This window comes from Notolepis coatsorum, assembly GCF_963971535.1.
Source record: "Notolepis coatsorum genome assembly, chromosome: 3".
NCBI lineage: Eukaryota > Metazoa > Chordata > Actinopteri > Aulopiformes > Paralepididae > Notolepis > Notolepis coatsorum.
In genome coordinates, this window is record NC_140167.1 from 36,807,386 (window position 1) to 36,879,474 (window position 72,089).

Sequence of the window (72,089 nt, forward strand, 5' to 3'; positions counted from 1 at the left end):
GTGTTCGTTTTTTACATGGTTATGCGTTTTTACACGTTATGTGTGCCTGCTGCTAATGTTAGCTGTTAGCTATGTCTGACCTCTGTTGGGTAATGCAACGTTGCCTACCAAACAACGGGACCACTGTGTTTTTTTTTTATATTGCTCCTGGCTGTTCAAACTAATTTTACCGTGTGAAAGAGGGGAAAGTTGGTTCATTTCCACAAACTACCAGTGAAAAAGTGTTGTTCTGAACTGGAGCTATAGTATAGCCAGCCATTTAGCTACCTGGCTACCTATATAGCTTCAGTTCAGCTAACTAGCTACATGCAGCATTTAGCCAGTGATGGGCAAGCTACTTGGAAAATGTAGTAAGCTACACTAGTTACTCTCGATTAAATATAGCTCAACTACAATGGAAGCTATCCCCAGATAAATGTAGCAAGCTACACTACAAAAATAGCACACTACTTTTTTTTTTTTTTTTTTACTTTACTTTATGATCAGGTTTCCACCAAACAAATACAGTAGGCAGGCAAAATAAAGTTCAGTTTGTTTATGAAACAAGCCCTCGGTCTGGCTTTTTGTGTCATCATTTTAACATGAACTTGTATTATGTACAAAATGTTAATAAAGTATGAGGAAATAACTGTGGAAATGTAATAAATAAAAGGCCAAATCAATCAAATAAACACTAAAATATATACTCTCTCTATTGGAATGGAGACTTTTCAGCACAGGATAAACTGCCCACTTTATCAACCAAAACTTCTTCAATATCAGAATTTTAACTAATAATAACTGTCTTACTGAATTTTACTATTATGCTACCATGTCTATACTACCACCAACTATGCTGTCTATACTACAGTATGTACTCGGAGTATAACACTCAAGCTCGACACTGCTAGACAAACAATACTAATTTATAGACTATTTGTTTCCTGTGCAGTACACCTGAGATTAATCACCTCATGCAGTACTGTTTGACATGAATTTATGCGTCGTTCCCTGTGTTTTTTTTCTGTCCTAGGGCCTGCCTACTGATTGCCTATGCCTGAATCTTTCCGGCCGACAAGGCGTACAGGACAGTAATCTGCACTGACGTCTCCCCAGATCCATGCACGGATTGCTTCTTGGTTGTATAGGTAGGCCTATATGCAACACAGATCGTAGTTTATAGACTATATTTGTTTCCTGTGCAGTACACCTGAGATTAATCACCTCATGCAGTACTGTTTGACATGAATTTATGCGTCGTTCCCTGTGTTTTTTTTCTGTCCTAGGGCCTGCCTACTGATTGCCTATGCCTGAATCTTTCCGGCCGACAAGGCGTACAGGACAGTAATCTGCACTGACGTCTCCCCAGATCCATGCACGGATTGCTTCTTGGTTGTATAGGTAGGCCTATATGCAACACAGATCGTAGTTTATAGACTATATTTGTTTCCTGTGCAGTACACCTGAGATTAATCACCTCATGCAGTACTGTTTGACATGAATTTATGCGTCGTTCCCTGTGTTTTTTTTCTGTCCTAGGGCCTGCCTACTGATTGCCTATGCCTGAATCTTTCCGGCCGACAAGGCGTACAGGACAGTAATCTGCACTGACGTCTCCCCAGATCCATGCACGGATTGCTTCTTGGTTGTATAGGTAGGCCTATATGCAACACAGATCGTAGTTTATAGACTATATTTGTTTCCTGTGCAGTACACCTGAGATTAATCACCTCATGCAGTACTGTTTGACATGAATTTATGCGTCGTTCCCTGTGTTTTTTTTCTGTCCTAGGGCCTGCCTACTGATTGCCTATGCCTGAATCTTTCCGGCCGACAAGGCGTACAGGACAGTAATCTGCACTGACGTCTCCCCAGATCCATGCACGGATTGCTTCTTGGTTGTATAGGTAGGCCTATATGCAACACAGATCGTAGTTTATAGACTATATTTGTTTCCTGTGCAGTACACCTGAGATTAATCACCTCATGCAGTACTGTTTGACATGAATTTATGCGTCGTTCCCTGTGTTTTTTTTCTTTCCTCTTGCCTCCCTCCCTTGTCCTAGGGCCTGCCAACTGATTGCCTGCCTGAATCGTTCCGGCCGACAAGGCGTACAGGACAGTAATCTGCACTGACGTCTCCCCAGATCCATGCACGGATTGCTTCTTGGTTGTATAGGTAGGCCTATATGCAACACAGATCGTAGTTTATAGACTATTTGTTTCCTGTGCAGTACACCTGAGATTAGCCTATAGTATACGTTCATAATCTGCATGCAAACTGTAATCTCTCCTTTCTCTGGTTTCCTTTTTTCTAGGTCATCAGAGAGGTCTTTAACATACAGTATCCTGTTCAGTGGCATCTTGTTCAGTGAGGCAGCCAGGCTAACCAGTGTTCAGTGTGAGGCAGATGTAATGATTGGGTAGGTAACTATAGCACGCACAACAATGTTCCACTGTAAATATATTTGATGTCAGCATGTGTCTGAGAGTGTGCATACCTTTGTCCAGCACGCGCAGCTCCACAGTAACGCCCCCAATTATCTTTATCAGTGCGGGATACCTGACTGCTCACAGAGGTTCAGAAAACACGCAGCACTGAGATCTCATATATATAGGCTGCATAGGTGCTACCTGCAAGCTGGTCAGCCGCCTAGACCTCCTAGATCAGCTCTACCACCTGACGCATCCTTGAAATGTGTGCTTGAGGCTTGTGCATTTAAGTGTGACACTTTAGCCTCTCTTATCAAGCATTTGAAGACACACATAAAGGGAGGAATGGAATCGCCATGTCCATTTAGAGGTTGTGATTGCAGGTTCACAAACGTAATGACTTTTGCTTCACATATTTCCAGGAAACACAAGGATTCAGTTTTAGATGACTTGGTACTAGACAAGTCTACAGAGTCATTGCCAGAACCCAGTCAGACGTATTCAGAAGCTGCTGGTGAACATGATGAACCAGAAGTGCCATTAGCTGTGGACGAAACCCTTTTTTTACATAACCTTACACTTTTCTATTTGAAATTGCAATCTAAGCTACTCTTACCGGCAAGCACCATACAAACCATTATTGAGGACTTTCAAATTGCTCATGAACTTGGCCTGTCTCATACACTTAACGTTCTGAGTGAGAAATTGAAGAAACTTGGAATCCCTCAGGCCACTATAAGCAGCATGGTTGATGAAGTGAACAGAGATGATCTACTCACACTTTTTAACAAGGGAAGACTCAGTACAGATACAAAGAGGAAGTCTGCTTTTAAAGAGTGTTTCAACCATGTTCATCCCGTGCCTTTGCTCTTGGGCAATGATGAAAATGACAAAGAATGCTTTGCTCAGTATGTACCTATACATGAGACATTGGTGACACTGTTCAAAAACGAGTCTCTACGAGAACAGTATAACATGACACGTTTGCAGCAATCTACTGATGCTGTCTATCAGGATGTCAAGGATGGAGAAGGATTTCAAAGTAATCCAATGTTGAAAGCTGACCCTTCCTCACTTGGTTTGATACTGTACCAAGATGCCTTCGAGGTTGTTAATCCACTGGGCTCAGGGAAGAAAAAGCACAAGGTCTTAGCTGTTTACCTAACCCTGACTGACATCTTGCCTCACAATAGATCTTCTATAGATCAAATGCAACTTGTTCTCTTATGTAGGGAGCAGGACTTTAAGTATTTTGGGCTAAAAAAGGTTTTTGCACATCTGATTGAGGACCTCAAAATCCTGGAGGAGAGAGGTGTAGTCATATCTGATGGCACTGTACTAAAGGGCTCTTTGGTTGCCATTGCAGGAGACAACTTAGGATCCCATTCTATTGGGGGATTTTTAGAAAACTTCAGTCGATCTAAATATTTTTGTCGCTACTGTCAGGTACAGAGAGAGGATTTTGTGAAGAATCCAGTGTTGTGTGGTGCCACAAGAACGGTCCAATCATACACAAGTAATTTGCAAGACCTGGAAACTAGTACCACAGACTCTGTATGCGGTATCAAGTTTGACTCTCCTTTCAACCAGCTTTCTCATTTCCATGTTTGCCAGCCTGGCCTCCCACCATGTCTAGGCCATGATTTATTTGAGGGAGTCATGGCTTATGACCTTCCTTTATATATTCGCCATTTAGTCCAGGAGAATCATTTTACTTACCTGCAGTTAAATCGGTGCAAAAACAAGTTCCGATATGAAGGGAACGATGGTAGGGACAAACCAGCAGACCTCTCTCCCAGCAGTGACAAACTAAGTGGGCATGCAGTTCAAAACTGGTGTTTCCTTAGATTACTCCCTCTCTTGGTGGGTGGCAGGATTAAAGATCCCTGTGACAATGAGGTGTGGCAGCTCATTTTGCAGCTGAGAGAGATGGTTGAGCTTATCTGTGCACCAGTCATTACAGAAGGCCAGGTAGCATATCTGAAAGTCATCACAGAGGAGTACATATGCAACAGGAAAAGGCTCTTCCCCAATGCCCCCCTGAGGCCAAAGCATCACTATATTGGCCATTATCCAGATCTAATCATCCACTTTGGCCCACTTATTCGCCTGTGGACTCTGCGGTTTGAAAGCAAACACACTTTTTTCAAACAGTGTGCCAGAAAATTGCACAATTTCAAAAATCTGTGCAAAACACTAGCAGAGAGACACCAACTCCTCCAGGCCTACCTGAGTGCGGGAAACTTGTTTCCTCCTGTTATACAGGTAGAGAAGGGGACTGCCTTTTATTTGGATGATTACAACAACAAGATCAGGGCATCTGTAGCCAGTTGTCAATTTGAGTCTCAGTCTGCAGTGGCTTGTAACAATGTTACAGTCAAAGGCACAGACTACAGAAAGGGGATGTTCATCTTGTTTGGGAACAGTGATGAAGGACTTCACATGGGGAAGATTATGCTGGTCATTGTTGCCCAAAACTCTGTCCACTTTGTCTCAGAGAAACACATTTGTGTGAAGTTGATTGACATGGGTGTGTACTGTGACTTAGGAGTGGCCCAAGAGGATTACGTGTGCATTAAGCACAAAGATTTACTGGACTACTATCCTCTTCCAGCATACAACGTGCACGATCAGATGCTTATTGCGCTCCACCATTCTTTTCCAGGAGCAGTTTAAACAGGAAAGGGAGGATATGACAGACGTGAGGACAGACGTAAGTGGAGCAGGATATCAAGTAACCTTAAGATAGTTGATTTTGTATTGTTGATTGTATAGCGAGCACATGTTGGCAGTTAACCGCATATAGTGCACTGCAAACAGACAAGTAGGGAATATGCACAAACTGATTCATGATTGACCCTAATCAATGAGACTAGGTAATGGAAGATATAAAGGAAGCAGTTTGGTCATATTTACCGGGCCTCCCTGATGACTTACTGACCACCCTACTTGAGGATCTTGGAGTGGAGAGTGTCGAAGATCTGGCCTTAATGGAGAGGGTGGATCTGGTCCGACACCTCAAACCAATCCAGTGTCGGAAGCTGATGGATGGTCTTAAGAAAGGTAAATTCATATTTAGACTTGCGTGACACTTGGAACTATGCCCTTGGAACATTGGCATAACTGTTTTTGTCCCTTCTAGGGTTAGTAACCCTTAATATGGAGGTGCTCCCTCCCCATCCAATTGCTTCAAGTTCCCCAACACATCCAATTGCTTCAAGTTCCCCAACAACGAGCTCTGTGAACACTCTGTCCTCTCCGAACACCTCTATGCAATCTCTGTTGTGCAGCCCCCCAAGCACTCCAAACTCTTCACAGCCTGGCAGCGCATGGCATGTAGACTTTTGTGTCAACTGGAACCGGATGTCAACAGCCATTCAACGTGCAGTGGAAAAAGAACAGAGACCAAAGCCAGATGAGAGAAGGGCCTTTGTGAACGCTTTGGTGGATCAGATGATGGAGCACGAGCACAACCCAACCAGAACCACGTGCCTCAGTATCGTCCGAACAATTGTCAGGAGCCATCCTGACACCTTTGCTGACATTAGCAGGCGAGGTGAAATGGTTGGAGACGGATGCCACTCTCTTCTCCAACAAGTAAAAACAAGAGTGGAGTATAAAAGCAGGAACAACACTCTGGCTAGACGCCGCAGAGGCAGAGAGGAAAGACGGCCCACTGGCGTGGCAGGAGAGTCCAGGCTGACGAGAGGTCCTGTTGACCAATACGGGTAGGGGTGGCAAAACAAACGGCGCCAGTGTCCTCTCCATTCACGCTCGCAGCAATTAGGGGTTAAAGTGGCACTGCCAATGCTCGACTAACTTAGGTTATTTGGATTGAATGTTTAAATTATGTGTAGATTTTTTTTTAATATAATTTCTAGGGCTGTCCCTGACTAAGGATTTGGATAGTCGACTATGATTGGCCAAAATGTGCAGTTAGTCGACAAAAATAAAATAAAAAGTAGAATATATATATATATTTATATATATTTTTTTTTTATCATTCCATTTGGGCTGTGGGGGGTGCTTAATGTCTGAAGGCTTCTTGTCCTCTGCAAAAGCATGCAATTGGTCCACTGATGGATACATCTTGATATTTGTCTAGTCTAGTGTGTTCATTAGATGGGTGAAATCCTCTTTCAGTGCTTCTGTGCCTGTTTTCGTAGGCAGTTAGCCTCTGGTATGCGTGCCATTAGCGTTAGAGGCCTTTTTTCTTTTGGAAAGAATGATAAAAAAATATATATATTATAATTTTTCTTTTTTTATGTATTCCACTAAGAGGTTGCCTATGATTCCTTCCTATCCCTAGGTGTGTGAGGTGGGGCCCAGCAAGCTTACCGGACGGGGAGACAGAGGAAACCATGGCGGCTTTGAAAAGGGATCTGCGGAACATCTACTCAGGCATGCAATCTACTTTACTTTTGGTGAATTGACACCATGAATAAATATCCCACATTAAGCAAAAAGGCCACTTTAATATTCAGAATGAGTAATACAATTAAAGGTTTGCCACTCAATTTCCCAGATGTGGCAACATCAAATCTAATTGTTGTTACTTGGTTTGTATGTCTGTACACAGAGGAAGGGATGGGTGGGACAGCGAGAGCAGAACTTCTGATGGAGAGGACCTACGTCATCCTGCGGCGTTACTTGAATAAAATGCCTCCACCAACGATGGTGGCGGTCAAAGAAGAATGGCCTTTTCTCTTCTCTCAGACGGGGCTTTTCTCCCACTTTGGCCTCCTGACAGACACCGATGTCCTTCAAAAGATCAAAGATGCCCTGTGTCATCGAGGACGGACCATCCTGCAGTTCTGCCAGAAACTGGACAACCCGAAGATCAGGGATGTTCTGGCCAGATATCATCCAGAGGTTTCGGAGATCAGTGCCTGCATCGTCCTGCTCCTTATGGTGTACTTCAAGGAGCCTACGGAGAAACTACTGCTCGAAGTTGATGTACGTTTATTTAAATATTAAAATATTTGAAATGCGAGTGATTACATTAGGGGCGACTGAAGCTCAGTTGGTAGAGATGGTCGTTCATCGACCGTAGGGTTGGTGGTTCGAATCCTGGCTCTGACTGTCCGCATGTCGGAAGTGTCCTTGAGCAAGACACTTAACCCCCAAGTTGCTCCAAATGGGCCGAGCTGATGTGTGGTGAGCTGTAGTGCGTGGATTAGCTTATCTTCATCCTTTCATAATGTTAAATCTGCTATTGTGTGTTACTTTGTTGCAGACCTGTGCCACTGTTGCTGATGTGAATACTGCAGCACTCCCAAGCACCCCCTGTTTGATAATTCAAGGTAATAATGTTCAGGGATGAGCTTGTGTTCCTTTGCATCGAGGGGGAAAATCTGACCGAAGGCAGTTTGTGAGACGGCACACATATGACGCTTATAAATAATATCCTGAGCTGGCATGTCTCATGTTCAACTTTGTCAGTGCTGTAAAGTTGAAACCTTTTTAAATCTTAGACAAACAAAACACTTTGCTTTCATGAAATATTGTAAGCCGTCATTTGAGGCTTTATAAAAGCAGCACAATGAACACAAATCTGTCAGTGCGACCTCATCTTAAATAAGAGACAGCATTGCTTGTTGTAAGAGAGGCAGAGTTGATTTGGCAAAAATATATATATATATATGCATTTTTCTTTTTCTTTTTAATAATCGAATTTTATTTTCATATTCAAATCCCATGCCCATCGAACGAAGCTTTGAAGTATTTAAGACAGCCTTAGTTCTGTGTCATGTCCTTGCAGGAATGTATACCTATCCACAACAACGCATGACGGGGTATCTGTTCATTTCAGGTGACGCAATGCAGCCTTCTGGATGGATGCTATCCATCGAGGGAGAAGTTGTGATGGGCCCACACCCATTATTTTTGCATGGGGTAGCTGCTTTATTCACCAGCTACTATGTCTTCAACCTGGAGTATCCTTCCGTTGGATCATCCACACTTGAGTTCATCCAAAGGTATTTTAACACTCTGAACACATGATCAATGTCATCAGTAAGACTTATCATGCAAAGACTATCTGGCTATTAAGTCCATGCCTTTCTACAGAGGCCATAAAGTAGATTAAATGCTTTGAGTATGAAGCCTGGAACCAACTATGTGAATTGGGACCACACCATCACTTGATGTTGCTGCTATCTTGTTAAGAAATTGACATAATGGTTTAATTCACATTATAGTATGGCTTCAAAATTCGGATGAGTAAACATTATGTTAGAGGTACCATGAAAAAACACAGGTGAGCACCTTGATAAATGCTGAGTCTATTTAAAACTGAAACGTATCTTTGCTTATTAACAGGTTCTTCTTGGGCATCAACCCGGAGAAAGGCTCCAGGGCAAAGAAGCGAAGCGCCATCAACCCTCAAGTGACCACCCTTTTTCGTAAGCTCATAGACTTTGAATGGTCTGCATCTGCATAGACAATCGTCCTTCTCCTGTCGTCCCCTGACGTGAACACCCTTCTTCGGAAGCTCATAGACTTTGAATGGTTTGCAAAGACAATTGTCATGCTCCTGTCGTCCCTGCGCCTCTTTTGTTATTTTGAGTGCCTCTTTTGTTCTTTTGAGTGAGTGCATAAAGTGTATTCATTAGTTCCATTTTCGGGTAAGACCTGGAAGTACTAGTTTCATGGCGACAGTGGCTCGGGAGGTAGAGCAGTCGTCTGGCAATCCGGAGATTCCCGCTCCTCCCCGGGCAGCGTGTCGATGTGTCCTTGAGCAAGACACTTAACCCCTACATGCTCCCGTCGGTGTGTGAATGGGTAAAATGTGCACAAATTGTAAAAAAAAGTTGACCAGAAGTTTATAAAATAATATTTAAAATGTTTATTAGCAATGCCGAGCTTTCAAACCATTGCGTTTCTCTGTCTGAAACCCTCATGCAACTGTGAGTACCTTTGAATTTTCTCTGCGATACTTGTACAACGAGCGGGATTTTCCTATGGGTAAAATGTGCACAAATTGTAAAAAAGAAAACAGCCATTTACCATTTCAAGAATAAGAATATAATTCTTTGTAATAATTCTGTCTTTTGACAATAAAATCCCATAATTAACTCTGAAGAACTGGCGAAATGCTCGTCGTACAAGGTGCATCAGTCAGCTAAAGCCGTTTTGAGCAGTGTTGACCAGAAGTTTATAAAATAATATTTAAAATGTTTATTAGCAATGCCGAGCTTTCAAACCATTGCGTTTCTCTGTCCGAAACCCTCATGCAACTGTGAGTACCTTTGAATTTTCTCTGCAATACTTGTACAACAAGCGTTTCGCAGAGGACCAGTTCTTCACAGTTAATATGGGATTTTCCTATGGGTAAAATGTGCACAAATATGTAAAAAAAGAAGAAAAAAAAGCAGCCATTTACCATTTTACTTACGAATATGATTACTTTGTCTTAGTTTTGCCGTTTTGAGCAGTGTTGACCAGCAGTTTATAAAATAATATTTAAAATGTTTATTAGCAACGCCGAGCTTTCAAACCATTGCATTTCTCTGTTCGAAACTCTCGTGCAACTGTGAGTACCTTTGAATTTTCTCTGCGATACTTGTACAACGAGCGTTTCGCAGAGGACCAGTTCTTCAGAGTTAATATGGGATTTTCCTATGGGTAAAATGTGCACAAATTGTATATAAAAGAAGAAAGAAAACAGCCATTTAACATTTCAAGAATAAGAATATAATTCTTTGTAATATAATTCTGTCTTTTGACAATAAAATCCCATAATTAACTCTGAAGAACTGGCGAAACGCTCGATGTGCAAGGCGCATCAGTCAGCTAAAGCCGTTTTGAGCAGTGTTGACCAACAGTTTATAAAATAATATTTAAAATGTTTATTAGCAACGCCGAGCTTTCAAACCATTGCGTTTCTCTGTCCGAAACTCTTGTGCAACTGAGTACCTTTGAATTTTCTCTGCGATACTTGTACAACGAGCAGGATTTTCCTATGGGTAAAATGTGCACAAATTGTAAAAAAGAAAACAGCCATTTACCATTTCAAGAATAAGAATATAATTCTTTGTATATAATTACTTGTAATAATTCTGTCTTTTGACAATAAATGCCGGCTTACCTCGTGTAATTATTTGTAATAATTCTGTCTTTTGACAATAAATGCTGGCTTACCTAATGTAATTATTTGTAATAATTCTGTCTTTTGACAATAAATGCCGGCTTACCTCGTGTAATTATTTGTAATAATTCTATGTCTTTTGACAATAAATGCTGGCTTACCTCATTTGTGCGTTTGGACTGTTGTTTTTAATGTACAATAGCCTACGTGCATTTTTGAAGTCCAGCGCAGTATACTTCCTGGCAGAAGCTCACACTTTGGTTTTCTGTCATGATTAATCACGTCATCCAATAGTATTTGACAGGAAACTATTGTATGAGCTTCCTCCAGAAGTATACTGGAGCTGGGGACTATACAGTTATGCATACCATTGTAAATTGACTGTTATTTTGCCAAATTATATAATATAATAATTATTATTATTCAATTATTTTGTTGGCAAGTCTGAAAAGTAATGCAAAAGACTTGCCAACAAAATAATTGAAAAATAATAATTATTATATTATATAATTTGGCAAAATAACAGTCAATTTACAATGATAGACATGCATAACTCTATAGTCCCCAGCTCCAGTATACTTCTGGAGGAAGCTCATACAATAGTTTCATGTCAAGATACAATAGGATGACGTGATTAAACACAACAGGAAACCAAAGTGTGACCTTCAGGAAGTGTACTGGAGCTGGACTACAAAAATACATGTAGGCTATTGTAAATACACAATACATTGTTGTAATATATATACAACAAAATAATGTGATATTACAGTAATTTCTTACAATTTGATGTTGTGAAGTCACAATACATTGTTGTAATATATATACAACAAAATAATGTGATATTACAGTAATTTCTTACAATTTGATGTTGTGAAGTCACAATACATTGTTGTAATATATATACAACAAAATAATGTGATATTACAGTAATTTCTTACAATTTGATGTTGTGAAGTCACAATACATTGTTGTAATATATATACAACAAAATAATGTGATATTACAGTAATTTCTTACAATTTGATGTTGTGAAGTCACAATACATTGTTGTAATATATATACAACAGAATAATGTGATATCACAGTAATTTCTTACTGTTAGAAGTTGTGAAATTACAACAATGTATTGTACTACCATTACTGTGAAATTACAACACATTGCTGTGAAGCCATTCACAGTAAATTATTGTGAATCTTACTGTAAAAGTCATGCAAAATATTGCCAGTAATTTATTGTAATATCACAGTAATTTCTTACAGTATGAAGTTGTGAAATTACAACAATGTATTGTACTACCATTACTGTGAAATTACAACACATTGCTGTGAAGCCATTCACAGTAAATTATTGTGAATCTTACTGTAAAAGTCATGCAAAATATTGCCAGTAATTTATTGTAATATCACAGTAATTTCTTACAGTATGAAGTTGTGAAATTACAACAATGTATTGTACTACCATTACTGTGAAAGTACAACACATTGCTGTGAAGCCATTCACAGTAAATTATTGTGAATCTTACTGTAAAAGTCATGCAAAATATTGCCAGTAATTTATTGTAACTTTAGGGTGAAAATTTTTACAGTGTAGGCCTATGTCATATTATGATGAATTGAAAATGGGGGACCCTGATGTAAACAAGACGAAAGTCTTTCTCTGGTCTGCATCCAGAGAATTGTGTGTATTGAGCTGTACTGTATTGTACCCATTCTGCAATCTGTTAATACAATTTTCAATCAATCAATCAATATTTTTTTTTGTTTCGTACATGCTTATGATGAATTGAAAATGAGAGACCCTGATGTAAACAAGACGAAAGTCTTTCTCTGGTCTGCATCCCCTTAACAATTGTGTTGAGCTGTACTGCATTGTACCCATTCTGCAATCTGTTAATACAATTTTCAATCAATCAATCAAGCTGTGGGTCGCATCGGCCGATAAAGTAAATGCCACTATCTAGCAGCGGAGCGGCGTTGGTGTGTTGGTCCTGGGGGGTCCGGGGGTCCTGGGGTTGGAGTGGGGGAGGAAATGTATTTTGTGATGTCTTTTGTGGTGTCTTTTGTGGTGTCTGTAATAGTACAAGTTTGTTTTTATGTTCTGTATTTATTATTGTATTATTGCTATGATGTTATTGTTGCTATTATTATTGTTGTGGTACTGTGTGGTCTTGTTTTATGTTTTAAATGATTTTTAAATATTTGATCATTAAAAAAAAGGTATAGACGAAGATATAAAACATGGGTATGGGGAGTGAGGTTCCACCTGTGATTTCCCCCCAGGGTAGCCAGTGCCACCCATTAAAGATAGTATTACAGCCAAACTGTATTGTGTAGGTTCATAATCTTTGACGGAGGGATAGATTCAAATAGTGTTAGGGTCTGTTGTTTTGACTATTTTGGTTTTGTAACGTCGTTCTCTCAGCTCTGTTGTGTTCACTCAAGGTCTTCAAAAGCAATGAAGCCTATAGACGGATGTAATTTTGCATAACTTTTCTAGACACTTGCTCAAATGTAAAAACGCAGATCTCATTTAATTATGCCCAACTCTGCTCCCACCAAATGTCTGACAAATTGAATAAGTGGATATAAACCCCTCTTGAGAAACCTCTATGGTAAAAGACCATAGGCAAAGTCAAGTTAGACCGCGCTCTCAGTATCTGACACTGGGTGCTGAAATCCCAAACATTTATGAAGAATAAAGCCGAAGGCCGGACCAGCACTCTCAGATTTAAAAAAAATTGTTTTTAATGGCAGCCTATAGTAGAGACATGTTTCGGAACAGGTGTTCCATCTTCAGTGTAATAGGCTAGCAGTGATAGCTTGTAAAAATGGGAGCTATATACCATGTGGGCAGGAAGTGACATCATAGAGGTGAGCTTGGGAATGCTAGTCAACTTTGACCTCCAGAGTAAGGACTTGTTAATGTAGCATGTTGAAAACAAATATATACCAGAAACTTAAATAAGCCAAAAGCAAACACACAATTCTATAAGCAAAGAACCACTACAACAGAAGGAAAACTTTTCTCCATTCATAAAATAATAATAATATACTCATGAAAATAAAAGTAATAAAAAGTCACTTGTAGGAAACAGGATAACAAAATTTTTTCATTCATTCCCTTTGGTACAGAGCCATTAATCAAATGAATATAGTAACCTGTCTCCCCTCTAGAGGGCATTGTAGACTAACGAGTCCCTTAAACCATAAGATTGCATTAGGAGAAAATAGAGAGATACGGTACACCCTTAAGCAAGTACATAGTGGTGCTAATCACTCAAATAAACACTTGAAATGTCAGTAAAAGTGTATATCTCCGGGACCAATGATCCTTTCTTGCTTACTCCTCCGTGGTGGAAGGGGGCCGTCCGGAAACATCGTCTACGGAGGGAGCACAGCGGAGACATCTCCTTCTTAGGTCGGTCTCTGGGCTGCCTGGTAGGCCTGCAGGAGTGCAGGAGGCACCAAGTGTGTAGATAGTCCCGTTCGTCTCCTCGTCTCCAGCATCTCTTATGCCGCTCGATGTCTTGCCTTGGCAATAAGCAGGCCCCTCGGGATGATGGCGTCCTGCCAATAGTTAGTAAGGGTCACGCCATGGAGTAGGATACGAGTCTCTCTCTGCTTCAGGTGAGAATGAGTCTCTTGACTCCATTGTTGTAGCTACGAAAGCTGATGTATATTATCCACTAGGTACAGGGTGAACTGTAAACTCTGGAGCTGCAGGTCTCTAAACTACCAAAGTAGCTATGTATCAAAGTCAAGTTAGACCGCGCTCTCAGTATCTGACACTGGGTGCTGAAATCCCAAACATTTATGAAGAATAAAGCCGAAGGCCGGACCAGCACTCTCAGATTTAAAAAAATTGTTTTTAATGGCAGCCTATAGTACAGACATGTTTCGGAACAGGTGTTCCATCTTCAGTGTAATAGGCTAGCAGTGATAGCTTGTAAAAATGGGAGCTATAAGGACCGCATGAGAGACAGAGCTCTCAGTCCTGTCCATGAGATAGAATCTGACGAAAGGACCCGGGGAGGACCATGCAGCCGCAGCGCAGATGTCCTCCACCGAGACCCCTCTAAGCAGGGCAGCAGAGGCTGCCGGAAATGCGCCCTGATGCCCGCGGGGGGAACCTGTCCAGCCAAGGTGTAACAGAGGGCAACGCCCTCGCACAACCAATGTGACAGGCGTTGTTTTGACAGCGCCTTACCCCTGTCAGGGCCACCGAAACAAACAAATAGTTGACTGGTAGCCCTGAGGTCCCCGTGTATGCTTAAGATATATTGCCAGGGCACGAATGAGACCGGATGGGTGAAGGCTGAGCGATAAGAACCCCGGACAATTTGCGGCACAAAGGCTGGGTCGGGACCACAGAGTAACACTGCTATCATACCCCTGTATAGACAGGTACTCTGGAGTCTGGTCGATCCATATAACCCACCCATGCGTCTAGCAGAGGTGATGGCTGGGAAACACGCAGTCTTGAAAGACAGCTGATCCAATGGCTTACGCTTGAGAGGTTTACAAGGGGCACCCAATAGCCTAACCAGGACTAATTGGAGGTCCCGGGCTAGGGGACAAAACACACTTCAACAGGCTTGAGGCACCATGCTCCCAGCATAAAACGTGTTACAAGAGGGTGGCTGAATAGTGGCTTGCCCTCGAAGCCGATGTGACATGAGGACATAGCCGCGGCATATACCTTAACTGTCGAGGCCGAGAGCCTATCCAAGATAGACTGAAGGAAGGACAGGACCGAGTCCAGAGGATATGACATCGGGTCCAGATCCTCAGCCCGCCACCACTCTTGAAATAATATTATATTTTATATATTATATTATACACCACTTCCCTGCGTAAACCGCTGTAGTGGACGGAGTGCATGCGCTCTGGATGGTATTAATCACATCAGCGTTAATACCTATCCTTTCCAAATTCAACCTCTCAGCAGCCAGGCCATCAGACGCTGACCCAGGACAGGTGGCCGAAACAACGAGCTGCGTGCTTGTGTGCTCCCAGAGACCATGGGACAGGCCATGGCAGAGCCACTAGGAGTTGAATTAGGACCGGGAACCAACAGGCTGATCCCCGGTCCGGCGCAACCAGGATCAGAGTGCTGTGTTCCCAACGTACCCGCTCCAACAGCTAGTGTATCATGTGTATGGGAAACGCATACAGTATACCGTGTGGCCATGGATGTACAGAGAAGGCATCCAATCCCAGAGGGGGGGTTGTCCTTCCGAATGTCTGCGAACCACAGGGGGCACTGGTGGGACTGACTGCCCGCACACAGGTCCACGGTGGCCTCACCGAACTGGTTCCAGATCATTCTGACTATGTCTGGGTCTAGTCTCCACTCGTCTGAGTGGGGACCTCCTCGTTACATTAAGTCTGCCCCCACATTCCCTTTGCCCAGCATGTGGAGAGCCCTCAGGCTGTGCAGATTGCGAGACGCCATAGCCAGAGCTCGACTGTCGCCTGGTGAAGACGGGGGGAGCGTCTGTCCTCGTACGCTAGAAAAAGCGCAGGAATCCCCTATAAGGAGGAAAAATCGGGATGTGAAAATACGCATCCGTCAGGTCTATGGAAGCGGACCTGTCTCCCACCTCGCTGCATGCGGTAGGTGGTCTGACGGTCCATATTCTGAACGGTTCTCCGCAATCGACCGATTGGGAGATATGTCCAGTATGGGCCTGACCCCCCCCCCCCGTTTTCTTGGGTACCAGAAAACAGGGGGTAGACCCTTTCATTATGTCCCATCGCCAGGACTGAAAATGACCTGCTTTGCCAACAGAGACTCGATTCAATTGACCTTTGTTTGGCCAAGGCTGTCGTCGCCGTGACCTCTGATAACAGAGTGGGGTTCAAACCCGTAAACGGAGGGTGGGGGTGTGCGAATTACACTACGAGCCCCAGTCCCAACGTTCTCTCTACCCAGTTCACCATACTGCACTTCTGTAGCCATATGCGGTAAAGGTCGCAAAGCGGTCGTGCGGCCAACCGCCGCTGACCCGCTAAAAACTGTAGGTAAGAGGTCCCGGTCCCTTCCGCCGTGCACTATGCCAGCTGCACCCATGGGGGACCCCGACAGAAACCAGGGGAACACCCGACGTCGTCTCCGTCTCAGAGAGAGGGTGACGCCGTTCCCCAGCTGAGCTAGGGCCCGTCTTCGTGACACACTGGGGATCGCTAGCTCTGCGGCTTGACACATGTACAGTGTAATCTTTTTACTCTGATTGCTTTTAAACTGTAACCCTGTGATGATATTACTATCATCCAAATTACGAGTGCTCCAAACACCGCTGCCTCTGTTAGGACACGTAGTCTGGACAGGGGAAGCACAAGCGTAATACCCGGCCTGGCGAGGGCGGGGCTTGGTGGACCCACGTGCGCCACGACCTTATGTTGAAGGGCACGGGGAATCCCCCTGCAACAAGCAAAGGTAGGGGATATTCGCTCTGTCGCCATGTCTGACGTCATTCTGACAGGGCGGGACCCACATGTGCAAACGGCATCGTGTTTAAGTGTACAGGGATTCCCCCCCCCATGACCTGGGGAGGTTCGCTTGTCACCATATCCGACGTCAGGTTTGTCTTGACCAGTGATGCCAGTAACTAGTTACTAAGTAACTAGTTACTCTAATCTGATAACTTTTTTCAGTAAATAGTCATCTAACTTGTTACTTTTTACAAGCCAGTAATCTATCTAGTGTAATTTGGCTACTTGAGAGAGTGAGAGAGAGATTCATGTTACGCGCGACATTCCGTTGTCTCAGAATGGATTTGGTAGAGAGAGAGAGAGAAAAAAAACTGTTGTCATTCTTATGTTGTGGCAGCAGCAGGGGGGACGACGACGACTTCGTACCCTAGTTACTTTCAATAATCAAGATATCAGTAAAGTAACTAGATTACCTTTTAAAGGAGTAATCAGTAATCGGATCATTTTTATAAGTAATCTGTGGCATCACTGGTCTTGACATGAAAAAACCCTGCGTTTTAGAAGGATTTCTCAGCCTGACAGCCTCGTGTAAAACGTTCCCATACGAGGCTCATTGGGACCCCGGGTTCGACGCCGCACAACCCAGGGCCGAGGCTCCCTCTCCCGCAAGAGGGGCTCACTGCGACTGCGGGGCGGCTCGAACTCTCCCCGGGCTCCAGCGATATTCCGGAGAAGGACCGCCGGCCTAGGGATACACCACGACGAGCGGCAGACAACCAGCGTGACCGTACTGGGAGAGTCCTGACAAGGACTTTTTGGGTGGTGGAATATCCATCTATTTTTTTTTTAAATCTTTTCCCCCCCTCCATTTTCCGATTTTTCTCCCATCCCACTGTTTTAGTCGTTATGCCAATTCCCAACCCCCTTCCTGGTTGTTGCGCACTCCCCCCTACTGTTGGTCCGGGAGGCCGGAGACTGTCACATACTTTCCGCATGTGCAGCCAGCCTGGCAGTGCAGATTCTCACCGGGAGAGTGTAACGTGTGGAAGGTCACACTACCTCCCTCCAGATCCTACCCTCACTGTGCAGGCGCCCCGACCGAACTGTAGGGGTCGCTGTCCACAACGCCCAGGACCCACCCATCAGCTTTCCCACCCCTAACACTGCCAATTGTGTTAGTATGAACGACCAGCCAAGCTGATAGCAACGCCGAGAGCTGGATTCGAACCCAGCGTCTCCAGCGTTGATGGCGAGTGCCTTGCCCACTACACCACCTAGCCGCCCGGAATATCCATCTCTAACTAACAGCAAAACTAAATCGTACTCTCAGCGCTGCAGGTGCTTTTGAACAGCCTTTTTGGGTGAAAAAACTAGGAAGGGTGAGCTTGGCCACTGCACCGGGTTATATACTACCGGAGGTTGGCGTGGCTAGGTAGATGTAGGCACGAGTGTAGTCCAATAGGCAAAGCAAGACGCGGAGCCAGTAGGAAATATAACCATCACGGATATAACCATCTTCTAGAAGTACAACAAACAAGGTGATTGACTGTTGGTTGAACAACATAGTGAATTAGAACAAACCTTTCTCTAGCATGCCAAAAATAATTTGACAATTTGAACACTTTATTACTGCTCAGTTATTTATACACACAAACTTCTTTGGACATTTCTAAAATTGACAAGGCAAAACGTTATAATTTGGTTAATGTTTTAAAGCCCTAATCCGGTTTATTATTATTTGTTTTTACAATTCGCCCAAGTGTAGAGTCGCTAGTTTAGTTTGTAGATTGCTCATTATATGGATTAAAAACCATGTAAACAACCCTTACAACCACACAATAGGCTACAATCAAAAACTCATATCATATTTACCCGTAATTCTAGGGGTGCAACGATATGATTTGAAAGAAGAAAAAAACTTTCCATTTAGTACATTTTCTCGTACTCGTTCTCTTTCCTACAGGTCTGTGTTTCTAAGGACCTTGGATAACACTATGCACACACGCACAATCGAAAGGGAGAGACAGGTGGCGGCTGGGTGGCACAGCGGACATTGCGCTCGTCACCAACGCAAGAGACACCGGGTTCGACTCCGGCTGTCGGCGTTGCCTCAGGCTTGGGCCGGCCGTCATACTAACTCAATTGGCAGAGTTAGCGGGTGGAAGTCGATGGGTGGTAATCTGGACGTTGTGGACAGCGACTCCTACAGGTCGGTTGGGGGACGCCTGCACAGCAGAGACAGGAAATGGCGGGGGTAGTGTGAGCCTCCCACACGTTACACCTCGCCAATGAGAGTCCCCGCTGGCAGGTGAAAAGATGTGACAGGCTGCCTCCACATGTATCGGAGGGGACATGTGATGCAAGGCTTCTATCCTCCCTACAACCGGCCAGTGGGGGGCATATGCGAGCAACGTTCAAGACAGGGGAGAATTGGCACAGCAAAATTGGGATGGGAGAAAAATTTTAAAAGAGGAGAAAAAGTGGATAAAAAAGAAAAGAAAGGGAGAGATGGGGCAGAGAAGCACACAATCAGCTGTTTGTGCGTATAAACAGGGGTGCGTTGCTCATGGGACGGGGTTGCATGCCGAGCAACCGGCTCTGTGAGCAGAAGCATGCGCACGCACATGCACGGATGTGCACGCAGGAATTACATTCCATTCCTAGAGGCAATTAGGCATTGTCTTTAGTCTGTGCGCACGCGAGGGAACATGTATGCGTGGGAGCGCGCGTGCACGTGGCGTCATTAAAACACAGTGCAACCAGCTTTGAAATCACCAACGCACCCCTGCGTATAAAGTCTGTGGTGGTGTGCGTTTGTTCTCGCCTGTAACTTCATGTGGGAGATTGTCCGCTGTTATCCACGTAGTTTCTTAAAGGTAGAATCTGTATTGCCATCAAACAATGACCTCGAGGCAAAATAGCCCCTCTGCACTTTTTTTGGTTGGGTTAGAGTTGAGTGGGGATAGCGGAGAGGTTGCTATTGCTGACCACACCTCTGCCAATAGAGGACTGGAGAAATTCACACTATAGTTACTATATGTTTTGGAATGGTTAGTCCACCAGGAAACCAAATTAAGCCAAATACCACTCCAGAAACGGGGAAAGGTGTCATTTTCAAAGAAAATGTACACTTTTTGTAGTGTTTAATTTACACACACTTTGGGGTGGTAAAAATGGGTAAAAATAACATGGACAAAATGGAATTTGAGAAAAAACTAAACAGATTTTACAAGGCCCTAATCATTTTCAAACGGGTTTGTTATTGCTAGGTTTAAAGCTACATTTAACCAGGTTTAACTGGTGGTAGGCACATGTTATGGTTAACAGATATTAACACAATATTTAATTAAGGTTCATTTTCATGTCGTGTTTACAACTTTGAAATATAAATTGTAATTCTCTGAGCCAAACCAAGCGGTGTGGTATACATGTCATCTATAATTAGAGCTCTGTAAGAATACAATTTAATGCATAAAATAATCAAAAGTCGATTCTTAGTTATTTCGTGTTAGTCCTTGTAATCAAGAGCTCAGTCAATCAACTAGAATGGAAACATGTCTCGTCCCTATTTGAAATGATTGGTGGGGGAGTTACCCATTTGTGTTTACATTTTGAATCGCGGATTGGGCCTTTAATTATGACATTGGAGATACAGTTTATAAGATATATGCGGTCCCAGGGTGTCCCAAATGGACCTATGCTATGGTTGGTGATTAAGGACAACTATAAAAATGTATGTTGTCTTGTCAAACAATCGCTAAGCAGACTGTACATATCAATATGAGGCATTTGTTTTCATTACTTATGTCAACTGATGATACAGTGGCCCAATTTCCCCAAAGGTTTTCTCTGAATTTCTAAACATTGTTCCATCAGATTACAAGAACATTGGGTAAAACAAATCGTTTGCTTCTAAAAACCACTAGAGGGAGACATTCCATTGTGGGAATTTGATGAAGCCACAACCTACTCAAGTAATCCAACACTATATTCATAACAAGATAAGGCATTTTATTGGTCCTTAATGAAGTTTGAATGAAGGATCACAAACTTGCTCCAAGTTGTAGGTCCAATGAATATTTGCCTGTATCAATAAATATAATTTCAAACAAGAGTAACCAGCATTAAAACACCAAAAGAGATGTGAAAATAACAATAGCCAAATAATATCAATGGTATAAAAGAGAAGGCATCAGTCCTATTGTCAGTCTGTTTGGTCCTCCATTGCACTGGTTCCCAGGGGTGTCCACTGTGTCATGTGTGTAACAGAGCTGTTTCCACCTATCAAAAAGGCACACGTCCTGTTGAACCTTGGTTAAAAAGAAAAAAATAACGCTCTCCCCATCAACAGGAGGGCATGTCACCATAACAACCCAGCTGCTTGAGTCTCTTGCTGCAGACAGACAGACACAGTATTGATAGATGAGCTTAGTAGACTCTTGATGCTGTCATCGGGCAGGAAATAAATAGAGAGCCATGTCGCCACAGGAGAAGCAGTTACCTGCGAGGCGTCTGGCACCTGGAAAACACAAACGTGAATAATATCACATAAACATTGTCTTCAAGGTGGGGGTGTAACGGATAACATGCAATTTGATTATGGGAAAAAGTAGGCTGAACATAATTGAGTTAATACAATTCACCGGATACCGGGAAAAACAGGTGATTATTACTATAAGTAACACGTTTGAAGGTAAAAATGTGTTTTCTGGAGATTATACCCATGTATAATGGTAATTCATGGTTGTGGACTTGTGGTTGATGATAATAACATTAGTAAAACAGCAGTTTAATAAAATCATATTGGAATCAATTGTCTTTTTTGACCCCCCTTTCATATTCTATGCATTTTGGAAGCAAAGTAGCCTAATTATGTCATGCTCAGGTTGGTTTCCTTTCCACCCACCCCAACCTGAGCATGACATAAGAGCAAAATGAACGATGTGCAGTAGAATGTCCCCCAACCTGTCACAGTCTTTCACCCTCTGCCTCTCCTTCCTCCTCCTGCCTCTTCCTCTGAGTCGCCTCCTGCATGGGGAACGACATCAGAAAACAATGAGATGATCCCGCTCCTCCCTCGTGCTTCTACTCCATTCATCAACTACAAAACTGGCGTTATGGTATTTAAAACTCATGTTACCGTTCAGCCTTTGCGATGGGCTTCTTGACTCTAGAGGATCAAATAGATGAATAAATGAAAACAAATGATTAACTGAAGTATTATATTTGGACATTCATTCGTATAATTTATTGCGATGACCGATGTTCATGGTGCTGTAAAGCATGGAGTGTTTATTTCTCTTACCTACATTCACATGTCTGGTGCTCCACAAACGTCATCTCAACATATTCTTGACCCTGCTCTGCTGGCTTGATTTTCAACAGCTGAGAATAGAGACAGAGGTTGAGAAAGGGTACAATAAAGGAGCAAGTGATTATAAATCAGACCGGCACATCTGGGTACTTTGGCATTTTTTTGCGGCCACTCCTACTTTTTGGGAAAACACACACACTGTTCCTATTGACCATCATTGTATTTGGCCTGGTATCAGAATGCTTACTTTGTTTGAAAAGTTTGTTTTGTCAGTGCATCATGTTAAGTCAAGCAAGTACACCGGCCACCACTGAGCGTCCACACCATTGTGAAAAGTTATGTTTGATTAGTTTTCAGGCCTATTTCCCCAGTCAGCTGCAAGATATTTCCTCAATTCCCTACCTACACATTTAATATTAACCTATGAATCTTATGACCTAAAACTAAGACTATTTCTGGGCAACGATGGTCTTCAGTGTGATTTATATCCGTATGTTTTCTCCTAAAGTTGTAATTTATGAAACATTTTATGATCCTCCAATGTACAGCCCCACCCCACCTACCCAACCTCCCCCAATGTACAGTTTTTACGTCAAATGTATATACTCTTTTCTGGACTCTTTTTGTATCACAAACAGTACTGTATTTGCAAATCTGGTATGTCATAAATGTATAGATGTAGCAGTACTGTCTATCTGTATGTCATGTATAATATATGTCCTGATGAATTGAAAATGGGGGACCCTGATGTAAACAAGACGAAAGTCTTTCTCTGGTCTGCATCCCCTTAACAATTGTGTGTATTGAGCTGTACTGTATTGTACCCATTCTGCAATCTGTTAATAAAGTTTTCAATCAATCAATCAATCAATTAATCAATCCCTTTTTATTCCCCAAGTTGTTTTCTCCCAAAAGGTGGAAATTCAGTGCGATTGATATATTGTCGGTCTGATATATATATATATATATATAACCAGAAGAAAATAGCCATTGACCTAATAAAGGAACCACGCATTTATCATACATTAATTTGGCAGATACTCCTAAAGGTCCTATATAGTGAAAAACTCACTTTTTCAGTGCTTGTGCACATACATCTCTGTCCTACTAACACTTAAACTGTGAAATAAGACAACCCAGTTGGATTTTTCACCCAGCCCATATTCAGAAACTGTGCCTTTAAACGAGTTGTTTGAACTTCTGTCTTTAAAGTTGAACCTAAAATATGTTTCTGACAACATTTTTAGTGGTAGGTTTGATGATATTGCTGGATCTTGAGTCATATTTGATCTACAATGCCTAGTTTGACAGTTTGATCCGAATTTCATTCGATGGTACAGGCTCATACAGAATTGCTACATGTCGTATATGATGACAAACATGTGTGCAACGTCAGGCCTAGTGTCTCTCGAGATTCTGCAAATTAGCGGTTGCACTTTACTGCTACTTTGCACTCTGGTTAGATGCCGACTTCATTACGTTGTACTTGTGCAATGACAATACATTTAGTCTAATCGAATTTGTACAATCAAGGTGGCTCACTCGTTACAGACACAGAAACAGAGAACAGGACTGAAACAGAGGGGTATAGAGAGAGTTTCCGCTAAGAAAACGTAAAAGGCACGTTTACCAGATCTCAAAGACCTATTTAACTTGTTGGAAAGGACTACAATATGGGACCTTTAACCAGAGTGACTTACAGCAAGTACAGCAGTAGAATGAGCTCAAATTCTAGGATCACCAATATAGCAAAATAGTAGAGGAGTAGAGAGGACAAATAAAAGGTTACGTGGCCTGAGAATATTTTTAGGAATTGTTCAAATTAGAAGGTTCACTACAAATGAACAAGTATCTAAGGACAAAGAAGACCCAAGCACAGCTTTCTTTTTTTTTTTTTTGCAAGTAGCCTGATGCACGGATGTGGAGAAGAGATGGGAGGTGAAATGGTTTTCATGATTTTATTTATTATTGGCAACTATCTCACCTGCATGGTGACATTTGAGGTCTGGGTGGGATGGCACTCCAGGTTCTCGTCTCCACAGCAACCGGCGCATCGCACCAGGGGCACGCAGGACGGGCTGTAGATGTGCTCCACCTCCCCCGGGTACTCCTGCACCACCTCCACCAGCTTCTCGATGGTCCGACAGAAGCTCCGACCCCACACCTCCTGGAACATCATCACTGTGGGGAGAGAGAGAGGAAGGAGGAGACAGGTGAGAGGTCGTTCTGGGAGGATGAAACAGGTGTTGCCGGGTAGAGAGCGAGTAAAGGGCATGTTGGGAGGGATTAGCATCCCATTTTGGGTGGGAGATGCATGTGAATTTGCATAATGATGCGTTACTACACTGTTATTAACTGAATACATCAACCTGGTTGAAGCAGGCGACAGACTTTTTACATTCACCTGGTGTGTGTGTATGTATGTATGTATGTATGTATGTATGTATGTATGTATGTATGTATGTATGTATGTGTGTGTGTGTGTGTGTGTGTGTGTGTGTGTGTGTGTGTGTGTGTGTGTGTGTGTGTGTGTGTGTGTGTGTGTGTGTGTGTGTGTGTGTGTGTGTGTGTGTGTGTGTGTGTGTGTGTGTGTGTGTGTGTGTGTGTTTATAAAGGTTGATTCGAACAGTTGGAATGATATGCTCCTGTTTGCGGACGACTCAGCCCTGCTGGTCTCTGACAAGAACAAGTTACAGGTTGAAAAAGCCCTCAGCTCGGAACTAGGCAAAATCTGCATATGGCTCGCCGACAACAAACTATCATTACACATGGGCAAAACAGAGTCCATTCTCTTCGGTTCAAATAACAAACTCAGCAAGACCGACGGCTTCTCGGTTACAGTGGGTGACAATATTATCACAAGGAAAGATGAAATTACCTACCTGGGTTCCATCCTAGAGGCTAATCTTTCCTGTGACAAAATGGCATCCAATGTAATAAAAAAAGTCAACCAACGAACGCGATTCTTGTACCGGATCTCCTCTCTGGTAAACAAGAATACCCTGAAGACTCTAGCAGGAGCACTCATTCAAGGGTACTACGACTATGCTTGCACCTCATGGTACCAAAGCACCTCAAAGGCACTAAAAAACAAATTACAAACATCTCAAAACAAGCTAGTCAGACTACTACTTGACCTGACTCCTAGAACCCACCTCACCCCTGCCCACTTTGACAACCTAGGATGGCTTAGAGTAGACGACAGAGTACAGCAACTTGCAATGGGCCTGGTCTACAAGATACACTACGCGACCAAGGTACCCATGTACATGTCAAAATACTTCCCAAAGGTCAGTGAATACCACGATCACAACACCAGAGGGAGCTCCACAAATCATGTAAAACCCAGATTCGGATCAAACAAGGGACTAAACACGTTTCGCAATTATGCCACATCAATGTGGAACGCCCTACCTAAAGCTGTAAAGGAATGTGAATCACTACCCACCTTCAAAAACACTCTCAAAAAACACCTACGTGAGACTGCAATTCGAAACTGGCCCCTACAAATGTCCTAACCTAGTTGTACAGTAAATGACCAAGTAAGGCTTTGTCAATATTCCAATGTACAGTGTAAAATGTGTGTGTGTCCCCTTGTGTGTGTGTCCCCTTCCCAACCCCCCCCCCCCCCCCACCTCCAATGTACAGCCCTCACCCAACCCACCCAACCCCACCCCACCCAACCAACCTCCTCCAATGTACAGTTTCTATGCCAAATGTATATACACTCCTTTTCTGGACACTTTTGTATCACAAACAGTACTGTATTTGCAAATCTGATATGTCATAAATGTATAGATGTAGCAGTACTGTCTATCTGTATGTCATGTATGTCATATATGTTATGATGAATTGAAAATGGGGGACCCTGATGTAAACAAGTCGAAAGTCTTTCTCTGGTCTGCATCCCCTTAACAATTGTATGTATTGAGCTGTACTGTACTGTACCCATTCTGCAATCTGTTAATAAACTTTTCAATCAATCAATCAATCAATGCAACCTTTTATTGGAAGCATTTTCTTTTGCTATTCACTTACACCGTCACAATAAGTGCATCCTGTATATTCAATCAAGAGTGCGCTCAATCTCACTTTAAGTAACTCCCATACGCCGCTAACAACAGCAGACTCATTAAATGCCCATGCAAACATAAAACCTCTTGCGATGCGCCTGTGTACATCCTGTTTTCATTTTGAAGAAAAAAAAGTGTTTGTATAATGCATGCTTTCCGGTGGGAGCATGTGTGAAAGTGTCCCAAATGCAGGCAGCAAGGAGAGGGGGGTGGGGGTGGGGGGTCAAGGCCAACCATGGCCGAACAAACAGAGAGAAGAGAAAACAAACGCTGGAAACATCATGGCCATGAGCAGAACCTGGCTGGAGCCGCATCTGACCTCCCCACAGGCACCTCTGGGACCCATGGGACCCCCTGGGTCACTGCATGGAGCCTGACACCACAACAACTGTTTATAAAAGCAGACAGGCAGGCGAGGGGGAGGAGAGGGCTATGAGGAGATGGGGGGGGGGGGGACAGTACAGCGCTGTAAGACAGTCTCTGTGACGCTAGGCGGTGGGTAACCTTTTAACTTGTCCATGGTTCTCTCTTAGCATCTTGTCTGCTTTTCTTCCTGTCTCCCCTCAATGTCTCTCACCATTTCCTTTGTAGCCGTGTTGGTTCGCAGCGGAGTTAGATGAGGGAGTAGATGAGACAGGGATGGGTGGTCCTGTGCAGGTTAGTGTGGGATTCGAATCCCACTGGGGACCACTTGTGCTAAACCTGTCTGTATGCATGCATGGCGCTGTAAGGTGCTCTGGATAAGATAACACATGGCAAGATCTCTGTATGTGGATGATATGATGGTGTTGTGGATTATATGATGGTGTTGTGGTTGTATGTGTATTATATGATGGTGTTGTGGCTGTATGTGGATTATATGATGGTGTTGTGGCTGTATGTGGATGATGTGATGGTGTTGTGGCCTGTACTTCATCCATCACCTCTTGTATATCCAGACTGGGGGCTCTGGAGGAAAGCCACCCTGACCTTGGTCAATCCCTGCTTGTGCTTGACATACCCTGTTACTCTCCAAATTCAGACCTGATTAACTGACTGGCTCACAAAGGATTCACAGAATAGATTATTTTCAACAGTGCATAGTCATATAAACAAGTGGTTTTCAACCTGGAGTCGGGGCCCGCTCCTCCCAGGGGGTCACAAGATGATTTTAGAGGGGTTGTGAAAATACATGCAAACACATTATCATATTCATAATCTTTGGTATCGATTATTTTTTTATTTTATTTATTTTAAATAATGAATACTTGAAGCCACATTATTAATGCCTGAAAATCAATCAATCAATCAAATCAATATTCGTGTCAAAGTTCACCATTATGTGCTTCTGCTTGACTATGCCAGGGGTCATGAATAGGCCTTCCTCTGTTTCTAGAAGTCCACCAACTAAAAAGGTTGAGATTGAGAATCACTCATAATGTTAATAAACAGATACAGCCTGTTTTCTTGTAAACACACACCAATAAAGATATAGGTGGGATACAGGGTGAAGTAGTAGTAAGAACCTTGTGAAAATAATATGACCATCATAGGCCACATTCTTCTTTTGTGAGTGTGTAGAGAAAGCAAAGTAGAAATTCTTACCTTCAGATGTGCTGTTGTCTGTACTCGGTACGTGTATGCTCTGCAAAACAGCAAACAAGCAAAAAGGAAAAAGAAGAAAGATTTTAGTTTAAATCATTCATCTGCCCTTCACCTGTACTGTGACACTAGAGACGGCTTCAACATCAGCATTCTAAATGGACTCAAGTTGATTAATTATTTAGTTTACTAATATCACTAGCTTACAGGAAATAAACTTGGGTCCAAGTTGTAGCAATGCTAAAATGCTAAAAATGCAATTCCACTGAAAGTGTCTTAATAGTCCTGGACGGTAAGACCGTGGATATTTCATACCGACAAACACAAGCAGACATTGTGATGTAGCAGTATGATGAGGACGAGACAGCACACTTCAACAGACGGGACAGGGAGGATGACAAAGGAAGGGAGAAGCACATCCACACCCCAATCGATGACAAGCCTCCCCCTGTGAGCAATGCCCCACAAGGCACCCAACTCACACTTTAGTACCACAGCAACACAATGCTACAACAAAAGTTCCAAATGACAGCCAGCTGTGTATAATACAACCGTGATGGGTAAATCCAACACAGAAATCATGTCCTCTAGTGGTAAAGGCTGGAATTACTGTAGGTGAGAGCAGGAGGAAAATGCTGCCCCCCCCCCCCCCCCCCCCCCCAAATCCCTACTGTGGAAAAGTCCTCTTGACAAGCACCAGATCCAGTCTCTTATATATCACATTCCACTGTGTGCCCAACTGTTTAGGTTCAAAAGCTGTTTCCTGTGGTGTAAGATTCAGTTCCCTATTTATTTTCCCATTGGTGATTTCCCGCTCTGTCTTGAGTCTTTCCCATCGTCCCATGATAAACAAGGGTGCGTTTTCTCATTTGTCTGGGAAAATACAAAACCTCTGGGTGACTCCGTCTCAGGAAGACAAATCTTCCATTTGATAAAATACCCTCCGGCAGAAGCCCTGGGATAGGCGACGACGGGCCGCCCGACCCGGCTTCCTCAATCGGTCATCTCCGCTGGGGGTGTGGAGTTTCACACAATCTGTCTCAGTGATGACACAGTATAATGATATACTGCATGTGCGTGTGTATACACTCAATTACAGTTACATCACCTGATCCGACGTTGGGTTATATAATGTACTGACAGGGGAATGTAAAGATAGGATGGAGTTATGTGTGTGTTGCCTTTCGACACCATCGGCGGCGTTTCAGAACGGCCTCCCTTCCTGTTATGGACTGAACAAGCGTGAGGATAGTATCTGTCAGTGGTATGGCTCCAATCAGACACATTTCTTTCAAACAATGTGAATGAAGTGGAATGTCCTGCTTTCATAATGATGATGCATCCGTTGCATACACACACACACACACACACACACACACACACACACACACACACACACACACACACACACACACACACACACACACACACACTTCCAGAAGTTCCTCTTTAAGCGTTTCTTGTATCTCTGTGGTGAGAAAGCCAGGCCAGTCTGTGTTGTATGTGGCTGGATTATACGGTCAGACGTCTTGTTCTACGCTCAGACACCTAACGGAAGAAACACGACACCTGTCTGTGATTAGTCTCGCTCTTGTGTTACCTGGATTATTCAGGACACCTCCCCTCGTCACACTGATCGGAGAGCTGCCTGGTCGCTGGGGCCAAAATGTACTACAGCTGATATAGACTGCATTCACATTGCAGCCCAATAACCCATTAATCCTGTAGGACTGTAGGATTGAGCCCAGAATGAAACAAGCTCATATAAACACGTCAATCAGGCTAGTGTAACCCGATCTGCCTTACCCGGGGTGGAAAACTTCTGGTTGAAAGACCCGAACTGACCCTTTTGGAAACATATTCATTGCGACAGCAGTGCTACTCCATAGACAGGCGTTACACAGAACTGTATCTACTGTACAAGAGCACCGCGGGACATTATTAAGCTCCAGTATCATACTATTCTTCATGCACAGCATGATAGGGATTGGGTTCAGTTCACAGATTGTTAAAAGTCATTACCCAGTCAGTGGGGCACTGATTCCATCTTTTCCACCCTCTCCAACAATACCAGAGTCAAAGAGTAGACCCTCTTCCTAGTGTTAATTGGCATATGATTAGCCCCTTTCTTTCCTTCTCTGGCCTTTCATGCACTTTATGAGAGGGTTGCTCCACATCACAAGGGCTTTCTTGGCCATGGTCTTGGATGCCTCTTGGGTCTGTGGCGGAATAGGATCTTTTGTGGATTTTCTGACCCGGGGGTTATGGGGGTGAGCCTGGACATGACGAGGCATGCTTGGCACCTCCCGTGGTTGACACCAAGAGGAGTGAGCTTCCCCCCAAAAAAGGCTGGCAGATTAGCGAGACTGCCTGAGGATCCTCACATAGACACTCCTTACTTACTCACTGTGTGCATGTGGATTTGTGAGGATGACTTGGAGGTGATTCAGGTCTGAGGGGAAAAGAGATCCTTTTGAAATTCCAAACAAGTCTTGAGCTATAGTTACAGGGAAACCGTTACTTATATTCCAACTATTGCGGGCTGATGTAAAAATTTTCCATAGTGTATGTTTTTCCCTTAAAGGAACACGCCAACTTTTGGGGAAATTAGCTTATTTGCCATCTACCCTGGAGTTAGACAAGTAGATACTGTACATACCCTTATCTTCTCTGTGCATGCATTAGGCTTAGGGAACAGCTGTACCATTAGCCTAGCTTAGCGTCATTCACTGGAAGTAGCTGTGCCAGTGTAGCCTAGTTCCCAACAGTCACGAAATACACTCCAAAACGTTCCTGTAAACATGTTGTGACCTTTACCATGTGAAAAAAAAAGAAGAAAATAAAAATTACATTTTCGTTTTCTAAGCAGATCAGCTCGGAAAACTCTAAATTTTCTTTTGCCCAACCACTGCTGCCTGGGCGCAGTGATTTCATCAACTCAAAAGCCCAGTTTTTCAAGCCTAATGCATGCACAGAGAAGAAAAGGGTATGTATCTGCTGTCTAACTCCAGGATAGATGGCAAATAAGCGAATTTCCCCAAAAGTTGGCGTGTTCCTTTTTACAAGGTTTTGCTTATTAACACATCGCTGGGAATTTAGATATGATGGTATTCTAATGGGACATTCAACAACAACAACAACAACAACAAAACTGCGGCTGTTACCAACAATAGCAGCGCAAACTATTTGCTTTATACTTTAATTTGTTCCATGGGGTTCAGGCTCCTTTCCCTGCTAAATCTAAGAAAGCCCTTTAAATCCCACTGTTATGCACCCAAAGCAGTGGGGAGTGGAACATAATTAAGCATTATGAAGAGCAGTTCACATGAGCAACAGAATACAGTGCAGATTCATATTCATACACTATGTATCAATGAAGAGAAACATGGGCTATCTTTATCAACATTCTATATCTATATATGTACATATCCCTACCTACTCTTACTAGTTATGCTGCTGGCTAGTATGACTTGCTACCATAATGTCTTTATACCTGTATCACTGTATATATTAATACTACAACTCTGTACATACATCTAATTAGCACTACTAATTACTAATTAGTATTACTAATTTATATATTTTATACCCAGTTTAATCACCTGTACATTTTCATTGTACTGTACTGTACTTCATGTAATGCATTGTACAATTTATTAGTAATTTATCATTAAAGTAGCTCTAAATCACTCATAATAAACTGCATTGGGAGCTGTGGTACATCACTGTGGATAAAATAGGTTATGGAAGGTTCTGTTTGGTGATGGGCCAGGGGGCTCCTATGGAGAGGCCATTCTCATCGGCTACTTATCATGCTGGTGGTGTCGTAGGGTTCACGTTCCCCTGTGGCCCAGCTCCAATGCTTAGTCCTGTAGTTGTAGACATTTGCATTAGGGTTGCATGTCTCAGCTCACAAAAGTCGTAGTCGAGAGTCATAGAATTTAATATACCAAGCCTTTAAATTGTGCCCCCCACATGCAATCGTTCAGAATGATCTCTTTAAAGTCTGTGTGAAGGAAATAATTTACACAGAGAATTGTTTTTAAACACATTATACATGTTATAAAGTAATTGCTGAAAAGACTGTGAACTATGTAGTACTGAATTAGACTGTTGGGCGGACCTGAAATCATGGCTGGATGACGCACAAGCCATACTTAGGTTGTTTTTAACTGAGGTAAATTGCTTATGTAAATTGAGACAGAGAGAGAAATACATGGAGAGAGAAGAGGCAGGGAGGGAGGGAGAGAGGATGGAGGGAAAGAGAGAAGAGCATGAGAGAGAGGTGTGGTTTCAGAGCAGAAAATACTGCTTATTTTCTCACGATTTTGAAACCTAATTTTATATACTTGGTGATTTTTCAATCATTCAAATTTGGCTGGGTGGTTGATAACACATTTCTCTGTGGTGTGACAAACTCTGAACACGTTTATTATTGCTTCACACAGACTTTAAGTCTAGCACTTAGAAAGGGTTAACTCAGGTTATCTGGTGTGGATATGGGATGCTACACGGATATGTAGCTACTGTGGAGAGTTTACCAGTAAACACGGCACAAACGCACCAGCGTGTCTCCCAAGTTGTCACTTTACACAACACGGTGTCATAAGTGAAACCCGAAGTGAAGCAACAAGGCATGGGAGATCATGAGGCGATCACAAGGCGATAAATCAAAAGGGCACAAACGTAGCTCCAGAAACGGGATGGAAGATCCATCCGTGAAGGAAAATAAATTGGTCCTCCAGAGAGCTAGCATACCGGCTGCGGTGAGTGGAATGCTAACAGTGGGCTAACGTTAGCAAACCAAACGAAAGCTCAGGGATGGCTACGTCCTTACAGTTGATACGACCTGACAAATTTGATTTCAATAACGCAAGTGACTGGCTAAGATGGATGTGCTGTTTCGAACGGTTTAGAATAGCGCCAGGACTTGATAAGAAAGAGTAGCGGTAAGTGGATCCTGATGTTTTGCCTTCATAACATGAATGGGTTATTATTATATGATTGGATTACTTGGAATCAAGGACTGCATAAATGAATGGTAAGTAAGTTCATGCTATTGTGTGGACTGTTTGGCTAACCAAAGATCTTTGGTAAAGACTTACGTTTTGACAAATTTAAACCAAGCTTCCTGGAGTTCTTTGCTCTAGGAAACCCTCCAGGAAAAGATTAACTCAGGTTATCTGATGTGGTGATGGGATGCTATCCGGTAGTACCGGTACTGTCGAGAGTTTACCAGGGAACATTGTACAAACGCACCAGCATGTCTCCCAAGTCATTACTTTAGAAAACAGTGCCTACCATAGATAGCTTATAATTTTTCAGGAAATAACGTATTCAGCATGAAAAAAAACAACAAAAAACCACTAATCAATGACCAAAGTTTTGGTCAACTAAGACCAAATTGACAGAATAATGGACTAAGAGGGTAGGTCTCTCAAACTTCCTTTGACAGGAGAATAGTGATCAGTACAGTGAGGGGTGGTTCCAAAGAAGAACTAGAACAGGTGTGTTTGTGTCAGATACAGCAGGCCTGAAACTACAGGAGTCATACACACTGGAGTGCAACACTAGGAGTCATACACACTGGAGTGCAGTGCTAGGAGTCATACACACTGGAGTGCAACACTAGGAGTCATACACACTGGAGTGCAACACTAGGAGTCATACACACTGGAGTGCAACGTTAGGAGTCATACACACTGGAGTGCAACACTAGGAGTCATACACGCTGGAGTGCAACGTTAGGAGTCATACACACTGGAGTGCAATGTTAGGAGTCATACACACTGGAGTGCAACACTAGGAGTCATACACGCTGGAGTGCAACGTTAGGAGTCATACACACTGGAGTGCAACACTAGGAGTCATACACGCTGGAGTGCAACGTTAGGAGTCATACACACTGGAGTGCAACGCTAGGAGTCATACACGCTGGAGTGCAACGCTAGGAGTCATACACACTGGAGTGCAACGCTAGGAGTCATACACACTGGAGTGCAACGCTAGGAGTCATACACGCTGGAGTGCAACGCTAGGAGTCATACACACTGGAGTGCAACGCTAGGAGTCATACACACTGGAGTGCAGTGCTAGGAGTCATACACGCTGGAGTGCAACATTAGGAGTCATACACACTGGAGTGCAACACTAGGAGTCAGACACGCTGGAGTGCAACGCTAGGAGTCATACACGCTGGAGTGCAACGCTAGGAGTCATACACACTGGAGTGCAACGTTAGGAGTCATACACACTGGAGTGCAACGTTAGGAGTCATACACACTGGAGTGCAACGCTAGGAGTCATACACACTGGAGTGCAACACTAGGAGTCATACACGCTGGAGTGCAGTGTTAGGAGTCATACACACTGGAGTGCAGTGCTAGGAGTCATACACACTGGAGCGCAGTGCTAGGAGTCATACACACTGGAGTGCAACGTTAGGAGTCATACACACTGGAGTGCAACGTTAGGAGTCATACACGCTGGAGTGCAACGTTAGGAGTCATACACACTGGAGTGCAACGTTAGGAGTCATACACGCTGGAGCGCAGTGCTAGGAGTCATACACACTGGAGTGCAACGCTAGGAGTCATACACGCTGGAGTGCAACGCTAGGAGTCATACATGCTGGAGTGCAACGTTAGGAGTCATACACGCTGGAGCGCAGTGCTAGGAGTCATACATGCTGGAGTGCAACGTTAGGAGTCATACACACTGGAGTGCAGTGCTAGGAGTCATACACACTGGAGTGCAACGTTAGGAGTCATACACACTGGAGTGCAGCTACTTCAAAAGAAAATGTTTTCTCCTATTTTCTTTGGCGTCTCTTGTCTAATGAAAGCTTGAAGCTGCTGTTGACGAAAATGTGTTCCTGCCGTCTCTGGGTCTGATAGGAGGACCTACTAAGGCCTGCCCCAGGCCTTCATATGCACATGTTGTTACACCAGCGAGGTTCCAGGGCTCTTAACTCCCCTCTCCCACACAGCTGAGCGGCCTCATCTTTAACCTCTTGCTTCACACCATCCTGTAGGAGGGAGGGTAGGATGTTGTTTGTAGGAAAGTAATACAAGATGGAGACCAAACAATAATGGCCAATAAGGACTTCAGTCAGTAATGAATTTCAGCTGCTCTGAGGATGGTGAGATGGCCTTTTAATTGACTGCAATGGCAGATACTAACCACTTAGAGCCAAATAGTCATAACGTACAGTACTCCGGCCAGCCTGCACCATACAGTATACTGGACGATGACTCCTTCCTCTGTGAACAACGTCTTAAATGTGATGGAAAGCGCAGCAACGAGCGTGAAGTTTAGAAAGTTGAAAATTGGAATAATATTGTTCTGCGACAGCCCCACACCTAAACTCTCAGAATTCCTAGAGCACACTTTCTTGCCAAATTAAACACGGCAGTTAAAACACATGAAAAGCTTAGCTGTGGTGGTAATGGATAGGACACCATCCTCTCCCGAGTGGCTGGACAAGCAGAGGATAATGTGTCGAGAACTACTGTAGACGTTTTGTCTGTCGTCTGTGTGTCTCTTCTTCTCCTTTGGACTGTCGAGCTGTGACAATAAGTTCTGGACCCGTTTCACTTTAGTGGCATGTTAAAGAGTTTGAAAGGGATGGGATTTAAAAACAAGGTCATTTGCAATTATAAGCCACTTTTTTTTGTATTCATGACAGGGAAGATGGGAGAGTCAAAAGCAAAAAAAAGGGTCTTGGATGTCGAGCAGACAAACCCCAGTCCAAAGAAATGTCCATCACATTGAAGCGTGCGTCATAGGAAAGTATGATCAAGCTATGCTTCATGTCTACTTGTATTGCCTCCTATAACAAGGTTTTACCACAATGTTGATTGTGAATCGACAGCCCATGGAGGTCAGTGATTTTGGAGACTGTGGGGAGGAATGGGAAGCGACCGACTGACTGACCATCTCACCCCCACCCACCTCAAGATCCAGGCCGACGGAGGACCAGCCAACGCCCCCCCCCTCCCCCAGCCAGTCAGTAAGACTGAAAACATACGGCCCAATGGATGTGTGTCATGTTGTGTAGGTCGCCCAGTGAATGGTGGGCCTAGCTGGCGGTAAACACGAGCTCACACAGGGCGCTACATGGGGCACTGTAGTAGAACAAGTGAACACAAACAGTGAGACAGACAGACAGCAGAGTGAGAGAAAGGCATTCCTCTTTCCCATCCCAGATTCCAGTGTGACTACTAAACCGCCACTACTATGCCGTTAACTCTCAGGCTTCTCATTGGGCCTGGTGATCACACCGTCTTCTCTCCTCGACGGCTCCAAGGGGAAAAAAATAAAGACAGCTTGTATTTCCGTCCCCTTTGCGGGTCCGACTGACCGACTGTGTCCAGAGCGGACTTGTGATCACAGAACGTTCTCCCCGAAAACACCCGACGGACTTCGCCCTCCGACCACGCGCCAGATTTGTACGTCGCAGTACATCTGACGCATTTCGTCAAAGGTTACAGTCGGAGAAGAGATTTTGAATGTACGGATTCCGAGCAGCCGACTCCAGCCTTTGGGTGCATGGAAGTGTTAGTCAGAGGTTAATGACAGCTGTGTTACTGTATATTTTAGGAAAATAAGAATTCACTTAAAGGCCCAATCTGAAATCCAAACACAAAGACACAAGTCTCCCCACCACTGAAAGAAAAATAATTGAGACACGTTTTCATTCTCTAGTTCATAGGTGTCAAACTCACGGCCCGCGGGCCAAATCCCGCCCGCCACGTCATTTGATGTGGCCCCCCAAGAGCCCAGGATTTTTTTTTTTTTTTTTACATTAATATTGGGTTAAAAAATAGCAGTGTTAAAATAATTGTGGGTTAATGCGTTAATAAAGCTTTAACTTTGACAGCCTTAGTTATTACACATTCTTACACATACATGTATGTTGAACATCTGAGGTAACAAAGGAAAAAATTACTCCTCAGACATTCTTTGACAATTTTACAGCCCAAAATACAAAAAAGATCCAGGCGGAATAGGTAACAAAGGGTTGAAGAAATATTGTCTGAACTGTCAGATGCAAGCTGGCTGTGTGACATAACCGAGCATCTCGCTCAATTGAATAAGAAGCTGTAGGGATGCAAACAAGTCCCACCCAAAACTTGACCAATATAGTTGTGAACTGAGACAACCCTTATTTTGTTATTTTTGAGTACAGTTACAGTTGTGTGTTCATGCAGACACATAATAGCAATTTCATTACGAATTGAAAATGGGGGACCCTGATGTAAACAAGTCGAAAGTCTTTCTCTGGTCTGCATCCCCTTAACAATTGTGTGTATTGAGCTGTACTGTACCCATTCTGCAATCTGTTAATTAAAGTTAATTAAACTATCTTCCATTAGTTGGATGTATGGCCTCTGCAAGGTTGTGTGCAGCCATTTGTTTTTGTAACATCTGCTACATCTGTCCCACGTGTTCTTTGCAGCTCACAGTTGTTAGTTCTGCCCCTCTTGACTGTGACAAAAAGGTTTTGAACAAACTTAATGTCATAGCTTGTATTTGATGATATTCTTCTTTGTTATTTACTTGAATGGTTTGATCATTGATTGGTGGAGTAATATGGGGTTCTGATAAACTAAAATTATTTGTTAAAATAACATAAGCTAACATATATTTTTATATTTATGCAAATGAATATGCAATATGTATAACTTGAATAAGTAATAAATACAGAAACACCATGTTTAACAATATGTAAATGTGTAGCTACATTTATTTTACATTACATTAACATTTATACGGACTTTGGCCCTTTGAGGGCAACCATAATGCTGATGTTGTGAGGTTTTGTCCGCTGCTCACCTACTTTCTCTGTCTTCTTTAAGCCTACTGTTAGGAATTCCCTACTCACTCTCTCTAGCCCCCACCCTCTCGTTCTTTACTCTCGTTTACTCTCAGTGGCCACACCTGGACTATTATCAATTACCTCTCGCACCTGTGGTGGCAGGCTAATTAGTTCCCCTGTGGGCTTTAAATACCAGGGCTCTTCCCCTCGTTTCGGCGTGGGGTCGTGTTGTATTCATGCTGAGTCATATTCTCTAACATCTAGACTCTTTCGGGAGATCCTCTGGTCTACCAATGCTGTATATGGATTTCTCCAGCCTTGAGATGTTTTGCTCCAGCCTTCGTCTGCTGTCGCCGTAGCCTGTGGAGGAGACTGTTCTGCGCTCCCTGTACTTCCACGGGAGGCACCCCAGCGCTCCACTGCAGACCCCAGCGCAGCTGTTCGTCCTGACGCACATCTAGACCAACGCGCATCTCCCGGACCCTCGGGCTTGGCACGCTCTCCAGTCACCAGCGCGCAACGCGCATCTGCAAGGGCTTGGCACGCTCTCCAGTCACCAGCGCGCAACGCGCATCTTCAAGGGCTTGGCACGCTCTCCAGTCTCCAGCGCGCAACGCGCATCTTCCAAGGATCCTCGTGCTTGGCACGCTCTCCAGTCACCAGCGCGCAACGCGCATCTGCAAGGGCTTGGCACGCTCTCCAGTCACCAGCGCGCAACGCGCATCTTCAAGGGCTTGGCACGCTCTCCAGTCTCCAGCGCGCAACGCGCATCTTCCAAGGTTCCTCGTGCTTGGCACACTCCTCCTCGCAGACGCACCCCGAGGCGTCTCTCGGTTCCGACGTGCACACCAAGGTGTGGCGCGCCACTCTGTTCCTCGGCTCCGACAGCGGCTACCCGGTGGACGACACCCTCGCCACCGCCACTGTTCCAGCACTCTGTTCCTCGGCTCCGACAGCGGCTACCCGGTGGACGACACCCTCGCCACCGCCACTGTTCCAGCACTCTGTTCCTCGGCTCCGACAGCGGCTACCCGGTGGACGACACCCTCGCCACCGCCACTGTTCCAGCACTCTGTTCCTCGGCTCCGACAGCGGCTACCCGGTGGACGACACCCTCGCCACCGCCACTGTTCCAGCACTCTGTTCCTCGGCTCCGACAGCGGCTACCCGGTGGACGACACCCTCGCCACCGCCACTGTTCCAGCACTCTGTTCCTCGGCTCCGACAGTCGGCTACCCGGTGGACGACACCCTCGCCACCGCCACTGTTCCAGCACTCTGTTCCTCGGCTCCGACAGCGGCTACCCGGTGGACGACACCCTCGCCACCGCCACTGTTCCAGCACTCTGTTCCTCGGCTCGGACTGCCAGCCACCCGGTGGCGATGCCCTCGCCCCGCTGCTGTCCCTGTACCATTACGCATACGCCTGGGTGAGTTTTGATTGTGATGTCACTCACCCAGCGTAATGCCCCTTGCCCCCTTCCCGCTGCGTTTCCTGTACCATTACGCATACGCCTGGGTGAGTTTTGATTGTGATGTCACTCTCCCAGCGTAATGCCCCTTGCCCCCTTCCCGCTGCGTTTCCTGTACCATTACGCATACGCCTGGGTGAGTTTTGATTGTGATGTCACTCTCCCAGCGTAATGCCCCTTGCCCCCTTCCCGCTGCGTTTCCTGTACCATTACGCATACGCCTGGGTGAGTTTTGATTGTGATGTCACTCTCCCAGCGTAATGCCTCTTGCCCCCGTCTCGCTGCTGTTCCTGTACCATTACGCATACGCCTGGGTGAGTTTTGATTGTGATGTCACTCACCCAGCGTATTGCCTCCTTTAGTTCTCACTTAGTTAGTAGTTTGGACATTTCATCTCCCACTCTGTTTTTGTTCTCACTTAGATAGTATTTTTGGACATTACATCTCCCCCTGTGTGTTTGTCACACGAAGATATTATTACTTTGTTACCTTGTTTATTTGGACTGTTCTGCATCTGCTCTGTTTGTTCCCTTTTGAATATTAACCCTCTCCTCTGTTCTGCAGAGCGGCCCAGATGTTTTCCCACCAGTCCCCAGTTCCTCCCTGTTCCCCAGCCCGCCTCCGCGGGCCTCAGTCCCCTCTGTTCCCTAGTTCTCCCCTTTCTAGTTCCACCTAGTTCCTGGTCCCAAGTTCTCCCCTTCTAGTTCCACCTAGTTCCTTGTCCCTAGTTCTCCTAGTCCCCAGTTCTCCTGTTCCCTAGCTCTCCTTGTCCCGACTTCTCCTAGTCTCTAGTTCCTCTGTTCCTTTAACCTTCCCCTAGTGTTCCTTTAACTTTCCCCTAGCGTTCATTAACCTTCCCTTAGTGTTCCCTTTTCCTGCCCGCCTCTTAAAGGCACCTAGTTTTTCCCCTCTTGTTATATTTCTGTATTTGTGTTCTCCCTTAAAGGGACAGTGCCCTTTTTCCCTGTCTCTCAATAAATATCTGTTTCTTGGCAAACCATCTTACCTGTCTTGTGTTGTGCGATTGGGGTCGGTTACAAACCACAACAGTACGACCCCACCAGATCGACGACCCCAGCCAGCACAGACGGTGTATGTTGGGTTTGCCTTTTTTTTTTCTCTTGTTCCCTCTAGTTCCCCTCTAGCTCCCCTGTTAGCTCCCCTGTTAGCCCTGTTGGCTTCCCTGTTAGCCCAGTTTAGCTCCCCTGTTAGCCTGTTAGCTCCCCTGTTAGCCCTGTTGGCTTCCCTGTTAGCCCTGTTTGACCCCCCTGCAGCTTGTTAGGCCTCTACTACCAGCATGGCCCCTGTAGCTAGCCTTGCCCTGGCAGCTAACCCAGTCCCTCAGCAGAGCCCCAGTCTGCTAGCTTAGCCCCGGCTGCTAGCACAGCCTCTATGTTTTATGCAGCCCTTGCTGCTGGCATGGGCCCTGTAGCTAGCCAGGCCCAAGCAGCTAACCCGGTCCCTCTGCATGGCCTCCACTTTTTTGTGTAGTTTCCCCACTGCTAGGACTGCCCTTTCAGCTAGCAAGGTCAGTTTATCTCCCACTGCTAGGACTGCCCTTTCAGCTAGCAAGGTCAGTATTCCCACTGCTAGGACTGCCCTTTCAGCTAGCAAGGTCAGTATTCCCACTGCTAGGACTGCCCTTTCAGCTAGCAAGGTCAGTTTCCCCACTGCTAGGACTGCCCTTTCAGCTAGCAAGGTCAGTTTATCTCCCACTGCTAGGACTGCCCTTTCAGCTAGCAAGGTCAGTTTATCTCACACAGCTAGGACTGTCCTTCCAGCTAGCTTGTTCTCTCATGCTGGTCCAGCCCTGTCTGCCAGCCTAGCTCCGGCAGCTAGCGCAGCCTCTATGTTAATGTAGCAGTACAGCTGGCATAGGCCCTGTAGCTATCAGTGCCTTGGCAGCTACCCTTTCCCCCTGCTAGCCTAGCTCGGCAGCTAGCGCAGCCTCTATGTTGATGTAGCAGTACAGCTAGCATAGGCCCTGTAGCTATCAGTGCCCTGGCAGCTACCCTTTCCCTCTGCTAGCCTAGCTCGGCAGCTTGCACAGCCTCTATGTTGATGTAGCAGTACAGCTAGCATAGGCCCTGTAGCTATCAGTGCCCTGGCAGCTAACTTTCCCTCTGCTAGCCCTTTCCCGGTGCTACCATGGTTACCCCTTAGCTACCCTGCTTGCCCCTCAGTTCCTCTAGACCAGTTCTCTAGACCAGTTCTCTAGACCAGTTCTCTAGGCCAGTTCTCTAAACCAGTTCTCTAGACCGGTTCTCTAGGCCAGTTCTCTTGGCCAGTTCTCTAGGCCAGTTCTCTAGACCAGTTCCTCTAGACTAGTTCTCTGGACCCAGTTCCTCCTGACCCGGTTCCTCTAGGCCCGGTTTCCTCTAGGCCGGTTCCTCCAGTTACCCCTCGGCGACCCTGTTTCTTTTGCTAGCCCCACTCTTGTGGTGGCTTCCCCTGCTGGCTTGGCCAGTACCTTTTGTTTTTGTCTTGTTTTGCCCCCTGCCACTCTGTCTGTATTTGTTTTGGGTCGCCAGGTGGCTCCCGTTGAGGGGGGGGTACTGTGAGGTTTTGTCCGCTGCTCACCTACTTTCTCTGTCTTCTTTAAGCCTACTGTTAGGAATTCCCTACTCACTCTCTCTAGCCCCCACCCTCTCGTTCTTTACTCTCGTTTACTCTCAGTGGCCACACCTGGACTATTATCAATTACCTCTCGCACCTGTGGTGGCAGGCTAATTAGTTCCCCTGTGGGCTTTAAATACCAGGGCTCTTCCCCTCGTTTCGGCGTGGGGTCGTGTTGTATTCATGCTGAGTCATATTCTCTAACATCTAGACTCTTTCGGGAGATCCTCTGGTCTACCAATGCTGTATATGGATTTCTCCAGCCTTGAGATGTTTTGCTCCAGCCTTCGTCTGCTGTCGCCGTAGCCTGTGGAGGAGACTGTTCTGCGCTCCCTGTACTTCCACGGGAGGCACCCCAGCGCTCCACTGCAGACCCCAGCGCAGCTGTTCGTCCTGACGCACATCTAGACCAACGCGCATCTCCCGGACCCTCGGGCTTGGCACGCTCTCCAGTCACCAGCGCGCAACGCGCATCTGCAAGGGCTTGGCACGCTCTCCAGTCACCAGCGCGCAACGCGCATCTTCAAGGGCTTGGCACGCTCTCCAGTCTCCAGCGCGCAACGCGCATCTTCCAAGGATCCTCGTGCTTGGCACGCTCTCCAGTCACCAGCGCGCAACGCGCATCTGCAAGGGCTTGGCACGCTCTCCAGTCACCAGCGCGCAACGCGCATCTTCAAGGGCTTGGCACGCTCTCCAGTCTCCAGCGCGCAACGCGCATCTTCCAAGGTTCCTCGTGCTTGGCACACTCCTCCTCGCAGACGCACCCCGAGGCGTCTCTCGGTTCCGACGTGCACACCAAGGTGTGGCGCGCCACTCTGTTCCTCGGCTCCGACAGCGGCTACCCGGTGGACGACACCCTCGCCACCGCCACTGTTCCAGCACTCTGTTCCTCGGCTCCGACAGCGGCTACCCGGTGGACGACACCCTCGCCACCGCCACTGTTCCAGCACTCTGTTCCTCGGCTCCGACAGCGGCTACCCGGTGGACGACACCCTCGCCACCGCCACTGTTCCAGCACTCTGTTCCTCGGCTCCGACAGCGGCTACCCGGTGGACGACACCCTCGCCACCGCCACTGTTCCAGCACTCTGTTCCTCGGCTCCGACAGCGGCTACCCGGTGGACGACACCCTCGCCACCGCCACTGTTCCAGCACTCTGTTCCTCGGCTCCGACAGTCGGCTACCCGGTGGACGACACCCTCGCCACCGCCACTGTTCCAGCACTCTGTTCCTCGGCTCCGACAGCGGCTACCCGGTGGACGACACCCTCGCCACCGCCACTGTTCCAGCACTCTGTTCCTCGGCTCGGACTGCCAGCCACCCGGTGGCGATGCCCTCGCCCCGCTGCTGTCCCTGTACCATTACGCATACGCCTGGGTGAGTTTTGATTGTGATGTCACTCACCCAGCGTAATGCCCCTTGCCCCCTTCCCGCTGCGTTTCCTGTACCATTACGCATACGCCTGGGTGAGTTTTGATTGTGATGTCACTCTCCCAGCGTAATGCCCCTTGCCCCCTTCCCGCTGCGTTTCCTGTACCATTACGCATACGCCTGGGTGAGTTTTGATTGTGATGTCACTCTCCCAGCGTAATGCCCCTTGCCCCCTTCCCGCTGCGTTTCCTGTACCATTACGCATACGCCTGGGTGAGTTTTGATTGTGATGTCACTCTCCCAGCGTAATGCCTCTTGCCCCCGTCTCGCTGCTGTTCCTGTACCATTACGCATACGCCTGGGTGAGTTTTGATTGTGATGTCACTCACCCAGCGTATTGCCTCCTTTAGTTCTCACTTAGTTAGTAGTTTGGACATTTCATCTCCCACTCTGTTTTTGTTCTCACTTAGATAGTATTTTTGGACATTACATCTCCCCCTGTGTGTTTGTCACACGAAGATATTATTACTTTGTTACCTTGTTTATTTGGACTGTTCTGCATCTGCTCTGTTTGTTCCCTTTTGAATATTAACCCTCTCCTCTGTTCTGCAGAGCGGCCCAGATGTTTTCCCACCAGTCCCCAGTTCCTCCCTGTTCCCCAGCCCGCCTCCGCGGGCCTCAGTCCCCTCTGTTCCCTAGTTCTCCCCTTTCTAGTTCCACCTAGTTCCTGGTCCCAAGTTCTCCCCTTCTAGTTCCACCTAGTTCCTTGTCCCTAGTTCTCCTAGTCCCCAGTTCTCCTGTTCCCTAGCTCTCCTTGTCCCGACTTCTCCTAGTCTCTAGTTCCTCTGTTCCTTTAACCTTCCCCTAGTGTTCCTTTAACTTTCCCCTAGCGTTCATTAACCTTCCCTTAGTGTTCCCTTTTCCTGCCCGCCTCTTAAAGGCACCTAGTTTTTCCCCTCTTGTTATATTCCTGTATTTGTGTTCTCCCTTAAAGGGACAGTGCCCTTTTTCCCTGTCTCTCAATAAATATCTGTTTCTTGGCAAACCATCTTACCTGTCTTGTGTTGTGCGATTGGGGTCGGTTACAAACCACAACAGATGTGGCCCTCTGTGAAAATGAGTTTGACAGTCTAGTTAATGGAATGAGGTCATGATACAAGTACTAACACTAGGCGGCAGGTGAATATGAGTTTGTAATAGTATTTGCTATGTTTTGCGGTGTGAAGAAACATTGGTAGTATGGTTGTAATGGTTGTAAACACTGGAGTAGAACAGACCTCAGATCTGATTCTGGAACACATTCCAAATGGATGCTTTGAAGAATTCAATGTTTACATGGTGAATATCTCACTGGATCTCATGGAGAATGAGAATATTTGATTATTGTCTAAACAAACAAAACTCAGAAATGAGAGCCTTTTATTGGGCACAGCGGCAAAGTGACATAGGAAAGGTAAAGGTCTGTAGTAATGCTGGTTTAGATAGAGCTCATTTCCTCAATACAGGACCATTAATGCATGCACGAATGCACACACAGACACACACACACACACACGCACACACACACACACACACACACACACACGCGCACACACACACACACACACACACACACACACACACACACACACACACACACACACACACACACACACACACACACACACACACACACACACACACACAGACACACAGACACACAGACGCACACACACGACACAGGTCCTCTGATAAGGCTGACCAGCGGTAATTGTGGTCCCTATTACAGTAAATGCTCTACTCCCTGTGTAAACGACAGTAAATTGCATCCAGATGGTAGATTAAAGTCTGCACTGGACGGACGCACCCCCCCCCCCCCCCCCCCACACACACACACCCCTTCTCCCCCATAGGAGGAAGGAGAAATCCATATTTCCTGATTGCGATTGCACCTCTCCCTTGGGCCCGGACATTACAACTAGAAGAGGAGAACCACGACAAGGCCAATAACTTCCCCGTCAACCAGCGGGTCACTCACTACATGCACGCTGACAACGTTATTGTTCAAGTTGCACATGGGATGGAAAGATGTGTATGAGAGAGAGAGAGAGAGAGAGAGAGAGAGAGAGAGGTGGGGGGGGGGAGAGAGGAGGGGGAGAGAGACAGAGCGAGGGAGGGAGGGAAAGAGAGAATCTGGACTTTGCCTTTTGATGTTCTTTAATGGACTGTTTATGTTAAAACAAACTAGAGTCAACACTGGCAACACATGTCGTTATAACCCTCTCCATCCTCCACACACACACGCGTGCGCGCGCGCACACACACACACACACACACTCCGCACCTACTCCCGTACTCCCCATGCACAGATTGATAAACCTAGATCTCTGGACAATCCAGAGAGACTCCGTGGGCAATCTGCACATGCAGAGTTCGGGAGTAGGTGCGGAAAAGTGACTATAGCTCTGACGAGAAAGTGCAGATCGACTTGGGATTGGTCTCTCCGTGTTCAGGAGACTCAGGCGTAGAAAAGTATATTGGATCATGTCTCCAGCACCCCCACAGCTGTAGCTACAACCACTTAATGGCAAGGCTCTCATCCACATTCATTCATTTTCTCCCCCGCTCTCTCTCCCATGAGCTCAATGTAACGCGGAAGTGCAGTGGTCTATAGCGTTCGGCCTTGGTAAATACAGTAGTTGGTATATTTTCCCGACTATGAAAAAATGCCAGCTAGTTGTTAGTGTGTATGTTGCATAGCAACAGCCTTGCAGTGCAGGCAGCCAGGAGGTAAATAATGTAAAAATCTAAAATATTAAATGTACTAATAAAAACATAAACATTTAAATTGAAGTGTGTCTTACTTTCATATTGTGATAGCCTACTTGGTAACCGTTTTATAAAAGCAATAGCTCACTTCAGGCCATGGCATAATATGGTTAATATATCGCAGCTAAGGGGCTGTCAGCGAACTACGCCCCTTAGCTGTGATATAATGACCATATATATACCTGTTGTGAGCTATTGGTTAAGTATACCGGGAGATGTGTGTGTGTGTGTGCTCTCATTGAAATGCCAGCTGAGTGGTAAGCCAGCTGTCTGCCTGTCTGTCTGTCTGTCTGTCTGTCTGTCTGTCTGTCTGTCTGTCTGTCTGTCTGTCTGTCTGTCTGTCTGTCTGTCTGTCTGTCTGTCTGTCTGTCTGTCTCTCTCTCTGTCTGTCTCTCTCTCTCTCTCTCTCTCTCTCTCTCTCTCTCTCTCTCTCTCTCTCTCTCTCTCTCTCTCTCTCTCTCTCTCTCTCCTTCTTCTGTGCCACAGACAGTTGTCACTAAATTATCAGGACAACTGAGACTAATTAGTCGGCAATCTCAAGAAAAAGGGCAATTATTTTGCTTATTAATGGCTCATGGCTCAGTTGAGGAGCGTCAAGCGAAACAAGCAAGCAGCAGAATCATTGGACTTCTGGTTAAAATAAAGGTCCACAATTCAAAGTCTATCATGAAGAAAAAAGTATAAAAGTACAATAAATGCAGATAATATAGATGTAGGAATGTGAACAACACAGTTTTTAGCTAGTCGACGTGTCGGGCCGGGGGCATCTATCAACAAGTCGTCAGGTTTTTGTGTAGGTTTTTTTAAGATACATATTGGCTTAAAAATGCACTATATATTATAATATGGCTTAATTCACCACAAAATGTATCTTAATGTAATATTTTCCCATATCAGATATGGATTTGCTTCATCACCATCATTCCAACAGACTGTGTATACACTGTCCTTTCAGCACCATAGTTGCGTGGAGCAGAGATGGATGTTCCCTCTGTGTTCTGTATATGTGGCTACATTGATCCGTTGTGTCAGACCGTCTACGTCTGTTTTTAATACAGTACATTTTCAATGAGGAGTATCTGGTTGTTGGACAGGGTTAATGTTGTGTCCGTCTCCACCAGATTTGTGTCTGTTTTGATGGACAGAATGGTTTGGAAAGGAACTGACTAAAGCGGTGAACCACGTAACGCGCTGCGTCGCGGCACGGCCGACCCAGGTTCGATTCCCGGACCCGGCGTTCTTTGCCGAATGTCTTCCCCTGCTCTCCCATTTCCTCCTCTCCATCTCTCTCTACCGGACTGCCCAGTAGTAAAAAAAACGCAATACAAATCTACAAAAACACATTAAAAAAATTTATAATAATAAATAAACCAACGGACAGTAATACCTTCCGTCAAATGTCTATCCGTTCATTGACAGATAGACGGTGCATACTGTATTCCTTTATGCAGCGCAATTTTCAATCTTCAAAATTAATCTAAACTGCTACCTGGTTATTTCAATGATTTGCTAAATTAGAGCACTACACTCCTATTTGCAAAAGAGTACAGTTTTTTCTTTTTTGAATAGGCTATTACAAAAGAAAACATCCCTTTTTTTTCTCGATTTTTTTATAGTGATTTAAGGCTTTCAGGAGTAAGTAGACTAATCCAGCCTTACTCAGCAATATGGAGACCAGTTTGTCTTTGAAGCTTACTTCCTATATTCAAGGCCATCCATAACCTCGCCCCTCCATACCTGTCCGACCTCCTCCACATCAACATTCCCACCCGGTCCCTCAGGTCTGCCTCCTCCATCAATCTGACCGTCCCCCCTGGGGTCAAGAGCCTTCAGCCGCTCTGCCCCTCGCCTCTGGAACTCCCTCCCCCCCGACATCAGGAACATTGACTCCATTATCACATTTAAAACCCACCTCAAAACCCACCTGTTTAGGCAGGCGTATATGTCTGATTTGATTGTAATTTGATATTTGATTGTAATTGTAAATTAACTGTTTTTAATTGTTGTACAGCGACCTTGAGTGCCTTGAAAGGCGCCTTATAAATACAATGTATTCTTATTTATTATTACTTAACCTACAGTTCAAATACATTTTGGAATACATTTTAAATGTAACGCATTTTCTCCTGTGTTGTCTGTTTATTACAGCCTCACATAACCTTACAGATGATGAAAATACTACTACTACTAATAACAATAATAATATCATTTTTATTCAAGAAGAATTTGCTCTAGAGTCTAGTGTCGGAATCTGTTTAGTATTGGTAACGGTATCGGTATCGGCAGATATAGGCCGTACGGTGAAGGCTGAGAGAAGTGGCTAGAAAACGATTCTCGTTCCCACCTCGGCGGACTACACAATTTTCACTCTGGGCTAAAGATCTATTGGTGTAGATTTAGGAATAAAAAGTTCTCCAATCCTGCCCATTTTGCGCAATCGTAATTTTAAGTCGGGACTAGATCTTTCCTCGCGAATGGATACTTGGTCACCACAGAGTTTTATTTGACGTAATTGGTGTGAGTTCGTCACGTATCTTGCACTCAACCAATAGCAGTTCTCTTTGTTGCGAGGATACGGCCATCCGGTGACAACAAATGACATGAACAGAGTAACGTTACGGACAAAAATGGACAAAAAACACCTTCTAAAGTTCGCAAAAAGGTTTCTAAACAATGTTATATGCATCTCATGTCCGTTCAGAAAGAGCGTGTACAAGATTTTACACAGACACGGTGGGATAGATATAGAAACTGCGTTGAACGGTGGCTTAACCTACCAGGCCAGAATCATACCATTACGGAGACATCCAAACATTGTTTAGAGATCGATTTGTGTCATAAATGTATATCTGTATGTCATGTATGTCATAAATGTCATGATGAATTGAAAATGGGGGATCCTGATGTAAACAAGACGAAAGTCGTTCTCTCGTCTGCATCCCCTTAACAATTGTGTGTATTGAGCCGTACTGTATTGTACCCATTCTGCAATCTGTTAATACAGTTTGAAAATTGTGTAGTCCGCCGAGGTGGGAACGGGATGAAACGATACAGCCTTCACCAGTTCACCTTACGGCCTAATATCCAAATTCAGATATCGGTATCAGTATTGGAACTGAAAAAAGTGGATTGCTCGTCTCTAGGTTGGACTCAAGCATAATGTTGTGTTGCTACTAGTGTTAATGTAAAGGAATCACCTGAACAAAACCATCTCCTTGCACACAGATAGGAGCACAGAAGCTGGAGGCTCTCTCCGTCTAAAGCCTGTATGGCCACCAGTGATGCCAGTAACTAGTTACTAAGTAACTAGTTATTGTAATCTGATTACTTTTTTCAGTAAATAGTCATCTAACTTGTTACTTTTTACAAGCCAGTAATCTGATTACAGTTACTTTTCCAAGTGGCTGTGAGTTACTATTTAGTTACTATCTCATAATGCTGATGATAAGCGAGCCAGGGGTACAGTCAGCTAGACCGGAGTATGGCCTGATGGCTGATGACGTCTCATGATGACCTGTCTGAGCAGCCAATCATGATTTATGACATATGCACTTTCAATAAAGCATTATTTAAAAAAAAAACTGTTGTCATTCTTGTGGCAGCAGCAGGGGGGATGACGACGACTTCGTAACCTAGTTACTTTCAAAGTAACTAAGTTACTTTGATAATCAAGTAATCAGTAAAGTAACTAGATTACTTTTTAAAGGAGTAATCAGTAATCAGTAATCAGATTATTTTTACAAGTAATCTGTGGCATCACTGATGGCCACTCTTTCCTCTATTCTCAATCGCAGGCAAATTAATCACCTTTGAAATGTTAGCATAAAGACCTTTATCCCAAATGAAAAAGTCCTAACACTCTGGCAGGGTCAAAGGGGCTAATGAAAAAGGGGGGAACTCATCCAAAAGAACGTCTCCTCTTGGAGCAAAACCAGAGAAATTGTATTTTCTTTTTTATCTCTTATCATAAAAGCTTTTAAAGCTTTGTCTTCACTGATTCAGTCCATTTTCAATATAATGAAGACATTTGACATTTGAATTCCAAATTGTGTAATCACCCACATGGAAATTGCCAACAGCCTTGTGGTCTGTTGCATGAAATCACTGAGTCATTACATTCAGCTTTAATTGTGTCAACGCACGTTTAATCTTGCCTCCTCAAATGACACAATTGCTAAGAGAGTGGAGAAGACAGGGCTAGGAAGAGTGGTTGATGAAGACAGGGCTAGAAAGAGTGGTTGATGAAGACAGGGCTAGGAAGAGTGGTTGGTGAAGACAGGGCTAGGAAGAGTGGTTGGTGAAGACAGGGCTAGGAAGAGTGGTTGGTGAAGACAGGGCTAGAAAGAGTGGTTGATGAAGACAGGGCTAGAAAGAGTGGTTGATGAAGACAGGGCTAGAAAGAGTGGTTGATGAAGACAGGGCTAGAAAGAGTGGTTGATGAAGACAGGGCTAGGAAGAGTGTTGGTGACAGATGAGGTATTCCGATGGTTAGAAAGTGTGGGAGGCCGCAGGCACCAGACACCGCACAGCTCTGCTTGGCAAAGCCCTTTCAATTTGGACTGTGCAAGCAGGATGTAAGCACTAATACTCAAATAACATTTTAAACACATTGAGACACACACACGCACACACACACGCACGCACGCACGACACACACACACACACACACACACACACACACACACACACACACACACACACACACACACACACACACACACACACACACACACACACACACACACACACACACACACACACACACACACACACACACACACACACACACACACACACACACACACACACACACACACACACACACACACACACACACACACACACACACACACACACACACACACACACACACACACACACACACACACACACACACACACACACACACACACACACACACACACACACACACACACACACACACACACACACACACACACACACACACACACACACACACACACACACACACACACACCAGGACAGTGCCCCAAACACCTCTGGACCCAGCAGAGGAAGCGCTAAGAATACACTGACCCGGAGGACAAAGTACCAAGGAATGTGAGCAACATCACTGGTGGTGGATGGCCAGTATGGAGCATTGTCTGTTTGAACGTTACCGGCTTGGTGACAGGGGGACCCAGGGGCCGTGTGACAGACTGCCATTGTTCCAAAGGGGAACCCAGGTGCTTCCACCCTGGATGAGGAGCCATATGGAGACAGGGACTGTTTCTAACAAACACTATGTCAGTGCTGTATACTGTACATGCAAGTGCGACATGGTATGTGCATTATAATGACGCACGTACACGCACACACACACACGCACTGACGCACGCACACACACACACACACACACACACACACACACACACACACACACACACACACACACGCACACACACACACACCTTGTGATAAATCAAATTTACACCAGCAGACTGCTGCACTAAACTAAGCCTTAAGTGCTGGGTGGTAAGCATGGTGCATGGTGATTATGTAGTTCCGGTTAACCTCTCCCTCTCTTGACCAGTCTGGGCTGCTCACAGTACATGTGAGTAAAGGTATAAGTCACACAATGTCAGTGTGAACAGCCCCAGCCGTGACACTGATGATGAGTAATTGTCATCATCAATTAGGAGCACATATTTAATTCAGGGTGGAGAAACACTCAAGCCCCGAAGAGGGACATTTATAAATGGTCTTCTCAACCACATGGCCAATGTTTGCTTTTCCATTCTGGTTGGCCAGTCTGAATACTGGTTTACTGTGGGCTCCGTCAGGGTAGACACCCCAGAGCCCATAGCATAGTGTCATACCTAGAATGACTGGGAGCACTCTTCATAGTTTAACCATCACAAAAAAATTTAGATATTCTAGTGTTGCTATATTGCTTGTTTGCCCATGACATGGACCATTTTGTTTAGATTGTGGTCAGAGGTCATGCAGGTTCAATTTGTCATGCAGGTGTTTATGGCTGCGGGGAGTTCTCATACACCAAGAAGGTGTTCCTTGGGAATTTACCTTATACGCTGATGACATAGTAATGAATGAAGGATGAGACAGAAGTGAAAAACACCTCCAGCATTTGTGTGTGAGAACTCTGAGAATGACTGTTGAATGTCAGTAGAACATCAACAACACTGTAAAGAGGGGAAGAGATGAAAACCAGCTCACCATATATTGTTGTTAATCTGGACACACAACGCAGCCTCTACCAGTACAACTCGGGAAGAATAAGTGCCTCTGGATAAGTAAGTACACTATGTAATTCCTCATATTCTGCCAAAACAGCTATGAGATAAGGGAGGGTATTCCACTTCTGCCGTTTAATGGATACCATACTCTTTCTCTGACATATTAGGAACCTCTAATTCTCACAGCCTGTGTGCGTGCTGTGCGCGCATGTGACCTGTGAGATGGGACCCGTGACCTCAGAAGGTTTACATTTGCCATCGGTCTTCAAGCAGTGAGGAGCCATTTAACCTGATACAAGTTAAGAGCCCTGGATTTTCTCACTCCTGTTTTGACTATGCAGGCCATGAGCTGATTACGAGGATTAGTGGAGATGTAGCAGGCTCTGCCTCTCCCACCAACCTCCGCCAGTAGCGGTACCCTTCACCCAGGACTCCAGCTCGCTCCGTCCACGAGAGCCTGGCGCTGAGTCTCAGTGTGGTCAAGATGTAATGCTTCTATACTTCCATACAGACCCCCGGCTGGCAACGGGGAGACCACTGTGGTGCCATTCAGCCCGATAGGCAGGGTCAGTCTATGAACTCTGCGACCATGGTACTGAATACACCCAGGAGAGGTTCTGCATTAAACATGAGAGGACGTCAGACAAAGCTGCCAGCACTGAGCCACCTTGGGACAAAACCGTGCAGAGACTGAATGGGCTCTAATGCTGGAGCTGCAGCACGGACGGTTGGCATTGTGCGTCCGCTGGCACATCCTCTCACACGGGTTTCTGCAGGAAGGCAAGACACAAGCCTTTAAATGAGTCGTCTCCTCACTCCAGTTTCAGTTCAGACCTATTTCTTGTTGGCAAATATTCAGTGTGAGGCTAAAAACGGGCATTGCCAGGGCACAAAAAACACAGACGAGCTTTGTGCTAATCCGTTCCTGCCTGACAGTGAGATGACAGGCTTGAAATTACAGTTTCAATAACGTGCGCACACACACGCGCGCACGCACACACACACACTACCACAACATCCTCATCCTCACTCTCATCATCATCTTCTTCATCATCATAATCATTGTCATTGTCATTGTCATCGTCGTCATTATTATCATCATCATCATCATCATTCGCATGACCTCATATTCACTAATTGTGGAGAAATATATATATGAAAAGAAAGCTGCAGGAGCAGGTGAAAAGTAGAGAATACAAGACTTTAAATATTCTTGCCAATTTCACCGGACACACTGCCAAGGCTCTAAGACTAAGCAGCTTGTTGAATTACAAGGGTCTCCTCTCTTACATTGCTTTGAAACAAGCACTATTTGGCACCATATAATATCAATAAGCTTACAATTACTGGAGAAACTTCAAACCTCGAGAAAAAGACTTGCAGGATATTCTTTCAAAAAGAGATCTCCGTTGGGGGAAAGGGATGTTAGGCTACTAAAGAACTATGCATGATCCGTTGTCTGTGAACCTGCCCTGGAATTATGACGCGCCTATAATTACAAGTTACTTAAGCTTCCACGCCTGTAATAGTGAGTCTGCTTGCATCATCTGCTCCATGGCGGTAGAGATGCAGTTAGTCACGTAACGCTCCTCCTCTCCTGTTTCAGGATGGCATGGCACGCGTTCAACAGGGGCATCAAGGTATCAACACACACACGCACGCACACGCACACGTTGCTATCAATTCCATCGCATCAAAGCTATCTGAAAAGTTTTGCTGACTCGGCCGTTTGGGATTTAACTTATTTAAGCCTTGAATACGTTCTAATTCAGATTCAGATTCAGATAGTTTTATTTATGCAACAAGTAGGCTACAATGGGATTCGATCCACAGCATAAAGGAATAGAAAGCAACAATTGACAGAGTAAAAAAAGCAGGTATTTATATACAATAAACTGTCTGCGGTATGCGTGCAATAAGTACAAATACGTATAAGTAAATAACAATTTGCGACAATACTTACGCATAATAATGGTGCCATTTTCATTGATTATCATTTAAATGATTGTAAATTTAAAAGGCATTACCCTGTTATATCTGTGTTGTACTACACTGTTTGGCTAATGATAATAAATGCATATTTCACTGGATAGTAATAACATACTGCGCCTACCTGAGCAGGTGAGACCTGAAGTTGAAGCGCCACCGCAATCTGGATGACGAAGCACAGTTTCATTTCGTGACGTCTGCTAAAGGAGAAGACGATGTTTTGCAATGTAAGCGAAATCCACCGATGTCCGTATTCTGCGTGATGATGATTGATGATGATGACAAAGGACGTCCAGAGTCGTGAGGCTCTCATCAGTTCCCGTCCTCTCAGTGACGGTGTGAATGAGCGTCTCGGCTCTCGGCACGTAGCTGTAACCTGATGAAGTCAAATGCTAACTGGGGAATAACTAAGGCCCATGCAGGAGACAAAGGAGGCAGTCGTGGTGGGAGAGCTAGATAAAGATAAAACAATTTAGATATAAACGTGCAGTGTCTCTTTTTGCCTTTAAAACACACCTTGTCTGTAGAAATGAAATAATATTTCTTTACAAAGCATATTCCAAGCAAAACTAGGAAATGGAAGAGTCAGCACATATCAGTCCAAAAAACGTCATATGATAAACGTGTTTATAAAAAAAAAAAAAAAAAAAAAGGCGCCAGTGAAGTTGCAGCAGTGTAGTTTGAAGCTCAGTGCAACGGTCTAGTTTCAGCCCTGCCCTGAGCAGTTAGTCGTAGAATGACATTTCACTTAACTCTCTACTTTCTTCACATGTTGCATGGCCATTTAAATCTCCTCCCCCTCTCTTTCCCTCCCTCTTTTGTTTTCCATCTGCCTTGACAGGAGCCTCTCATAAGTGATGACGTTTTATATTGTGTCTTTCTTTATGCATTGTGGAAGCTGCGGTATCTAATGAAAATAACTTTTTAAATATATTTAATTTTTTTTAAATGATTTACCAAAAAAAGTTAAACACAATGGTGCAACAGAAGAGCTTATGGTATTAGTGCCAAATGCTTTATTTCTTAACTCTAACCATTCCCTGGAGTATAGGAGGCTCTTTGTCCTCTATACCACGACAGTCACTTGCTGAGAAACTTCTCCATTTGAGTACTCAGGATGTACCATAAGAGCCATTTGATCAAGGTAAACATTTAGATCTCTCTCTCTCTCTCTCTCTCTCTCTCTCTCTCTCTCTCTCTCTCTCTCTCTCTCTCTCTCTCTCTCTCTCTCTCTCTCTCTCTCTCTCTCTCGATGGGAGCATGTAATACCCTTTAGCCACGGGTAAGATTCTGGCTCCAGGATGCATGGAGATGTTCCTCTTTTAGGGAGAGGCTAGAGCAACTCTAGTATTAGTTAAGTTTGCAGAGAGAGAGAGAGAGAGAGAGAGAGAAAGGGAGATTCCATGACGGTGGACACACAGTGGTAATCTTATGTATGGGACTCTAGTGTTTGCAGGAGCCGTGGAATGCAAAGACTCCTCTCCGGCTTTCACACATTCCTTCAACCGTGCTGAATGATTCCACCACGTCTGCCATTGTACAGACCACACTTAGGAGTGGTGTTTGTAAACATCTCAGATACTATGACCAGAGCCGGCAACCCCCCCTCCACCACCCAGTCAGCCCATAATCCACCAACTCCAACACCACCAGCTATTCACCTAATGCCTGGACAGAGCATCAGGCCATTTGCAGTAACAAAATGACTCTGCTTGAAGCCTGCAATGTGTGTGTGTGTGTGTGTGTGTGTGTGTGCGTGTGCGCGCGTGTGTGCGTGTGTGTGTGTGTGTGTGTGTGTGAGTGATGTTTGCCCTTGACTGACTGGTATAGATGTTTGGCTTCCTGTGCGGGAAGCCTACACTGTTAACAGAGCTGTGCTCAGAAGACTGTAAAAGAACGGTAAATGTCTGGCAGTAACGGTTTCCAAATACTTACTGTCAAATTACAGTAAAATCAAATACATTTACAGATTACAACCTTTATTTAATGGTTAATATTTTGATAAAATGTAATTTACTGTATTGTTATGGTATTTACACTTAAAGTAGAAAAACAAAGGTAATCTGTAAAATAATACAGTGAATTTCCTGTGAAAAAACTTAAACTAATTTTTTTTTCTTTTTTACAGTGTAGGTTGGTTCTTTCTGTGTGTGTTCATGGTTGGGGTGAAATACTCTGAAAATAACATGACAGGAACACAGAGGTCCACTCTAGGCCTCGTTCTATCATGGATTGATGCGCCTATCCAGCCAGGGCTGGCCCGACGCATACTGTAAGTGAACGAAGCGCCTGCCCTTGTGGCGACAAGAGAACTTCAAATATTAGATATGTTTTTGTGATATATTGTCTTATGTCAATGGTAATCATTAGGAGTGGGGGGAAAAAATCGATTCACCTAAGAATTGCGATTCTATCTTCTACCAATTTAAAATCGATTAACAAATTCCCAAAATATATCCACATTCAAGTCTTTCAGTCTTGTATTGATTACTTTTATTTAGAATTTTTTTAATTACTTTTATTTCGATCATTAGAAAATTACTGTAAGTCAAAATTATTGTGCTTCTCGCTTGACACAGACGAGGACCCAGGCTCATTTACCAGAGGCTGGCGGTGGAGGGTAGAACTAATAATATATCATTCTTTGAGGAAGAAAAGTAGCAACATTTTATTAAACCTGCCCCATCTTCAACAAAGGCAAGCGTTCAATGAACGACACATTTTGGATTTTATAATCTCCCGGGGAGCTTGAAGATGACGGTGAAGTATTTCTGGAATATCCAACTACAAACATGAGGACTCACATGGTACTAGTCATCTCCCAGAGAAGAAGTAGAAACAACCATCTCCAGTAGCAAACATCTGCTGAACCAACTGCACCACTTTTCTAAACGTCCCACCAAATCTGAACGGGTGAAGAAAATAATTCTGTACATAGCCTATTTCATTAAAAAATATCTGTGTCCGTACAGCGTCGCTGATAATGAACGTTTTGTGATACATGATCCACACAATTGAGCCGGGTATATCATCCTGTCTGCTTTTTACTGAAAGTGGTGCCTCAGCCAAGAGACAAAGGAAAGGTCTTGAAAAAAGTGTAGCACTTACATGTGATGCGAGGACATTCAGTCATTTGTCAGTTTCACTACTCACTATATTACAGATGACTGGCAGCTTGAGTTTCGTGTTTTACATACTAGGGTAATGCATCAAAGCAACACAGGTGCAAACATGTTGCACATGAATGGCAACACACGACTAACATTACAGACCTGGTAATATACCGATAACCAAATGACTGGATTATTCTGCCGCATGCCCTTCAGCAGAAACAGACTCTGTGAGCACTGATGTGGCTACAACATGAAACAGCATGGTAGGCAAGGTTCACATTGATTCTGTGTATATTTCTTTTCTTATTGTCCACCACAGTCATATTGGAAAAGTTAACTCAAAACAATCAACGTAGAATCAAATATATGTATGTATTGAATCGAGAATCGATTTTGAATCAAATCGAGACCCCAAAGGGATTCCCAAAGATTCCCACCTCCTAGTAATCATATACATTACATTTACATTTACATTTAGTCATTTAGCTGACACCTTTATCCAAAGCGACTTACAAGTTCTGTACGACAAGTCTTCAGGAAGGGCACAAATCTATCAGCTGAGTAACAATGTTCATCAAAGTGTTGATGCTATACAATTTATTTTTATTAGACATAAATCAATACAATTATATCGTTTCATAAAGACAACAAAGGACAAAGAAAATTCAAACATTGACAATAGTCAATAGTATTGGTGGCGCAGAGGCGGTGGGGGGCCCCCCAAATCTCAAGATTCTACGCTAGGGCCCCATAAAGACTTGGGGCCGGATCTATATCTAGCTTATCGTATCGCATGCGGGAAAATATTTACATTATGAACCTTTCAATTCTCCCCCACCACTCCCACCTAGCTACTTTTTGCCAAATTCTTTCCCCACTGCCATATCAGTCTTTATCTCTAGTATCCTCCCTTCATTTCCCAAACAGTATCCTGGACAGGATATATCCCAAACCTTCTATATCACAAGTACACTTCTGCCAAAACATGGTTTCTTTCCTCCTCCTCTCTCCAGTCCCAAGACAAATGTATGTTTCCCAGCTCTTATGTAACCTGTGATCTGAGACATGAGTGACAGGACTGATGATAAACGTGAGCGACGTTGTACTTGGAGAGAGCATCGAGTGATTCTGAACTTTTGTCTGGTGAGAAAGGTTGTTTTGAATAGAGGGGGGAAATAAGAGAAACCTGTCCAAATGCAAGGCTTAAAACCAACAGTGGTCATCCCTGCTACAACAACAGCACGAGTATGGCCTGTGTTTGTACAGAGGACAAAGTCAGACATTCGGCTCAGACCATATAGTGCTGTCTCACCATCCGCCCAGTGATCTATCTCTGGCTTTAAATGTGTGCTGTCTGATAGGGTCTAATTGGGTCACTCAACATGTTTGCAGTATAAATACATGCTGACAAGACAAGCAAACCCGACGAGAGGGATTGTGTGTTTCAGGGGAGATGAATCTCCATGCTGTCGTCTCCTGCAACAACCCAGAGTCACTCATGGCTTTTGCTGGAAACACATTGCCGGAGTTTCAATGTTATCCCTGTGGCCTCTTGTCCTATGTCAACCAATCTGTTTGAACAAGAGAAAGTGTCATTCCTGCTCAGATTACACATTAAGGCCTTTTGAGGAACTATTCAAAGAATGAAAAGGACTAAGGATTTTGGCAGCAGTGTCTATTACCACAGCTGTGGAATCATACATTAATATGTGAATTGAAGACATTTTACTTAACAGAATTAAGCATCATATTCAGGGAAAGGGACAGGGAAGTCGGCTGCTGGTTCCTGTCAACTCTGCAGATGAATCATGGGTGAACTGTGGTGAATCCATTAACTAGGTTCAGCGCCAGAGGTCGCTGTGGGCGTATGGCCGTGTGTGCCAGCGCTGTAATGAATGGGGATACATGACGGTGTATTGCAGTGCCAAAACTATATTAAATATTATAGCTATGAATCTAATAATATAGTCGATTGTCATTGAGTTTCTTCCGGTCAAGATGCAAAAAACAGATAATTTCTTCATCCATACATTCCCGTTTTATACCGTGGTGAATATGAGTATAGTTTTAGAGTAACTCTGTGTAATCCCAGGAAACAACGCTAAACAGTGTTTTAGTGCATTTCACTAGGAACCGTGCCATTCCTCGCTTGGATCAACAATCAATCTGAAATCAACGCTAGATTATCGGTATTATGTTTCATCATGCATGCATGAAAGGGTGGGTGGGGGAGGGGGGTTTCTATGCTTCGATCGTCACCAACGGAATACGTTACACAGTACATTACAGACACACGCTCCGATCGCGGGGAAGGAATTATTGGATCAACGCAAGATTGATAGCATATAGCCCTTACCTTGACTAGGATGTACTGCAAAAAGAATATTCCAATTATCTGATCGCCATTCCAAGTATTGATGTCTATCGTGTTGCCAAGATAATCCACCAAAGCATATGAACCGGCGGTGCTCGAGTCTCCCCAATCCATGTGTTATAAACGTTACTCATGCCCGAAAAGGAAAACCCGGACCGGACTTCTTAGATCGACACACAGCCCAAGCCAGAGGGTTTCCAAGGATGTGCAATACCGGCCGCAAGGCATTAGGTGGCGATATTGGATGTTTGCGATCTCAGACCCATTCCCAATGATAACATCAGGCTGCCTCGATGGATTATGAATGGAAATATCGAATAAAAGAAATAACGATGAAAACCCGACTTTTCTCGGGTTTGGCGCCCAACATTCGACGAGTTAACCCGACTTATCTCGGGTCTGGCATCCAATGTGTTAACTAAATATTAATCAAAGGAGACGTGAAGCTCTAATTCAGTCCGAAAACTGTGTGTGCCCATCTCAAAAAAATTTCTCTAATGGAGATTTGTGATGTGAGAGGATGATGAAGTCCAGCAGGGCCACCGTGAACTAAATGAGTCCCCCTGTAGACTCTTTAGTGTCTATTGATGTTCTTAAAGACCAAATGGGTGGCTCTCAGGAACTGGGGTGCCAAAGTAAGCACACTTCCCTTTTTGCCGTTGACCCCTCATTTTCCAAGATTGCTGAGTAAAAGGTAAACAGATGAACAACATTAATGATGTCCATTCATCATTGTTGGGGCCACTCTGGTTTCCTCCACAGTGGGGCCATTGAGGGAAGGGTAGCGACTTGGAGGAACCCCCTCCCTCTCCTACCGTTTGAAGGATCTGATTAACAATCAGCGCAGCCATAAAGTGAGGCAGAAGAATCTGCAGCAAGACAGAGGTGATTTACTGTGTCACCGTCCGTGGTTAATGGTCTTCAAATCATAAATCACCAAAAGTGTGACAAAGACTCAATACATATTTTGAACTGCGGAGATAAGCAGGGGAAGACGGGAAGAACTGGGAAACTAGCCTGACTGTGAGGACTCTGGGAGATGACTGCGAATGTACGATTATGATCTAATAACATCTTAGACTCGCGTCGGACCACCTGGACAAGACCTAAACAGGATGTGACATTAGCCATCCCTGGCTTCCTGTCATTAACTAGCTTCAACAAACCATGGCGTTTTCCCTCCTGCACCGACTGTATCTGGAGATGAAAACTATATATGAATGCACTGTAGAGGCTCGGGAGGAAGTGCTCTAGTCATGAGTAAAAAAGCTGCTTATTGTTGCTAAAGGTGCTTACCATTATATCACAACAAGCTCTTCCATTTCAAATGCGTCAAATCCTGTTTACACATCCGTGTGACATTGTCACATTTCTGTCTCAGCCATATAGTCACATTTCTCTCTCACATCTTCAAGGTTGTCAGGTGTCATCCTGTTTTCACGTCTGTTGCGGGAGCATTGTTTCATTTTGTAGGAAGCCTGGCAAAACATTTTCACAGTTGGTAGGAAGTTATTTCAGTCTCAACATGTTACAGGGAAATCAATACACAGATTTTCAGATATGATGTAACTTGAGGCAGCTGTGACCTGGACAATACCATCTCAATTACCCATAATGTTGGTGGTGGTCGGAGGGGCCGTAGGCGATGATTATTCGCCACGCTTCCGTGAGTCTGCCTCAGGGCAGCTCTGGCTGCAATTGTAGCTTACCACCACCGGTATGACTGTGTATGAACGAATAATGGACTCGGTAAGCGCTCTGGGGTCACTGGGGTGTCATGAAGAGCGCTATATAAATCCAATCCATTATTATTATTATTATTAAGACAAACAGATAATATAGTTCTTGACAGTACAAGAAGCTTTGGCTCAGTTCAGAATTTATTTTTATCTGACAAGCAATTCTACCAACATCACAAGGCCTGAAATCCATGCTAAACAAATACTTCTGGTGCGAGACGGTGGCAGTAGTCAGAGGAATGACTCTTTTTGCGAGCATCCATATATGTCCCAGATACAGATATAGTCACTGCCTGAGGAGCTCTGTTCCTATGCGTGAGGCAGATCCTGATGAGAACCTGCAGTGGAACGGGGGGCACTTTGAGAAAGAGGGGGACGACGACCCAGGGTGTTTTTCTAAGATAGGGTTTCATCACTTTCACCAGCCATGGGGATGAAGGCATGCGGTTGGTCAGATGGAAGGGGGAAAACAGCATTAAGAGTGAGTTATCATGGCCTGCGTCGATGCCAGTTGTAAAAAGCTGTTAGCTTAATAAATGAGGAGGCGGCGGTGCAAACGTGCGGAAATGCTCCCACAGCCCAGAGAGCAGGTTATAACTCACCGCTTGTGATGATATTTTAAACTCCATTAAGAGGTCCCACATGTTCAGGAGTTGAAAGTGTTGTTGCTGCCGCTGCTGGTCATTTGACTTCTTGGACCATTAAACAGATAAATGAGATGTTTTTAACATCGTTCTCACGCCAAAAACATCTTCTTCCAAACACATACCGAAACACAGAGTTTAGCGTAAATATCAAATACAGCTCTGTGTGCCGCGGCAGGTGTGTGCAGCGGCGGCGAGATGTTGATTACTTTGTGGTTGTTTTTTCTCCCTGTAAGCTCTCAGACTTTTTCTCTCCTCTGACGTTATTGAGAGGTAACACAGAGAGCGGCTAATGGAGTATACGTTTTAATAGAAGAGATTGTTCTGAGATTGATTGGATATGAGATTAGATTTATTCCAGAAGTGGGAGACACTTAACTAAACACAGACTCAATCAGGCGGGAAGATTTACTAGACTGCAGCCCTGCTGGAGCGCTGCTGTTTATTTTTTCAGGGCAGAGAGTGGCCTTTTCTTTTCTTTTTTTCTGAAATTAGTTTATCCTCCCTCAGGGGCTAAATGTAAGAGTTTTAAAAGGTTTTCCTCAGAAAACATGCACACGTCAACCGCTATGAAGTAAACCTGAGTGAATTAGAGTTAGCTGTTGAATGCTTATTCAATTACTGTAGTTCAAAGAGAGTATTACACAACGATGGAAAGGAATAACTTCCTTTATAAACGGCAAATAAACAACGTTCCGACAAGTTACCGGTGTGCTTTGGACTAATACGTCTTACATCCACACATTCACACGTGAACCGGAATAATGGTTGACGTAATGATGCTGCAGAGCCAGATTTACAACATGTTCAACTAACCTTGCACTTTCATTTTTCACAAGTGATAGCTGCATAGCAGGGATCCTGATTAAAAGGATTAGGAGGATAGATAGTCATGGTGACATAATGACAGATCCTCCTACAGAACCCACAGCATAGTGGTGAGAGCATGATGGAGTGACTTCCATCCTGCTTGAAATATCCTAATTGACCATATTCACACAGTGCCCATTTTGCTCTTATGTCATGCTCAGGTTGGGTGGCAGGGTGGGGAAAAAAATCCCAACCTGAGCATGACATAAGAGCAAAAAGGCAGCCGCGTGAATACGGTCAATTACTCCCATCGACACTCTCCTGATGTAAGTCAGCGGAAAGAGTGACGCAACGACTGGCTGACCATTAAGCGGACAGATGAGGACGAGGAGCCCCAAAGAGAGGAGTGTGAAAAGTAGGCCACGGCCTGAGCAAGTGTTAAGGTGAAATTCATCCATGCACAGTGTTTACACAAACCCAGGTCAAGCAAAGTTTGTGCATGAAGATTTATTTTTGCGCAGAGGAATACATCTTCTCAAATAGCTGTAGCTTGTAGAACAAGGACTGGGGACCGGGGGGGGGTTTGGACAGAGGTCAAAGGGCTAGGGAAAGTTAATAACTTGTAATAATAAACAATACAACCGACTGATGGGAATTTGGCAGCAGTGCCATCCGTTATCATCAGTCAATTCACTGTGCCTTGGAGGGGGAAAAAAGGGGGGCTCAGCTTGCCGCTCTGTGGCTACCGTGCACTTGCTGGGACAGTGGTTTTCATTACTCTTGACAATGTATGTGTTTGTTGTTTTAGCCCTGCTAGTAAGCATCTGGTTATGGAGCGTAGCTGCCAGGGAGATGGCGGAGACAACCAATCCCAGATGGCGGCATGCCCGGATGGGACAGTTAAATGAGGACCACCAGGGTGGATAAATCAACAGGACAGGACAGTGACACCCGGGACAGGATGCTCGCGCTATATTGGCTGTGAGGCGCAATGCACGAGATATGGTGAAGGTTGACAAGAACATCTGAAGCTGTGATCTCAGGTTTCTCAAAGTAACTTTTTTTTGGATCCTCGGCATGACTTCACATTTGTCGGGGACAGTTTTTCAGTGACGTTGGCTGATGTTTGCTTTTCCATTACTACCCTGAAGGACAATAAACAAATAAGAGAGCTCCAGGATGGCGAGGCAGGGGTTGTGAGAAAGGAGGAGCCTGCCTGTCCTGCTGGCTCCGGCGTCCTCGTTCTGCCTCCTTATCAGAATTAGATCTGGCTGGATTCAGAGGAAATGAGGCTAAAACGCCAAGATGTCACTCAACCATTTTAGTATCACTTTAAAGATCAGGAATGACATACTGTAGGTGACATAACATGATGGTATTAGTAATGTGATTTAGCTGTGGATTTAGATTCAACTGATTTGCTAGGGATTCCCAATCTAAACAGAATCTGGTCACAGATATAATGTTGCATTTCCAATTCTTTCCAGCTATTGAGTTACAGAATAAGTCCCCAAAATGCCCTTATTACATTTACAGAGATTTCAGTAATCCGCCATGCTGAGCTGAGGGATCCGCAGCTGAGAAGGGTCTCTTTTCTTTGGCACAGAGGAGACTGACGGCCAACTGTGAGGTCCCTCCAATATCAGCCCGGAGCTCTGTTATGGAGAATAGGATGGGCATCCTTTCTCTAGATCCCTATAACCTCATTGTGATTACAAGGCATGAGTTCTTCTGGACACAAATATTGAGTTTACAATCAGATCTGGCGAACGTTCAAGCTCCATCATGTTGTTTTGTGCAACATCCCTCTGTTCAGTGCCAACTGATTCAAAGCAAGAAGTGTGTTTGACAGTCGCGGCAGTAAGAGTGACAGGGCAGAATGTGGGTCATGTCTCGGAGTTCTGGGGGCAGACCTTGAATGGAGCGGGTTGGGGGGGGGGGGGTTGCTAATCTTTGGACCACATTTTGAAGAGGCAGTATTGAATGAACACAGACCCCTTTGCATGCCCTACCTCAAACACACACGCAGGCACACACTCACACACGCACACGCACGCACGCATGCATGCACGCATGCACGCACGCACGCACGTACGCACACACACACACACACACACACACACACACACACACACACACACACACACACACACACACACACACACACACACACACACACAACATGGAGAGTGTGAGTGAGTGAAAATAAGCAGTACTAATCAGAAAATAAACATAGCAGCACCTTTGGGCATGGTGGTAACCGGAGGGCAGGGTGAGACACATATTCAACGACCAACGTGTCACATGTTCAACATGCAGGTGTGCTATATACATGCTACACACCATACCATGCAGTCAGCTCATAGCCATCACTTTAGTGATCTGAATTGCATACAGATAAAAGTGGAATCAGCTCAGTGAAGAACTCTCATGGTAAGTCGAAAATAAATAAAGAAGGGATGTTGTAACTGAGGGGTACAATTCCCTGACTGTATTGATAAGTATGGTATCATTAAACCACTACCGCTTGTACTTTAACTTCTGGCCATCCAGTACATGATATAGATATGATGAACACTTTCCCACCTGATGAAACGAAGTCCACACAAATGTATAAATCGAATATTTTATATAGCAAAGGGTATATACAACGTTCACTTAATGACATTTATGATTTGAAATGCACTTGTATGGCAAATGAGTATTCGTAGGTAAATCAACATTGAATGTCCAATCTCTGGTTACGCAGGGAGCAAATATACAACCTGGTTCTTTAGGGAACTATAGCGATGGTACTTAAATGATTATAGCTGGATACACTAAGGGGGGGGGGGGGTCCCGCTGGTTGTAAGACAGTAGGGGGGGTTAGAAGAGCCGCTGGCGGTATCCCATCTGGCCGACGATTTCTTGGGAGAATTCAGAGTCCTGAACACGATGCCCACAGAACCTCGGTCCGCAGATGAATACAGCTGGACCCTCTGGTGGACGGTAGCTGCCGGTCCACAGATGAAGAGACGTGAGGCGACCTCACTCGGGGTAGAGCGCCGTCTCACCTGGACTCCTCTCCGGGGGGTAGTTCCAACACTCAGCAGTGTTGGCCGTTATCCATGGAATAATCAAAGCACCCAAAGCATGTAGATAATCCAAGCCGTGGAAGGCTCGCCGTCGTCCGGGTAAAGTAATCCAATGTACAGGTCCACTCGTCCTGGCCCGGAGCTCCTCGGATGCAAGCACCACACGTGGTCTGCCCAGCCTGGTTAAGACTCCAGATAACGTCAGGAACGATGGGGGTACTGCTCACTTTATAACTCTAACCGAACGATGCACCATACATAATAGACTATTATTAGCTTAATAGAAATACGTCCAACTCGACGGTATAGTGCCAAACTATGACAATTCAACTATTAATCCACACGATATCTCAATGCCTATTCTGAGGCCAAGTAGGCCTTACTGCACCACACGTGCGTCGTGGGTGAGGCTTTGCGTCTGTTACTTAGTTGGAGGGTAAAGAACTAATGGACTAAAAGGAAAGTTCTACTTTACTTGCGCCATATATATATGCGCTGTGAACAAATAGTACCATTCGTATTTCGCCAGACGTATTCCTACGCGGAACCGGGCTTGCCACGACATGTTGGTCGGCACGATTGAACTTGAACCTAGGGGTATGGCTGCTGGCGCCAGGTTCTCGTCCAATGGTAGAATGAAACTATTATGGGCTGTTTAGTAGACTAAAGGGATATTCAGTGCATATTGTACAAGGAATATACAGGGGATATCAAACGATATACAAATACTATTAAATATATATCCATAAATAAATATATATATTCGGTTTAATCTGATCCTTCACAACAGCCGCCCCCTAATTAGTCCCACCTAATTAGCTAAGCAGAGACAGATTAACCGCACTGTCTACCACTCAAGGTCCGCTGTAAGGGTCAGTCAACTCACAAAGTCATGGGGTCATGGTCATCATCGATAGTGTCTGGGAGTCGGGGCAGTTCTATTAGCCTCGCCACGGGTCGTGTGTAAGTTCGCCCTTGGACGAGCACTTCAGCTGCTCGGACCTTGCCATCGGCACCGGTGATTACTTTGCTTACGCGGCCAGCCGGTCACATAGCTCTGGGTAGTGACTGGTCGATAATCATGACGACTGTTCCTTCTGTCAAATTGTCTCTCTCTTTTACCCACTTCTGGCGGGTCTGTAGAGACGGTAGGTAGTGGAGTAGGAAGCTGCTCCAAAACTTGTCAGCTAGCACTTGACTGTACCTCCACATTCTTCGGCCGTTCGCTTCTTCAGGCCTGTACATTGTCTGGGGTAGCGCGGGGTCCAGCCGCCCAATTAAGAGTGTGTTTGGGGTGACTGGGTCGACATCTGCTATATCACTGGAGACGTAACCGAGGGGCTTGGAGTTCAATACTCCCTCGATCTCCGTGAGGACTGTCATTAGGACTTCCTCCGCCACAGTCTGGGCCCCAAGCACGGCGTACAGGGCTGTCTTTATAGAACGTACTTCTCTTTCCCAGGTTCCACCGAAGTGGGGTGCGTTCGGGGGATTAAACTGGAAGTCAATCTGGGATGGAGCGAGGTGGGTCTTAAGTTCTGGGCCCATAGCTTGGAAGCTCTCTCTCAGCTCTCTTTCTCCGCCTTTGAAGTTTGTCCCGTGATCAGACAACAATGTAGACGGTTTTCCTTTCCGTGATGTGAATCTTCGGAAGGCCATAAGGAATGAGTCTGTGCTCATGGTCGGAAGGAGCTCGATATGTATCGCTCTGGTGGTCATGCATTTGAATACAATACCCCACCGCTTCTCGGTTCCTCTTCCTCTCTTTATATACAACGGGCCAAAACAGTCCATGCCTGTGGAGTGGAATGGCTTGTCGCCGAGTCGGAGGCGACAGGGGGGTAGGTCAGCCATCCGTGGTATGCTGGGCTGCGCGCGCCACTTTCGGCAGTCTAGACAGGTTCGCTGGAAGCGTCGCACCGCTTCTCTTCCTTGAAGTATCCAATAGCGACGTCTGATCTCCGCGAAGACTCTCTCTGCTCCTGCGTGGTGTACATCCTCGTCGTATTTCTTTATGATCAGCTCTGTGACCTTGTGTCGGCTGTTCAAGACTATCGGGTACTTAATGTCATCCGGTAGATCGGGGGCTCTCCGCAGGCGACCACCCACTCTGATGAGATTATGGGCGTCACTCTCGGGTGCCAGGTGGAGCAGTCTGCTGTCTGATGGGACGGGCTTTCCTCCCTGTAGACAGTCTAGCTCATCGGGGAACGAGTCTCTCTGGGCTCGTTGTAGTAGAAGAAGCTCTGCTTCTTCGTAGTCAGCCGCTGAAATGTCAGTGGTGGACTGAATCTCTGGGTGGTGCCACAGGAATGTCTTTAGCTGCGCACTCTGCAGGGTAATGCAATCATCTATGTTGGGGTCTGTGGAGGCGACTGTGCTCAGTCCACAGAACATAGGTTTCTTGTTCTCAGCCTCCTCTTTACTTGCTTCCCGTGGGGTGGGCGTAGGCCACTCTTCTTCCGGGAGCTTGAGGAATTCTGGTCCGTCACTGTAGATGTTGCGACGGGTGAGGTCATCCAGGGACATTCCCCGGGTGATGACGTCAGCTGGGTTGTGTTTGGTGTCCACATACCGCCAGCTCGCTGCTTCTGTTAACTCTTGAATCTCGGTGACTCTGACTCCCACGAAGACTTTGTATCTGCATGAATCAGACTTGATCCATGTGAGTACTGTCGTGGAATCTGACCACAAGATTGTTCTGTGCACCGGAATGGTGAGTTCACGTTGGATTAACGTGGCTAGATGCGCTCCTGCTAGGGCTGCGCAGAGCTCTAGACGCGGGATAGATTGTTGCTTTCGTGGGGCTATTCTTGAGCGAGCCAGGATGAAAGCGGTGTGTATCTCTCCTCCCTTCTCTTGGGCACGCAAGTAGGCCACCGATCCATAGGCTACTTCGGAGGCGTCGCTGAAGACGTGTAGATCAATCTTGCATGTCTCTGGCCTCACTGTGGATGGGAAGTAGCTGCAGCGTATATTGACGCCTAGGAGTGAGCGGAGTTCCGTCTCCCACTCTCTCCATGTGGAGGCAAGGTGTGCGGGTATTGGGTCGTCCCAGCCCTGGTCCTTGTCCCATAGTGCTCGTACAATCATCTTTGCCCTGGTGGTGTAAGGTAGAATACATCCCAACGGGTCATATTGTCTGGCGAGTGTTCTGTACACACTCCGTCTGGTGGTCGGTATCGCCGTCGACCTTCTCTGCTCCGTAGTCAGGGGTTTGTGTCTATAGTGGAGCGAGTCTGTTTTGAAGCACCAGACTAGTCCTAGTGTCATTTCTTGGGCTTCTCCTGGGATGGTCGCCATCCAGGTCTCGCTGCTAGCAGCCTTGTCCGCGGGGGAGAGGCTGCGCAATACGTGCGGGTCACTGCTGGCCCACTGCCTGAGATCAAAGCCGCCTTTGATCAGGGAGGCGCGTAGCTTGATTAGGAGAGCCTCGGCTTCTTCTTGAGTCGAAACGCTTTGTAAACAGTTGTCCACGTAGAAACTGTTCTTCACACTGTGTCGAACCTCTTCATCTGCTGCTGGGTCCTCTGCGACCTCTGGGTTGAGGTTGCGCAATACTGGGGGGTCGCTGCTGGCCCGCTGCCGGAGATCAAAGCCGTCTTTGATCAGGGAGGCGCGGAGCAGCGCACGACGTCGCCAGTCAATTTTCTTCTCGACATGCTGCAGGAGTGTGGTGTCTCCTTCTGTCGCTCTGGAGTGGAGGCAGCTAGTGGCTGCTGTTCGGTTGAGAGATTTAGCGAGGGGGCCTTGTAGTGTCCACCCTAGGCGGGTCTCGACTGCTGCAGGACAGCCTCGGGGTCCTGTATGGACCCGGTCAATCGGGACTATGAGTTCTGCATGGTCGGAGCCTATCAGCATGGTCGGGGTAGCGCCGTCTATGAGCGGGATAGGTAGTTGACGCAGGTGCACATATTTATCCATCAGCTTGGCGATGGGGTAGGTGTACTGCGATAGTCCTATTTCTTGGCTGGTGAAAGCATTTGTAATCCTATACCGTCGCTCTGGCTGCCCGCTTGCTGCGATAGTGAAGGAGACATTCTCGCCCTTTATCGTCTTTAAATCTCTTCTTATTGTCCGAATCGTCATTTGGTTCTCGCTCCCCCGCAGTCCCAGCTGGGCCGCAGCGGACGCGAGCAGAAGGGTCTTCTCTGACCCGTCATCAAGGACGGCGTAAGTGTCCATGACTTTATCTTGGTAGCTCAATGTCACACGGACTACCTTTAAGAGCACTTGGGCGCTTGGGCTGCTGCTGGCGGGGTCAATGTACATGACACTTGCCTTGGTGCCGCTCGATGGTGCAGGTGAAGGCCGTCTTCTGTTACTGTCGTGTAGTATATCTAGATGGGCTCCGTCGCACCGACTGCACCTTTTCTTTAGGCGGCATTCGGCTGCCATGTGACTGCGCGCACATCGGTAACAGCGCCTGTTGGACTTTATCCATTGACTCACTTCTTCTGCATTCATCTTTGTGAACAGGTCACATTGTGACAGCCAGTGTTCTTTCTCACAGTAGGGGCACACCATCTTCCACTTCTCTTTTCTCGAGGGGGTACTGTGGCTCTTACTGCTCGGTACTGACTCTGATTGGTGCATGACAGTCACCGATCTTCTTCCATCATTTATTCTCCTGGGTCCCTCTCTGGAGCTTGGCGTGCTCCGCCCGAACGTATCCAGTCGTAAGCTGCTGACTTCTCTCGCCAGGAAGTCGGCTAGATCAAGGAGGGATGGTTCGGGGCCGTTAGGATCCCGGTAGTCTCTCTGCCGCCTAAAACGCTCTTGTCTTGCGGGTGGCAGCTTCTCTAGAATCCTCTCGACGTTAGAGTTGGCGTATAGCTCGTGCATGCCCTTTTCCCGTTGCGCTCCCAGCATCCCTACCAGGGACTGCACTTTGATTGACAGGTCGTCTAATGAGCGATTGTCTGTTGCTGGGGGTAGGCGATCAATATGCCTTATCTCTTGGATTACGTAATCCCATATACGTCCATATCTCTGGTCCAGCGCTGCTAGGGCCGCGGTGTATGGGGTCGTAGAGGTGGCATAGGCTAGCGCTATATTGTGCGCTCGCGGTACTTTCAGGTGCTTCAGTAATATTGCATACTTGTGGCGTTCATCAGCGACATCCACCATCATTGTCTCTAAGCACATCCGGAGCTCCGTGTACTGTGCTCGATTCTCATAGGTGAAGTCTGGAAACGACGGCGTGGCAATGTATGACGCCGTGGATGGCTGATACATCGGCGAGCGTTGGGGGAGAGACCTCCTAGGCGAGTCTCCTCTTGCGCCTCTCTGTGGGCTGGTACCGACAGGGTACCATGGCCCGCTGGTCCAGGTGCTATTCCTCGGGGCTGGTCGTGCGTCGTGCTCACCCGTGAATAGAGTCGGGGGTCTGTAGCGCAGCGCCGCGGGGGTATAGCCTGGGCTGTACTGGACCTCCTGGTCCGGTGGAGTACTGTGCTGTCGTCGGGCTTGGTTCTCCTCCTCTCCCTCTTCTTCTTCTATCAGGTCCTCTAGATCCTGTAGTCGTTTATTTAGCTTCTCCGCAGTGTATGCCGCTCCTTCCTTGTAGCTGGGTCTCGCTTGGACCGGTCTGGGAAGGGGGTCTGCGGGGGGCATAGGCTTGGTCTGTTGGTCAAGTTCAGGGTCGCTTGCTCGGTTAGGAGACGCTGCCCTTGACTGTTGTCTCGACGAGTTCCTTGAACCCCTGGCGGAGGGAGAGGGTGTTGCCTTGAGGATCAGCTGCTCCATTAGCTGCGCTTGTAACTTGTCGCGCTCGACTTCGCGCTTGGTGAGATCTGCTTCTCTTTGGGCACCGGCAGCGGCGCGCTGGGCGTCGGCCCGGTCTCTTGCCATATTCTCTTCCGTCTGAAGGCGTCTCATCTCCAGGCGTATGCGCTCTTCTTCGCTCCGTTGCTGTGCTTGGAGTCGATCGCGTTCGCCCTGAAGTCGATCGCGTTCACCCTGAAGTCGATCGCGTTCGGTAGAGGCTGTCAGGCTGACGAGGAACGCCTGTTGTAGCATCCTCTCCGCTTCGCTGGGGGAAGATGGTTGTGGAGGTGAGCCGCTCCTGGGTGAGCCGCTCCTGGGTGTACTCGTTGGGGAGTCCTGGAGCTCTATTTCCTCGGCGCTCTCCTCTTCT

The 72,089-nt window shown here is 45.4% G+C and overlaps 1 protein-coding gene across 2 annotated transcripts; it reads right to left on the reverse strand.

Annotated features, from left to right (window-relative positions):
• Positions 1-20,037: 20,037 nt before the first annotated feature.
• Positions 20,038-54,824, reverse strand: pgfb (placental growth factor b). Of its 2 annotated transcripts, none has more exons than XR_014619477.1 (7): positions 54,321-54,824; positions 27,908-27,947; positions 24,235-24,431; positions 22,246-22,321; positions 22,077-22,106; positions 21,902-21,964; positions 20,038-21,455 (listed from the first exon to the last, which is right to left on the reverse strand). XR_014619477.1 is itself a non-coding variant. In XM_084310069.1 (7 exons), the coding sequence occupies exons 1-7, from the start codon at positions 54,507-54,509 to the stop codon at positions 21,434-21,436; spliced, it is 621 nt and encodes a 206-aa protein (XP_084166195.1). In that variant the 5' UTR covers positions 54,510-54,824; the 3' UTR covers positions 20,038-21,433. The 2 variants fall into 2 exon arrangements, 1 of the variants encoding a protein (XP_084166195.1); XM_084310069.1 differs by having other exon boundaries at positions 22,242-22,321.
• Between the last annotated feature and the right edge of the window lie 17,265 nt (positions 54,825-72,089).

Coding starts and splice junctions, on each gene's coding strand:
- pgfb (XM_084310069.1), bottom strand. CDS start 54,509: ATGAGAGCCTCACGACTCTGGACGTCCTTTGTCATCATCATCAATCAT. Junction 22,107..22,241: donor CACCAGACATGTGAATGTAG/GTAAGAGAAATA, acceptor TTGATCCTCTAG/AGTCAAGAAGCCCATCGCAA. Junction 21,456..21,901: donor AGGGTGAAAGACTGTGACAG/GTTGGGGGACAT, acceptor TGTGTTTTCCAG/GTGCCAGACGCCTCGCAGGT.